The sequence below is a fragment of the Eschscholzia californica genome, unplaced genomic scaffold, assembly GCF_041429995.1.
Source record: "Eschscholzia californica isolate CP2 unplaced genomic scaffold, dmEscCali1.0.p SCAF_5, whole genome shotgun sequence".
In the NCBI taxonomy this organism is placed as follows: Eukaryota; Viridiplantae; Streptophyta; class Magnoliopsida; order Ranunculales; family Papaveraceae; genus Eschscholzia; species Eschscholzia californica.
Genome location: NW_028238472.1, coordinates 47757137 through 47828021, shown reverse-complemented (window position 1 = coordinate 47828021; position 70885 = coordinate 47757137). Strand labels below are relative to the sequence as shown.

Sequence of the window (70885 nt, the reverse complement as noted above, 5' to 3'; positions counted from 1 at the left end):
GTACACAAATACACATTTTCATACCCTATTTTGTTAAATTCATGTGCTTTTCTGCTCAAATCTGAACCGAGTTGCCATTCTAGGCTTTGGGCCTAGCCCAACCTTTGTGCTTAGAGCTTAGCCCAATGAATGTTTCTATAGGCGCCCACATGATCCTTAGTGATAATGCTTAAATAGAGTGAGCCATAGGCACTCCCATTTTTGTTATTGCACAAGCCCTTGTAAGAATTCTACGATAACTATTGACGTTCGTATTTGATCATTTACATTTCATGGCCTATGGATTTAGTAAGTACATGTAAATTTTTAAGATTGTATGGTTAAGAAAATGAAAAATCAACAAAAAAAAAAGATCGTAGTAATAATATGCACACTAGAGTCTAGAAGTTAGCTCAGCCGGTCTAGTCTTTACGTTTATAGTCTCAACATGTTGCTAGTTCAAAAAACAGTCAATCTCTAAGGTCTTTACATTTTAGAGTCATACATTTACCATTCATGAATACATGTAAAATGATCTAGATTGTTATAAGTTAAAAGAATTTGATCATTGAAAGCTGTCTTAGGCCAACTTCACATTTATATCCATACTGAGAGGTGGAAGAAATATGGATACTTATGGTGGAATATCATTTAGTGGTACTCTCTCAAGTAAGATGTGTGAATTGATTCCTTGTTTCTCTCACATTTCATTGTCATGAAACAAAATAGACCACTATTTTGTCATTTCACATAACCATTCTTACATTTTTCTTGCTAAGGTTGCACATGGTAACAATTATTTTCTCATTTTTGATGCCCATGTGAAGGAATGGGAATTATACAAAAGAATAGAAAAAGGAAAATTATGTAATAAGAATGTTTTCTCATCCTCTTGTCTTTCAACAACTAGCTTATCGAAAAACTCCTATAATGCATTAATCTTATATCAAAGTAGATTTTGAGTGATATTTCAAACTTCTTTAGCCTTCATACTTTCATGATTCAATAAAACCCCACATTTCTTAATAATGAATAGCATATAATAGTAAATAAATAAATACATGATTTGGGGTTTATGATAGGGGTTAAAACCAAATGATTTTCCCCAAATATGAGCCTATCAATAAAGTAATACTATTTGAACAAGTAGGTACTACAGATCATGGGTTGACAAATATACTTGATTTCTTAAAGATTTAAAGAAAACTACTATGTTATAGGGACAGTTGATGTCATTTCTCAATGTTATTTGTTCAAATAGTTCTATTCTATTCAATAACATTTGCATCCTAGATTAGATAAATCATTATTGATTTTTGACCACTTTTTAGAGGGAGGTGAACTTTTTGTGCCTGTTTTTTCTTTGTATGGTACTTTATTGGGTTATTTTCCTAATGGCCCCCAACTTTGTGACCAGTTTCTCGCATGGCCCCCTACTTTACAAGAAATACTCATATGGTCCATTTCCGTTATAACACTGTTATTTTCTCTCTTTCAATTCTTTTCTCTCTCCTTCAACATGTTTTCTCTCTCTGTCACCTCGTTAAAACCAGCCAACTCATCATCTTCTCCGGGAAGGTCTGCTCAAGCAGACCTTTGAGATCTGCTCGAGCAGACCTTAAAGGTCTGCCGGAACAGACCGTGAAGGTCTGTTCCGGCAGACAATTAAGGTCTCCCGACCTCCGGCGAAGGGGGTTACCCTTCGCCGGAGTTTAGAGATAAAGAGAGGTGGTGAAAAAAAATGTTTTTTTAGAGAGAGAGAGAGAGGAGAGATGAAATAAAAAAAAAATTGTTTTTTTTTTTAGGTTTGAAGGTCGCCGGCCGAAAAATTGGTCGGTCGGCGACCTTCCCGGAGAAGATGATGAGTTGGTTTTAACGAGGTGGCAGAGAGAGAAAACATGTTGGAGGAGAGAGAAATAGAAGAGAGAGAGAGAGTAACGGTGTTATAACGAAAGGGGGCCATATGGGTATTTCTTGTAAAGTAGGGGGCCAGGCGGGAAGCTGGTCACAAAGTTGGGGGCCATTAGGGAAATAACCCTACTTTATATTGGAGACCTTTATAGTGCATTCCAAAATTTTCATTTCTATTAGCAAATATTTGAAATAAGTATAAGTGATTTAAGGTTTACAATATAGATTGAGTGATCAATAATTTGAGCAAGACTTGAAAGTCTCTAATAAACACGGCAAGTAATATCACAGTTCTCCATTTATATTTGCAAATTGCAATGTGTGAAAGAAAAACTACACAAACTTTTGTCATCTTTTTTATTTTTTTTATTTTTTAATGCAATAAAACAAAATGAGGCAGAGAGGAAAAAACAGTTAACAACTAGAATACATGCAAAAATGAGGTTATCGACTAAACACACAAATCCATGTTAATAGAATATGTGGTAGAAGATAAAAAGAAACGTAGATCTACAAATCAATCTACTTTCTAACAAGAGAAAGAAAAAATAAAGACGAATCGGATCAATGAAGCATCCTTTGTTTTCGATTTGTGTGATTTAATACTTCGTTTTCGTCGATAGGTTTGGTTCTCTTCAATGGAAGAAAGTGGAAGGAGAAAGAGTTAAGTGGATTCAGACACGAAATGAAAAATTAAAATGAAACCCTCGTGTTTTACTTAGGGAGGGCACTTTCGACATTATTGGATGTACACGCCTTCGGCTGATACTTGGTCCAAAACTGTCATTTGACCCTATAAGTTTCTGCGAAATGACCACATTAATGTTGTACTGGATTTTTGGCCGTTAGACCAAATTATTTTGGTTCAGGCAATAGTTTTTATAACTTTCTTTTTCTCTTCTTGTTCTTTTTAATATAATCCAATTGCTTTAGGGTGAAACTGAATTTCACAAAAGCCACCAAGTTTTCTTGGAGCAAATAAATTCAAACTAATCATAATTTGTAGGTTCAATAACATGTGATTTTCTAATTAACCCACTTTGATGAAGTAAAAGCAAAAGGAAATAATAAGGCTATCAAATGCTTTAATTTTGATATCTAGGGTTTTGATTAATGTGGGGAACAAAATCAAATTCCAAATAGCTGGCTCATAATCATGAAGTTAGATTGAGATTGATATACTTCATCTTCTCCTTCACAACAAAACCACAAAAAAGAACTCCCATATTAAGGAGCCTGTATTTATTATTTTATCAATTTATCCGATTTTCCTTAGTTGTGGGTATGCTCTCTCCCAGTATACCATTTGTATACACAATATTATATGTATTTCCAATTTTTTTTTTTTTTGGGAGAAATCGACTACGATCTACGTTAGTCGTTGCAAGGCATTGATATACAAGAAGATACGATAAGCACGATAACCGCGTAAATTAAACCAATAAATGAAAGAGGTCTAAAATAAATAACATGAAAGTGGCCTAAAGCCCGACAGATTTATTACATTATTTGTACCTTTAATTACCCAAATTCAATGATTGTGGATTCAATAGCCTACTTTAATCAATGAAGTATACAAATTATGATCAAAATGACCATATAATTTCATTCCAAAAATGCATATGCAGTCTGACTAAAAAGAAAAAATTTACTTTGCAAGAGTGGTTAAGAAGAAAAATTGTGGACTGTATAGGCACCTGTGGCGTATCAGTTTGAGATCAAACACTTGACTGCGTTAGTAGAATTGTTCGATACAATTTTTTTTGCAGATTCATCACATTTGATTTACACTCTAAATGTGTAGTCTTTAGATATTGTAAAACTAAGAATGCCCTTGGAATTTGACAAAAGTGGGATTATAAAGTATTTTGTTAGTTGCATGAAACAAAATGATTAATTAGTTGACTTAACATAAATAGAGTAAACTCAAGAATCCATAAAACTGTAAAGTATGAGAATTGGGAGGCAAACAACATATATTCACAAGAAGCTTATGCCTACTAGTTTTTTTTTTTTTTTTTTGATGAAGATTATGCCTACTAGTTAGTCCATTATAAAAAAGAAAAGCATACAAAAGGTACTTTTGCTTTTGCAGTTATAATAATCTTTCACCAATGTCAAAAGGAAAGGGAAAAACAAAACAAATTTGAAGAAAATCGTACATTATCATATAGTATTCGGAAAACTCGCATCTAGCTGGCTAGCATACACTATTTGCGCGTTTTTGACTAATTTCTCCAGCAACATAACATTATAACCTAGAAAAATTGGCACATATAATAGTAGAGTTCTTATTTGTATCAATGATTTGAGGTAGGCACCTACTTGAGCAACGTCGATCAAGATTACCAAAGAATCCAGCTTATGTCGTTTATGCAACTTTGTCGCAAAAAAATGACCAAGTAATGTTAACAAGGGCGAGCATCTGGAAGCAACCTTTGGGAAAGAACATGATAAATGATAATTCACTAGTCTAACTCCAGGACACTAAAACGTTTCCGGTCAAGTGATTGATCTCGTCAATGAGCCTTAAATCCAAACTCTTCTCTCAAATGGCAATATGGAGAGAAGATACCCTTCGCTAGACACTTCCAATAAATCTCTCGAGGTTAACTAAAACATCCGTGGAAATTGACAGTAAAAAGTTGAGAGATATTAGGGAATCATTTTTCATTTAACCACCCGATTTTGATGTTTTGAATATGAGCCGAGGAATTGAGGGTCGAATTTTTTTTTTTTTGTTGTTGAAAGATTTGAGGGTCGAATTTGATCCTCTAAACTAAAGTCCATCACAAAATGTAAGGGTAAACCTTGTCCCGCCTAGGGTTGATATGTGTATTATGTTATCCATCCACTTGTTTAGTAGGGGTAGAATCTCACACCCATTGTGAATCTCACTTTACTTGGTAGCCCCAATTGGGAAGCTTATGTAATCCGCAATGCGGAGGTCCCAGTTTCGATTCTATAGAAGTGCAAATCCAGGAATATTAAACGTGGATTATAAATAAAGTAGTTTATGTAGACTTCATGTTATTTAATTTGTGGAGCTTTAGACTAGTAGTAATACTGCAGTTATCGTGTGTATCACATTGTATGTATCGATGTATAAATACTTATGTAATAACCACTGTAGTAAATATTCAAAAAAGTCATTTCCAAAAAGAAATTCAAACCCTCGTTTTGAATAGTCAAAAGACTAAAATATAGCACATGACCAAAGAACATCATATAAGTCATCACCTGGATTCTGGATAAATACTGCAAAGCTGCTTCAAGTTATGACCTAAATATTCAGTGCTCTTCTCTATCATTTCATCTCCTCCCCAACTATTCAAAGGAAAAAAGTTTATAAATTTCCAGTTGGAGAGAGAGAGAGAGAGAGATGAGGTTAAAATGATTAAAAGTGAAAGTATATATATAACCAGAACAACTCAGTAACTATTGAGGAACAGCAATATTTCCAACCAAAATCAACTTTCAGCTTTTTAACCCCTTAAAAGTTTTTCAACAAAAAAAAAAAAAAAAAAAAAATCCCTTAAAAGTCAAAAAATTGAATCCTTCTAATAATACCACTAATTCACTGTCCATTAACTTGTTAAACTTAAACTTTCTTAAAATAACATACAAGTCCTTAATTCACTGTACATTAGATTCAACCCCACCATTAAATCACAATTCTAAGAAAGATCCTAAAATGGATTACATTAGAAAGAGAGAGAGAGAAAGAAAGAAACAGAAATAGCTAGAGAGAGAAAGACCTAGAGAGTATGAGAGAAGTGAAAATTTTGACTACAAACCAGAGCCAGGGGAAAATTCAACATAACCAGAATCAAACAATTCTTCAATCATTTCATCAATATGATCATCTTCAAGTAATTTGAATTCTTGGGTATTCTCCATTTTGACTCCATTCATAACCCAACTACTAGTCTCCCCTTGTTGAACCAGAGGAGCCACCATCCTCTTCGACGAAGAAGACAGCCAATTACTACTACTACTACCCATTTCATCAGATTTCCCAACAATGTCATTAAGTGAGTCAGATTTTTGTGGGTATTTAAGATTACTCTGTTTAGTGTTCATAATTTGAAGTGAAGCTAAGTGGCAACGATGTAATTTCTCAGTAAGAGTTGCAGAGAGAAGATTTGATGAAGATGAATGAGAAAGATTAGGGTTATAAGGAAAATTGGTTCTTGCTCTTGTCCCACACATCAATCTTGCTGCTTCATCATAAGCTCTAGCTGCATCTTCTGCTGTTTCAAATGTTCCTAACCAAATTCTTGTTTTTCTGCAACAATAAAACGTTTTTTTAGTTTATTTTAAAACCGTTAAATTCGAGGAAATAAAACGTTTGAAATAATGATACTTAATTACTTACAGTAATGGGTGGCGAATTTCTGAAACCCAAGAACCCCAATGCCTTTGACGAACTCCTCTGTATTTATTTTGTTGCCTTGCCATGATTTTGTATGAAGAAACTTTTTCAATTTCACAAATGCAGTAATGTGTTTGTGTTGGGTCTAGAGAGAGAAAGAAAGATGGTTTTTAGAAAAAGAGAGAGAGAGAAAGAGGGTTTTTATGCTTTAATCAAAGGTTGAAGAAATGCAAGTAAGGAAGTTTGAGGAATTGTGAGGGGTATTTATAGTTGAGTTTGGGTTCTGTTTTTTCTGTTATAAATTTATATTTACATATTTGGCCTCTTTATAGACCAGATTAGGAAAATGGGACCCATAATGTTTTTCTATTTCTTTCAAGTATTTTTGGATCTTTGCTTTTATTTGGTGAATGAAGAATTGAATAGGTAGTGACCAAATTCAGTTCACATATTGTTGTTTTGAGGTGGTAACAAGTTGTTTAAACTTTGAAGTCTCTTTTCTTTACAGTTTGGTAGATCATTTTCACAAAAAATTAATATTATAATATGAACTTAAGTTATAGTGTCTAGACGAGCTTTTTAAGTGGTTGTGCATCTTCAATCTCGTATACTCTAAAAGGTCTTGGACTTTTAGAAATTGGTAGTGTATTCTTAAAAATTGTGTCGAGGGGGATTACAAATTACCAACTAAGCCCAATTGGTACAAAATGACCCCCAGTTTTGGAACAAGGAAGTGATTAGCGCCAGATAAAGAAATGCTCGACCCAATTAACCTTTCAAGTAAGAGAAGCTTTTGTAACGCGAAATGCCAGAGTGTTCTGCTCATTCCAAATGGTCCCCAAAAAAGCAAAGGGAAGTGCACGAAAAATGGAAAGGGTGGATTGAATTCGGCTTGACCACTTTCCAACTCGGTAAGAATTGTTCAATCGAAGAGTTATTAAGATGGAGATACGAGACGAACAAGTTGAAATAACTCATATATATGGCTTTAGTGGACGAGCAATGCACTAGAATATGCTCAACCGATTCTCCTGTTCTCCTGTATAAGTAACACCTATTAACTAATGTGTGGATCTTCCGTTCATGAAGTATCGATACTTGAGATCTTGTGAAAAATTGCCGACTACGTAAAGAAAGACCGTGGTAGGGATAACTTTCTTCCACAATTTCCTATATTTGAAGACTCACTCACTTCATCGGTTTTTTGCAAATATTATTCGAAGAACTTAGCAAAATGTATGTGATAAATTTATATGTAGATCGCGCAGGAGCATTTTATGTACTCAATGGTTGTACGCAATTAGTTAGGTAGTAGTATGTATACGTCTTACGAACATTTTATTTAGTCAATGGTGGTATGTGATTAGTTAGGTAGTGGTGTTTGGGGTTCTTTAGAGCTCATTACCTCTCATCCATTTCAATCAATATAATTTAATTTATAAAACTAAGTCTTTAGTTTATAAATGACTAAAACTTCTACTTTCATTGTATAGTGTTGATGTTGATTAATTTCTTGATCAACTTTTTCTTAAATAGGTTTGAAATATTGAAGTACACATAAGCTACATATAACTCCCAAGACACTTAGTTTAATTTTTTTTTAGTAATCCATGAAGGAGAAATTAGATAAAATGCTAAAGATATATTAAGAACTATTTTGAACCGATTTAGATAGAATGCTAAAGACATGAGAATATGACATGTCACGATAGTTGTCTAGTAATGTTTTTCGTGGTGTTTTTTCTTACATGTCGCCTTCTCTGCAAGTTGTTCTTGTTTATAATTGGGTATTTTAGTAAAATAAAGAACTTGTAAAAAAAATTCATGATTCCGAAATATCATGTATGAATATTTGATACCATGATTGAAATTTATTTAACACACAAGTAGGATTATCTACTATCTAGTATAAGGAATCTATAGATAGAAAAGGATAAGATGTTGAAAGATAGTATTATTATTATTATTATTCTAGGATACCTAGTGGTCTTAGATTACCTTATTTATGGTAAAGTCTTGTGATGAAGAAAAATGATAAAGTTCCCTCCCACCTTACTCCCTTGTACACCATCTTGCCTATGTGGCACATAAAAGTAGGGGTGTTCTTAAAAGTTGAAACACTTGCAGGGACTGAAAATGAAAAAACACTCCCTTGTCTAATTCTAATACGGTAGACAAGGGAGTGAGGTGGGGAGTTACCCCATCACGGTTGTGTGATGAAAGGGCTGACAACAACACACCTAACTTGTAGAGAGAGAAACCTAAACAATAGCATATGGAACAGTGTAGGATGCAGGGTATAGACAGAGAAAATGGTGGTTAATGTTTTTTGGTAATAGTCCATACCCACATCCATTGTTCACCCATGTGAATTGTGCACACTACCCATACTCCTCTCCCCTTCTTATATTAACTAACTTAACCGATAACGATATGTGTATATACCTTGTCCTCTCCTCTATATATGTTGTTTTTCTTAACTTATTTTTTTTCTTATACCATATGTATGAAAGAGTACTATATTTCCACATGTGTAGTTACTTTTGTGCTTTTATATCGTCTATTGACCTTTTGAATCTTCTTTCGTGTGTGACTTGTTTAAGAGAACTTCAATTATGGGATATCTGATAACTACAGATGTTTTTCGTACATTTGTCATTAGTTACACCAAATTAGGTTTAATCTACTTCAATATTATCAAGATAGACGAGTTTTTGACAAGTATCTTACTTAAATAGTTAAATTATATTTTAAACTATCGAAGTGGCTCTAAATACTTAAATTTTAGATCTTGGATTTCATACCATGGCCAAACACAAAAGTGAAAATTATTTTTAAAGGGTTAGAAATGCTTAAAGATGATTTTCGGTATCTTAAGAAATCAACTTATTTTGAAATGGTTAATTTTGTTTAAGATAAAAATCTTTAACCTTAAGAAAAATAATGGCACAAAAATCTCTCCCCTATAATACCATTATATCTGTTAAAAGTTACTTTCAAACCAATAGGGGAGTGTTGGGTATGCTACCTGAAAAACATTGTTTATGTACATCAAAACTATTTAACACATAAATGAGGAAAACACATAGAAATGTAAGCATATATAATTGGATGATAAGCCAAACACTTTCAACAAGAAACACAAGGGTTTCAAAGAAATGCATGAACATAATAATTTTGAAAATCTTGAAAACACGACTATCAGAAATGCTTTTCAAACACCAAATTTTACGAGACACCAAGTTTAATCAAAACACAACAAAGTATATATATGTTGTGGATTGTTTACTTGTTTAAAAGAACCAAGAGTAGGTTTACGTGTTAAAACCTCTCAAAAACTATTTAAAACATAAATGCAGAAAACACATAGAATTTTAAACATAATTGGATGATAAGCGAAACACTTCTAACAAGAAAACAAGGGTTTAAAAGGAATAAAAGAACATAATAACCTGAAAATCCTTTAGAAACGAGTATCATAGTTACTTTTCGAACACCAAATTTGATTAAACACAACAACTTTTATGTTGCACGTTGTTTAAAAGAACCAAGAGTAGATATAGGCATAAAACCTTCTCAAAAACATGTTTATGAACAAATAAATTTATAGACATAAAAGGATAATTCTAAAAGCACCTCTTGAAAGTGTTACGGATGCCCCCTTTCCCAAGGATTCTCCTCTTAGATTTGCCTAGAGGAGGGTCTCAATAACACTTCCGAAGAGCGCCTTAAACCTACTCTTTGATATATTCACATGTTCAACCTAATGGTTAAAAAATATAGTGCTTCCATAAACTTAGTGTACCAAAGAAATTATGAGGAGGGGGAAAAGACAAGGGAGAGTAGGAGATATTTTCATTTTGGTCAAAGGAAAAAAAGAGAGTCATATCTTAGTCCTTCAATCAGCTGCTATATCTGACCCTTTCTTTCACCATCAAATTAAATCTACATACAAACAATTAATACACTTGCAGCATTCATCCCCTTCATTCACTCCTTCCTCACATGGACTGTCAATTGGACGGTTGCATTTCAGGTTATGCCAAGAGCTTTTTTGGGGAGTGCTTTTCTATTTCCATTCCAAGGATATACTATTTTTATTTTCTTCTTATTTTTAATCTAATAATTTGTTCTTATGCGAAAAAAAAGACAAAAAACAACATCAAATGCAATTTTCAGTAGATAAAATAAATATAATCTTTTGACTCGTTGAAAATTTACCCTATGCAAATTCACTAACATTTTCAAATTCAATGCCCACGAGTAATAGTGCTCAAATTTTGTGTATATGTCAATGGATGTGACGATAAATGATTTTACAGCGAGTGTTACTTATGCCTACAATCTCAAACAACCACTCTTCACCATTGATGGACCTAGGATCGACATCGAGAGGAAGCTAAAATTTAAGACAAATTTAGTACAAAATTTCATTTAAAATTTGAGTTTTTCTTAAGCAATTTTAGTCGGCCATAATCAATCAGATTAATTATTTTATTTTGCTATTTACGAAAAAAAATCTCATTTTCCACACTACAACCTCAAGAAAATATAGAAAATCATATTCTTGAAGATAGCTCATTGAAGATCACTTGTGTGGTACAAAAGAACACAATACTTGGAGGATAAAAATGAAGAAAATCTACAACTATTCTCTATTTTTTTAATAAAAACAAAGAGTTTTCAAATTTCAACCTTTACTTAGAGTGGAATTGAGAGAAGGAAAATTTTGAATGGCAAACAACCCTGAAATAGAAAAAGAACGAAAAAAATGTGAAGATTAGATGTTCTAAAAAGTTCAACCTATCTCTGGGAAAGAATTAGAGAAAAAGTAACAAAATGTGAGGGGGATTTATAGTGAAATTGGGTCTTTATGCATTCAATAATGCTTCTATAGAAGGAAAAGAAAAATCGAAATGTTTTTTTTTGTTGCTCAAACTCGTGATCATCAAGACACAAACTTTACTCAAAAGCTCCAGTCTCCCTAGAATTACCACAAATGCTTCATTGGTTTATTTTGTATCCACAATCAAACATTAATACGTTGTGGAAGTACTTTAGTAGTTGAAAATTTTCGATATCTTCTATAGTAAAAGTCAATTATATGCACATGAACGTAATTGTTCTGCACCAACAACTTCATTAGTAGTTGCATAGTGGTTTTGTCTACGTATTGGTGTCCACAATTGCTCAGTGTATATTATATTCAGTGTAAAAATATTATCTAAAGGTACTTTTTTTTTTTTTGATGATAAATATCTAAAGGTACTTAATTCATCTTCTTTTTTCCTTTTGTTTTGTAGTTTTCCCCATTTTGCGAATGAAAGGAGACCTTAAGTGTATATGGACATGGTACATTCTTGCCTTTTTCACACCATAGTTCCAACTGCAATTTCTTACCCCTTCTTAGCAGCTGACTTGTCTATCAAAAACCTCTCGAGTCCAAATTTGACCAAGACCATCAACATTACCATACACCTTTAGGTTGAATCTTTGTTTTGATGAGGTTGCACCTTCTTGGACCTTTTAATTTCTTGTCGAGGGGTGCCTTCAACTTCGGCAATGCCACCCCTTCTCCATTGGTATTCCCTCCCAAATTCCAAGGATCGCCGACTGAGTCAATTTTTGAGACTCTCGTGTACACGTTACCCCTACAATTGCATGATAAGCACTCGGAGTGGGATGTCTAATTCTGTATCCATCCAAATAGGCAGAAGGGGTGTCTTGACTCTTGAACGTTGCTCTCAGCTTTTTTTTTTTTTTTTTTTGATGAAAATAGGCTTAGCCTAACTTTATTACTCAGAAATTGTCAAAGAAATGTTGGGTTTATCCGTCTCCAACTGACTTACAATGCATTCAGGAACTACGACCAATTCCATTGGCGTATCATAGTTGTTCCCAAAATTTTCATGTGCTAATAAATGTGCGACCTTATTTGCATTACGAGGACAGAAAGAAAAGCGATAACTTTTTAAAAATTACAGTGTATCTCTTATATCGACTATTGTTGGTTTAATCCTCCATGGTATATCATCTTCCAAGCCTGAACACGCCAATACCACATTCATTGCGTCACCTTCAACGATGCTTGTGTATTGATGTAGATCCTTAGCTAGCTTTACAGCTAAAGCAGCTGCCTTTGCTTCAGCATCTAAGGCCGACGAGGCATCTGCCGATTGCACCCAAGCCATTACAAAATCCCCCTTAAAATTTCTACAAACCGCGGCTAGTCTGGCTTGTCCATTGATATATCCAGCATCAAAATTAATTTTCAATTCCTCCCTACCAGGGGGCTGCCAATTTGGGTTGTGCCCTGCTTCTTGGGTATCTTCTCCATTCACTTCTTTGTTATCTTCGAACTCTTCATTTAATCTAACAGCAGCCAATATGATTTGTCGACTACAGTGTGATTGTTCACCGAAGTTAAATTTGTTTCTTGCCTTCCATAAATACCAAGCGACACATATCCTTAGCTCAATTACCTTCTCTTCTTCACTACCCGATAACCAACCACATAATATATCAATAAAAGTCCTACTCCCTTCCAATCTCAGTTCTAAAGGTGGACAAATCCATGTTTCTCGTGCAATACGGCATGTTCTGAATATATGATCGATATCTTCGTCCTCTTCTTTACAATAAGCACAGAGTTTAGATATTTCATTGTTAAATCTGAGGGCTCTTTTCTTCGTAGGGAGCGCATCATGAAGTACTCTCCAAACGAAGGTTCTGACTCTTGGTGCTAGATTAAATCGTGACCAAACTTTCTTCCAAGTCAATCCATATGGGAGTTCAAGAGTATTCGAAGTCGATGGTTTATCTTTTATAATCGTTGTATATAAGGATTTACTTGTAAACAAACCTTTATCTGTATATATCCAAATGAGTTTGTCTTCGGCATCTCTTATTGGTAAGTTGATTTTTAAGATTGCATTTGCAGGTATAATGTCAAAAGTGGTTTCGATAAGCCTTCTCTTCCACTGTCCTTGGTCATCGATCAATTCTTTCACATAAACCAACCGATTACCTTCATCATCTTCCCTTTTTCTACACGGTTTAAACCCTCTCAACGATGGGATCCAAGGATCCTCCCATATTCTTGTTGTTGTTCCGTTGCCAATTAGATAACAGATCCCCTTTTGAACTTCTTCTCTTAATTCTAACATATTCTTCCATGTAGTTGTTGAAGGTGTAGCCGGTTTTTGTTTGAAATTCCAGAAATCATTGTGTTTTAGGTATTTGGCTCGTAATAACCTAACCCAAAGAGCTTGAGGTTCGGTAAGAAATCTCCATACCAACTTACCTATTAAAGACAGATTCACCGCTTCCAATTTTCTTATCCCCAACCCACCGTCTTTTTGAGTAGCTTGTAGTTGTTCCCAATTGATGTAATGCATCTTCGACTTTTCTAAATTATGTCCCCACCAAAAGTTTCTTTGACATTTTTCAAGTTTATGAGTAACTCCCTTTGGTACCAAATTCGTCGATAAAAAATAAATTGGAATGGATGCTAGCTCATTCTTCAATAGTATTGTCCGTCCCGCATGTGATAGAGAACTTCTTTTCCATCCCGATAATTTCTTCTCCACTTTTTGCACCAAGAAATCATAAGACGAAACTTTGTATTTCGGCTTTAGAAGAAAGTTGCCCAAATATACATCATCATTCTCCATCTCCTTAACCCTTTTAATATTCTTAACCATCTCTCTTTTCTCCTCATCACAATTAGCACTCAAGTGTATTGCCGATTTTGTGTAGTTTATTTTCTGTCCTGAGCAATCTGTATAGACATTTAGTAAGCTTTTTAACGAATTTAGATTTTCGTTTGAAGCTTTACCAAAGAAGAAAAGGTCATCTGCAAACATGAGGTGACTAACACTCGGAGCATATCTATTGATTCTCAACCCATTATATAGCCCAACTTCTTCCGCCTGAACCACCAGTCTAGTAAGAGTTTCTGAACATAAAATAAATAGGTACGGGCTAAGAGGGCAACCCTGTCGTAACCCTCTTTCACTAAAGAATTTCCCCTTCGGCCTGCCATTAAGTATAATAGAAAAATATGCCGTAGTAACACAGTTCATAATCAATGAATGTGTATTCGCCGTAATACCATATCTCTTCAACACTTCTCCCAAAAAAAGCCAATCTACTCTGTCATAGGCTTTCGCCATATCTACTTTCAAAGCAAAATTTCCATCCTTTACCGTGGTATTCGAGAGAGAATGAAAAATTTCCTGAGCTATTATAATGTTATCCGAGATCTGTCGACCAGGAATAAAGGCATTTTGTACATCTGAAACAAGCTTACCGAGTAGAGGTCTAAGTCTGTTTGTCAGAATCTTGGTGATAACTCTATATAAGACATTGCATAACGCAATTGGTCTATAATCGACTGGTCTTTCCGGATTCTGCTTCTTGGGGATAAGAGCAATATTAGTATGATTTAAATTACCCGGGAGTTGGCCTGATTCAAATATCATCTTAATTTGCGACGTGACTTCATCACCAATAAGGTTCCAACACTTCTTGTAGAAAATAGCAGAAAACCCATCCGGACCTGGAGCCTTGTATGATTTCGTCTCCTTGATAGTTCGCCAAATTTCCTCCTTCGATGGGGGGATGCTTATTGCCATATTTTCACTCGCCATTAATGGACGATTTGTGAGAACAAGTGTTTCTGGAAACGCTGAGATTGGTTCCGCCCTAGAAGCCCTGTAAAAATGATCAAGAAAAATGTTAGAAATTTCAGTTGGGTTGTCCGACCATGAATGGTCTTCCAACTTGGCCATTATAATATTATTTTTCCTTCTCCGATTCAAAACTGAAAGATGAAAGAATCTCGTATTTCTATCAATGTCCTGCACCCAATGTTCCTTCGCCCTCTGCAACCAAAATAATTCCTCCATTTTCCTCAATTCCTTTAACTTTTGAGTAACCTGATTTTCCTCTTCTATCGCCGATTGAGATGGAGGCCGAGATTGAGCTATGAGTAGCTCTTGTTCAGCCTCTTTTATCTTATTAAAAATCTGCCCCACTCTTTCCCTACTCCAAACTTTTAATTTTCTAGCCAATTGTGGTAATTTTTGAATAAATCCTCCTCTTGTTGTACCCCAACTTTCCATCATCATATCGTCAAACTCCTCATGAACTGTCCAATGTGCTTCAAATCTGAACGGAATATGTCCTCTGACTTTTGGTTTTACCGTATTTAATATAATTGGTGCATGGTCACTATTAAACCTAGGTAGGTGTTTCACAAGTGAGTCCGGGAACTTGAGTCTCCATGCTGGATTCGCAAGTACCCTATCTAGTCTTTCTCTAATATGGGTATTTACTTCTCTTCCATTCACCCATGTATATGCAGGACCAGAATATCCAATATCAATAAGTTCACAGTCAGAGATCATATTTCTGAACTTTTCTGCCGCACCTCTATTCAGCCCTGAACCTCCCCATTTTTCCACATCGGTCATAACAGCATTAAAATCACCCATAGCACACCAAGGTTCCTGTATTCGGTTATGGAACTCCCTCATAAAATCCCAGAAAACCTCTCTATCATTACTATTTGGTGGACCATAAACTAATAGGAGACTCCAATATTGTGTGGTACCAACTTCCCTGATTCGAGCATGAATATGATTCGAAGAAGATGAAGCTATTTCAATACTGACTTCATCATCCCAAAGTAGCCACAATCCACCACTCAATCCAATAGACGGAACAATATAATGATTTTTGTAACTCAATTTTCTTACCCAACTTTCAGATGATATGGCTGATAACTTTGTTTCAGACAAAAAAACTATGCTTGGTTTTATTGCCCGGAGGAATGAATTGACGGACAGAATTGTCGGAGCATTCCCCACTCCCCGACAATTCCAGCTTTGTAAAATCATTGAGTTAGCGGCCTTTTAGGGCTGGCCGCCTTTACCCGTTGTTGTTCATCTCTACTTTGCTCAGTTCTAGATTTTTTGACCCCTTCGACGTAGTCCGAAAGGGTCACTTCTTCCTCTTCTCTACCTCTTTTAGTATGTTTTCCTGTTAGTTCACTTCCTTCATTCAATATTCTTGGTAGATCTCTAGCTAATTTCTTCCATGTTCTCTGCGATAAGTTATGCTTGTGTCCGATTTCCTCCTTTCCGTCATGTCGTGATGGTCCTAACAGTTTAGAAGCCAAAGCCCGTCCTCCATCAACCTTGTTCTCCGTAATGCAAGTATTAGTCTGGTTATCATTAGTTGTAAGCTCCGTTTGTAGTTGTTGGTTGTCCATACTTCCATGTTGATCGATAAGCATCTTATCTCCTACATTACTTATTGTAATCGGTCCTTTAATTTTCACTGCCTTTTTGGTTACCAACTCGTCTTTTTTTCGATCGTTTTTACCCTCTTCACCTCTCTTCACATTCTCAGTTTTCCTTTTCAGATTTTGTTTTGGCTCCTCTTCCCTTATTCTCCATGTGTTTTGCACAAATGGTCGAACTATTATCTCTGTGGTGGTGTCTTCATCTAACATACTATCTCCTGAGCTTCCTGCTGTACTCACTATAGGAAATATATGTTTCTTTAAGGTCCTAGACTCTTCCATGTGTGGTTCTTTTGCTAACTGATTTGCTTTTTGTGTTGTTATAATTGCTTGTTCCTTCTCAATGTACTTCGGCATCTCCATTGTCATTTTACTGTTATTTCTTTCAATTCGCTTCTCTCCATTGATTTTCCCATTGTCATACCGAGGGTTTCTTTTGAAAGTTGCTTTCATGTCATCTGTAAATCTTGGAAGTAAGAGGATTCTTGCTTTGTCTTGTTTCTCAGCCGACCATTTATCTGATATCGCCTCTCTCACTTTTGCTCGAACTCCACAATCGGCCATTACATGCCCAATTTTACCACAATAGAAACAACATTTGAACAGTTTTTCATATTTGATTTTCAATGTACACTGCTTGTTATCCGACAAATCAACTTCCACTTCCGTTTTTAGGGTTTTTGTGATATCAATACTAATTCTGATTCTCGCATACCTTCCCCATTTGTTGACTTCCTCGTCCTGAATATCATATGGCTTCCCAATTAATGCTCCTATCTTCTTCGCTGCCTCTTTAGTTAAGTATTCAACTGGCAAGCCATAGATTTGTATATTGAAGTCTGCAAACTGAAATTTATAATCTTCAGGAAGTTTGTTTCTTTCACATCCTTCCATTACCAACAGATCGTCTTGAATATACCATGGTGCGCCTTCTTCGACTTTTTCCTTATCAGTTGTGAGTTCAAAATTGATTAAGTACGAGTTTCCATAGAATTCATTAAGCCAAAATTTTCCTATTGGCTTCCAAGCTCCATTCAATATCTCCTTCAACACATTCATGTTCATAGTTTTTTCAGTGATAAGTTTAACTGCTAGACACTTCCTACCATCGTCTTCAGGTTTCGAATCTCCCTTCTCAAGTTTTACTCTACCATTACTATCTTTCCCCATTAGGTTTTCCATAAGATCAACAATGTTCTCTATATCATCATCCATGATAGCTGCCCACAATCAGATGCTCACCTTTCTACCGATTATCTGCTCCTAAATAACAGATTCCGGCGAGGAGCAATTCTCCCCAAGTAATTGCCCCAAACTGGACAAAGAAACTCTAGATATAACCATTTCTATTCAAACATTTTAACAAACATCTTGTGTGCGGCTTCAAAAGAAAATAAAGGAGAGACCCATGTGAGTATTGAACGCCCTTAAGTGGAGAGTATTGGATTCTTATTCATGGTTAAGCCAAAATTATGATGAATAAAAAAAGAAAGCCGCAATAAGTAAATAGGCATTCTTGATGAATGAGAGAGACGAAAGAAAAAGGAGAAACAGAGGAAACGTTGATGACATGTTTACCACCGTGTATCTGACTCGGTTTACCTACCCAAATAAAATACTAGATGCTCTCAGCTTCACCATGCCACATCTCTTGGTATACAAAGAGTGCTTATAGAACCCCCAAAGTCTGAACCGACTGAAGTTTATGCAAGCAGTAGATAGCCATACTTGAGGTGCCTATAGATATTTCCCTGACCAATTGGGCTCTAGTGATGGGTTACTTATGGAGTAAGGCCCGAGCCTTCAACCCATACAGACCGTCGCTGTGGAAATAAAATGAGTTCGCATTTTAGGGTTTCTCCTTTCTTCAGGTTTCACAACTGTTTTGTTGCTGCGCGGGAGGAGGAGCTCTGAAGAAGCGAAGATGGTAATCATCTCTCTCTCTAAACCTAATTTGCTTCCTTACTGTCTTCATCTATTAACCCTATTCAATAGTGAATACAAATTGTTCTGATTGATTCGTGTTTTTCAGCCGTCACACAAGTCGTTTATGATCAAGAAGAAACTGGCGAAGAAGATGAGGCAAAACAGGCCCATCCCTCACTGGATCCGTATGAGGACTGACAACACCATCAGGTTCACTCTCTCTCTTCTCTCTCTCTCTCTCTCTCTCTCTCTCTCTCTCTCTGGATTTCAATCTCAGCAACTGATTTTGTCCTACATTTACTGATTTGGGTAAATGTTTTCAGGTACAATGCGAAGCGAAGGCACTGGCGCAGAACCAAGTTAGGGTTTTAAGGTGGATGCAGATTTTATCTCCTATGCTCTTATTTTTTTTTACGTTTTATCAAGTTAGGGTTTTGTATTTGTCTTCATTAACTGTTTGAATGATGAGTTAATAGTATTATTAGGGTTTTGAGGTAGATCATTATGACAATATTTATAATTGCTGCTGGTTTACCTTAAATCTGTTGGAAATACTAGAACCATTATATTGCTTTAGATGAAAATGGTATTGGTACTTATTTGAAATTGAAAATTTGTTCTTATTTCTACTCTTAATTGTTGTTTGTTACTAGTATTCATTTTAATGCTATTTTTTCGATTCGATTAATGTTCATCTACTATGTCTAAGAGCGAAATGATAGTTTTTGTGGCTTATTCGGTAAATTTATATCCTTATGTGAGAAGTTTCTTTGTCTTTAAAAGCAGCTTATAGCTGATTTTGTCGGACCAAACACTGGTTTATAGTGTTCTTTTGTGTATTGAAGTGTGAGAAATATAGGTTAGATTGATAAAATAGTGCTTCTTATGCCTGACATGGACAAGGGCTTTTTTTTTTGCTTGTTACTTTGTTTTAGTTTCATTGTGATGCCTCTGTTGTTGAACTTGGGGGTAACTTTACCCGAGTTCATCCTCCCCTGTCTTTGTTTAAGGTTCTTAAATAGATAAAAGAGTGAAAAGGGTTGGAGGAACAAGTAACTAGCATGTACTAGATTTATACACAACGACAATTGAGACCAGGAAGAGACTCGGTTGGGCTCTGCCTCTCTGCCGTTCCAAAGCGAGGACCTAGATTAAGTCTTCTTTTTTGAACTTGACCTAGATTATGTCTTAACTCTTTAACATCCTGCATGCATTCTGTCCGTTATTTATTCTGCCATGTTTATTACCTCTAGATAAGTTTACTGGATTATGGAGTTTACAGGTTTCGTTTAGTCAGCTTCGGCTTTTGTTTATAAAATTGATGTAGATCTTATGTATATTATGTGACCTCGGCTTGAAATCACTATTTATTGGTTAAACAAGTCCGCAATTTTTGGATGTCGAACTGTTTTTCTGATTAGTAGTTATGTTTATTAATCTGATCAGTGTTGTTAAAAACTTGCTTAACTCTGCAAAACAAGGATGAATCAAAATCTAATTTGTTCTTGCAAGAGTTCGTTTTATTATTATCGGGGTTAAGTATTTGAGGACGTCGGTTTTCATCTTACGTAGTTGTTTCTGCAATTTCTTTTTTTGTTTTTTTTGTTGAACGTTTCTGCAATTTCTTGTTTTTACATCCGCATCATCATCCACTATTTTGTTTTGTTCTTTTTTCAAGAGGTACAAATATTATTAAGCTAATAAAATGTCATTACAATACAAAGGAACGATAAAATATGGTACTCTACTCCAAGTCTTCGATTTATTCTTCTTTCTAGCCCATTTCGTTATTTTCGCAAGCCTATCCGCAGGCGAATTGATTCATCCACTGTTTTGTTACTTGGCCAGTTGTGACTCTTTTTCGATGAAAAATTGTAAACATTGATATTTATGGTAAGACTTAATACAACTTAGTATTTGTCGCCTTGTGGTTTTGTTCCAAAAGAGGCTTCTGATACCGAAATTCAATCTTCTCCATTAGGTGGCAACTTTGGTCTTAGTTTCTTATATGAATCCCATGGTTCTGCTCCATATGAGGGGTTAGATACTAAGGTAGAGTCAGGGTTCTACTTAGATTCTTTTTGTCATTTGGATCGATTTTTGATATATACACATCATTGGAGATGGTTCTCAAGTTGGTACATGTTATCTGTCAAAGCAAAAAAGAGCTGAAAGCTTATGCATATTGACAGTTCTGAAGTTGTTTGAGCGATTGTGAGTGTCTAACGTGAGTATAGAAGTTGCACATGTTAGAAATGAAAGTTTATTATCATTGTTGAGTATCGGCTCTATGAATATAAGCATTAATCCCTTTGCCTGTCCAGTTTCTTGTTCTCTGTTTAATTGGAATTACTGTCTTCTCCACTTCAGATTCGTAGGCTCTTGTTTTATTGGAATAACTGTCTTCTCCACTTTAGATTGGCGGCCTTAATGCTCATTGCTTCTGAATGTAGAGCACCTAACTAATCCTTTACGGAGGTGAGATGGGAGCCCATTGCCAAAACCCATTGGGAGATGATGAACTTGGGCAGGTTGCAATATTCCGACTCAAAAACCCGCTGGATATTTCTATCCCCGACCCACCATCCACTATCTTTCCACTGAGCCCACTTTCGCTTTAGATCCTAAGCCAGGGTGGAATTGACGCCCGATCCCATCCCAACTGATCCTTGCGCCTGTGAGATGGACGTATTTGTTTGGACAGCTGACCTAGTTGGTTGATTATGAGCGTCTAACCTTAGTATAAAAATTGAACATGTTAAGAAAGACGTACTACTTGTGCAAACAATAAGCCCTGGTAAACCAAGACGATGTCTCGGCAACTAAGTACAAAAGTTTAAATCCCATAGATTTTGAAATAAAAAGTTCAAAGTTCTTCGCAATGAACTTGAAAAAGAAAAACTGTACTTCACCTCTAAACCTTCTTTCAAGACGAAAGCTCCTGACTTAACAAAACTCGAAAACTGGCTACCATACTCCGAAAAAAGCAATATGTCCTGAGGCCATTTTAGAGCGGATCCACCAAAAAACTCCTGGATGTCGCCTTTAAGTCCTATAATGTTATTAAGGCTCGTGAAATCATACTATTGGGAAATGTGTGAAAGCTCCTTATATGATATATATGTTTTAATTGCTACTTCACGAGCCGACAGTGTTGACAACGAGTTCAACACTTCTTTACATGCCCTCTATAATAGCGATAGTCTATCCGTTATTCCTTCAATGTTCATATGTAAAATCTAGCTTAGGTTTGTCGCTATGTTCGTTTTCCTTTAATATGGAAGTAGAAACATTTGATGTTGTAACATTCAAAGTGTTATCTTCGAATTTTTGTTGATATTTTTCATATTTTAGCTGTGTTCCAATGAAAATCTTTGCCAAAATGGTCGTAGTCTTTCCATTATTACATAACGAAACATTATATATCTTTTTAACTCTACCCTTAATCAAGACCCCTAAGACGAACCAGAACGTACACCTAAATAAGCGTCAATCTCATCTTATTGTCAAATACAAGTGGCATGAAATATAGTTGAGAGATCCTATTCTAGGGGAGATTGTATTGGTCCTAAAAGCGTTTGTGACTAAGTTTAAGAACAAAAACTTGGTGTAAAACAAATTGAGTAAAAATCGGATTTACTTGTGTGGATGATTTGGGAGGAGAAAAAGTGACCATTAAATTAAAAATGTAAGAGGGAATAGCACTATAAAAGGGAGGTTAATGGGTCATTAGCAATTCGTCTTCCACTTTTTCCAAAAAGAAAGAAGGCCTCTTACAATTGGAGAGTGCAAATGAGTCTTTAAAAAAAATAAAAAAATAAAATTCATTGTGTTTTTTACCTTCGAGTAAAAAACTCATTTTGCACTCTCCTCCCATATATTCTTGTTGTTGTTATCAACAATGGATAACAAGAGTATTAGCTTGGAGGAGATAAAGAATGAGAACGTAGATCTCGTATGTTATCTTTCTCAAACTCTTTTAGAATTTGTTCGGTGAAATTGAAAACACAACTGATTTTAACCTCTAAATATGTGGGATTGGACTGAAATTTACATATTTATTTTTATTTTGGCATGAGAAACTCTTTTCATCTCAAACATTGAGTTTAAAAGAATGAGATTAAAACTCATGTTGGGTTTCATTTTTTTTTCGTTTTCCACCGTCTTCTCCGGAAACATTTCTGCTTTTCCCAAAGCGTGGCCTATTAATATTTTGCATATTTTTTCCTTGTTAGTTTTATTTCTCTAAAATGTAGAGTTTTTTCTATTTAAACATAAGTTTTGTTTTGATGTTGTTGTGATAATAGGAGAGGATCCCTGTTGAAGAAGTGTTTCAACAATTGAAATGCACCAAGGAAGGATTGACTGCCCAAGAAGGGGAGAGTCGCCTCCAAATTTTTGGTCCCAACAAGTTAGAGGAGAAAAAAGAGAGCAAAGTTCTCAAGTTCTTGGGATTTATGTGGAATCCTCTTTCATGGGTCATGGAACTTGCTGCCATTATGGCCATTGCTTTGGCCAATGGAGGAGTAATATTTCTCTCTCTCTCTTTTGTTTTGTATGATTCTGATACTGGATTGCCGTGAAATTCTACGTGGATTGTCGTGATTCGTGCTATCGATGACTCTAAACAGCAAATCACGTCAAGCTGTGTAGAATTTCCGTCTGTCAGAGTCTGCCTAGGTTTTCTTGTTCTCTAACATTACTTTGGTAAGGGTTTTAATTCATTTTCCATTGTCTAAAAACAGGGAAAGCCACCAGATTGGCAAGACTTTGTTGGAATCACAGTGTTGTTGGTCATTAACTCAACAATCAGTTTCATTGAAGAAAACAATGCAGGAAATGCAGCAGCTGCTTTAATGGCAGGTTTAGCTCCAAAAACTAAAGTATTGAGAGATGGAAAATGGGCAGAACAAGAAGCAGCAATTCTTGTACCAGGAGATATAATTAGTATCAAATTAGGTGATATTGTACCAGCTGATGCTAGATTACTTGAAGGTGATCCTTTAAAGATTGATCAGTCAGCTTTGACTGGTGAATCTCTTCCTGTTACTAAGAACCCAGGTGATGAAGTTTTCTCTGGTTCTACCTGTAAACAAGGTGAAATTGAAGCTGTTGTTATCGCCACTGGTGTTCATACTTTCTTCGGTAAAGCCGCTCATCTTGTCGACAGTACCAATTCTGTTGGTCACTTCCAAAAGGTGATTCATTTTAATCTTCCGAAAATCACACACACACACATATATATATATATGGTACCCATTCGTGTCAGTGTATCGATATTGTCAACAACCCTTGGTCGGAGTAGTTACCAAGTTGGTTTCCACCCTCTAGGTCTTGGGTTCGAGACACAGATACTATTACATTAAAAAAAAACTCTGGGTATTGATTTTGATGGTTTAATATTATATACTTTGATGATTTCAGGTGTTGACAGCTATTGGAAATTTCTGTATTTGCTCAATAGCAATTGGAATGATAATTGAGATTATTGTGATGTACCCAATTCAACGGAGAAGATACAGAGACGGAATCGATAATCTATTAGTTCTACTCATTGGAGGAATTCCAATTGCTATGCCAACAGTTTTATCAGTAACAATGGCTATTGGATCTCACAGACTTTCAGAACAAGGTGCCATTACTAAAAGAATGACTGCCATTGAAGAAATGGCCGGTATGGATGTACTTTGCAGTGACAAAACTGGAACTTTAACACTTAACAAGCTCACTGTTGACAAAACCCTCATTGAGGTTAGCAAACAAAAATCAAAATCAGATTCATTTGTAATTCTGATGAGTTCTTTTAGATTCATGAACTGATAATGGGTTTTGGTTTTTGTAGGTTTTTGTTAATGGTCTTGACAATGATTCAGTTGTTTTGATTGCTGCAATGGCTTCTAGGGTTGAAAACCAAGATGCTATTGATGCATCCATTGTTAATATGTTAGGTGATCCTAAAGAAGCTCGTGCCGGAATCAAGGAAGTTCATTTCTTACCATTTAACCCTGTCGAAAAACGTACTGCCATTACTTACATTGACGGCAACGGAGACTGGCACAGAGCTAGCAAGGGTGCACCTGAACAGGTAACATCGATAACACCTAGTTCCCTCTCTGTTTCTCTAACAACTCGCACTCTTTATCACTCTTTCTGAACCTTTCGCCATCGGTTTTTTTCAGATTATCGAGCTCTGCAACCTGCAAGGAGAAGTATTGAAGAAGGCCCACACAGTCATCGACCAATTCGCAGAGAGAGGTCTCCGTTCTTTGGGTGTTGCAAGACAAACAGTCCCTGAGAAAAGCAAAGAAAGTGCAGGATCACCATGGGAATTTGTCGGTCTTTTACCTCTTTTCGATCCACCCAGACACGACAGTGCTGAAACCATTCGCCGAGCTCTTCACCTTGGAGTAAATGTCAAGATGATCACTGGTGACCAACTTGCCATTGGTAAAGAAACTGGTCGTCGTCTTGGTATGGGTACTAATATGTACCCATCTTCTTCTCTTCTTGGTCAATCCAAAGATGAATCCATTGCTTCAATCCCAATCGACGAACTCATTGAAAAAGCCGACGGATTTGCTGGAGTTTTCCCTGAACACAAATATGAAATTGTGAAGAAACTACAAGAGAGGAAACACATTTGTGGTATGACAGGAGATGGTGTGAATGATGCCCCAGCTTTGAAGAAAGCTGATATTGGAATAGCAGTGGCTGATGCAACTGATGCAGCTCGAGGCGCATCTGATATTGTGCTAACAGAACCTGGTCTCAGTGTGATCATTAGTGCAGTACTAACGAGCCGAGCTATTTTCCAGAGAATGAAGAACTACACAATCTATGCAGTTTCAATCACAATTAGGATTGTGTTAGGTTTCATGTTGATTGCCTTGATTTGGAAATTTGATTTCTCACCTTTCATGGTTTTGATCATTGCAATTCTCAATGATGGAACTATCATGACTATTTCAAAGGATAGAGTTGTACCTTCTCCACTACCAGACTCATGGAAACTCAAGGAGATCTTCGCCACCGGAGTTGTCCTTGGTACCTACCTTGCCGTCATGACTGTCATCTTCTTCTGGGTCTCTGCCGAGACTGATTTCTTTACCGTAAGCAAACATCGAAAACTACCCATTTACTAATTTTCTTATAGTAGTTCAATTACTTGACCAAAACTAAGAGTTGAATTTCGATTTTGCAGCATCATTTTGGTGTTCACTCAATCAGAGGAAACGATGCTGAACTAACAATGGCTCTATACTTACAAGTTAGTATTGTAAGTCAAGCTCTTATCTTCGTCACCCGATCAAGAAGCTGGTCATTCATTGAACGACCCGGCTTGTTACTTCTCGGTGCCTTCTTCCTAGCTCAGTTGATCGCTTCGTTGATCGCTGTGTACGGAAACTGGGAGTTCGCCAAGGTTAGAGGAATTGGATGGGGATGGGTAGGAGTCATTTGGGTTTATAGCATTGTCTTCTACATTCCTCTTGATGTTCTCAAGTTCATCATCCGGTACGCGTTGAGTGGCAAAGCCTGGGACAACCTACTGAACAACAGGGTAAGTCTACTTATACTCTCTTAGTATGTATAGCAATTCCCGAACGACACTAGGGGTAGTTTAGTCATTTGGTTTCGGACGACTAATTCTTGTTTAATTTTGTTTCAGATGGCTTTCACCAACAAGAATGACTATGGAAAGGGTGAGAGAGAAGCACAATGGGCATTGGCACAAAGAACACTTCATGGGTTACAACCACCAGAATCAGCAGCTCTATTCCATGACAAGAACAGTTACAGAGAGTTATCTGAGATAGCAGAGCAAGCTAAGAGACGTGCCGAGGTTGCAAGGTAAATATTTCATGTAACCCGATGGTATTATCGTCAATTTAAAATCATATAAACATTTTGAGTATTGATTAAAATCAACCATTTTTGTGAAAGAATACAGATTGAGGGAACTTCACACATTAAAGGGGCATGTTGAGTCAGTGGTGAAGCTAAAGGGACTTGATATTGAGACAATTCAACAACACTATACTGTATGAATGACACCAACAAGTATATGGGAGGAGGAGAAAAAAAGTAAATAAGGAAAATTGTACTCAAAAGGAGGATGAATAATAATAACATTATATTAATATAATTCTTCTTAATTATTGTTTTTCTCTAGTTGTTTGTATTTACTTTTACATTAAAGTGGATATTTATTGATCAAATAATAAAAGTGAAGATGAACTTTTTAGCTTAAATTTGGTCTTAAAGGGCTGGGTTTCTCTCTTTCTCTGTATATCTATCCCCCTCTCTCTCTTTCACACTAAGGCGGTGTTGGTTTCTCATCGTGACTTCTCCCGATATGAATTCTACTTCGGAAAGTTTTATAGGCAATGCCCAAACATGTTAAAGGCAATGTGTTTTTCACACAAGACTTACTCAAAACAAGTTGATCAAATTTGCTTAGAAGCAATGCCCAAACTTGAGAGTGTTTCTCACCCACTTTGCTTTCCTCTCCCTCCGGCAAAAAGGGCCGGCCGACAATCTCCAGACGGCGGCATGAACACTTTTTTTCTTCTTCTTCTCCTTCACTTCTCATCTCTCTCTCTCTAAGTTCCCTTTCGCCTGTCGGAGAGGGGAACTCCGATCGAAGGGTTTTCGACAGGAAATCCTTTACCGGAGTTTCCCTTCGTCGAGGTTCCTACCGGTGAAGGGGAACTTAGAGAGAGAGAGAAGATAAGGAGAATAAGAAAGAAGAAGGAAGAAGAAGAAACGAGAAGAAGAAAGAGGTGAAGATTGACCTAACGGTCGTCAGTTATGCCGTTAGGTCAAACTTAACTGAGGCATTCCCGGTAATAGACCACATTGCCTCTAACCTTCCGTGGAATTGCCTTAAGCGAGAATGCTTTTAACAACTTTGGCTATAAAATCTCCCTTCTTCTGGATGAAACCCAAGCCCGCCTATCAGGGTTGCCTATATACAAGTGTGACACTAGTTGAAGCCGGTCCATTTCTCTGGTTATCCGAGAGGGTGATGCTTTTTTGGATGAAGCCTAAACTCACCCATCAGCAACAGGGAGGCTGGGCGCGCACTACCTGTTACAGGCTTCGGATGGTTCGTCTACCTCTGCTCCGGGCCGGACTTAATTCCCACCCATTGACCAAAGTCCAAGGGATGGGAGAGGCGCCTATAGGACTCCTTCCCAATTCAATCAGGAAATTTCCAAAATTCTTCAGGCACTAAGTGATTGATACTTGCTTCTTTTTGTTGCATGAGGTGGTTTTCTTCACCACTCTGCTTTAAATTGTAGGTGTCATACTGTCATGGGAGCTTGGCGTGTCTAGAACTTGGTATCTTACCAGAGATCCATTAGGGCGTGTGTATTTGTGCTCCGTATCAGTACTTCAGAAACGACCTGATCTGTTGGGTCGAGTAGGGGGCTTCAGGCAAAAGCTCTGCCTCCTGCAAGGCAGGAGGGTGAATGCTTTGTCAAGAGAGGGGTCTACTCTGTAAGGAGCATTCTACTCTGTCGAGAGGCCAGGCAGGGAGCTTGTCAGCGTCTGTCGAGAGGTCAGGCAGGGAGCATTGACGACGATGAGTGTTCTTGGCGGGGGCTCACATGAGTGTTCCGCTCTACTGAATTTAAACATGAAGCTCTAACCGGAGGTTCTGCTAGGCGAGGAGCATGTGCCCTGCTCTGATCGGGGGTTCTGCTAGGCGAGTGGCATGTCCCCTGCTTTGTCGAGGGTCAGATAGGCTGAAGTGTTTCACTATGCCGAAAGCTAGGCAGGAGCCGAAGGGAACGGGATTTATCTACCCCAGGCTTGGCCAAGAGTTTCGTGGGCTTAGCAGGGCAGAATTGGCAGGGCAGAATTGGCAGGGCTAGTCGAGCAACTACATCAGACCCCAAACCAGATCGGTGTTTTAACAAAGGGGACGCTCCCCTTTGCCAGAACAGAGAGGTCGGAGAGATACATGGTGGTGTGGTTGGAGGCTGCAGTTGGAGACTCAAGTTAACTCAGACCTCGAATCAAATCTGACTTGGAATAAACACATACTATTTTGAAACCGTTGAAAGAAACCCAGTGACTTGGTAAAGCTAAAAACTCAATATAAATAAGCTGTTTCATCAAGTATAAACAGCAGAATTGAAGATTACAGATGATTAATTGTAGATTGTTTTCTAAACTTGCATCTAGAAAAATTGCTGTCACACATTTAGTATTTGAGAGAATCACCAAAGAAATATTTGAAAAATATTCAGACAGATCAAGCTTTACGAAGAATAACACGTCTTTCTCGCTTGTATTCAACTTCATCTCTTTGGTGCATAATCAATAGAGCTCTTCTTACCTGTCACCAAGAGTGTATTTAGATTAATCACAGTCTGAATAGAAGCTAATCATCGAGAAATATATGAAAATAGATGATACTTGGAAGATCCATATGCTTTTTCTATGGATCATAAATTCAATTGGTTTATGGCAGTGTTTTGAGAGAGTCCGCTGTAATAGAAATAACAACCTTTTTTTTTTGTAATGGTGGAAAATTGCTATAAGTTTTTTCGTTCTTAAATCCCGTTTTGTGACGGTTGTTTTTTCAGTTATAGTGGAGACAGCCATATACTGATACTATTATTTAAACATTTGTTTCAGGTTAGATCTCTTACAATAGATTCATTCATCCCCATTCGGCTGAGCTCATCGATTAGACGTCTTTCTGAAATGTGGCTTCCAATTCCCATTCTTCTCTTTATCTGTGTCTCAGCTTGCTGTTCACTCGTATTCAATTAAGGTCAGCGGGAATACTTCACTAGATAATCAAGACTACAGGATATGGTTGGAAGGAACTAACCTTTATCTCGTTTGCCATCTCCGGTGTTAGATTTATATGTTGATTTATTCCTGATTTTGCAGCATCCATTGTTGAAACATTGAAGAGTCTGATAGCTTCTGTAACATTGGCCTGGGTTGCTTCGTGGGAACTGAATGTGTAGTACATTAGCAAATTCAGTAAAAATTCTTGATATTGTTTTTACTTGTATCAAGCGTTAATAATAGAGTTCAAATGCATCAGTCTTCTACTCGTAAGTTAATGGGAGGAAGAAGATCACATATTCTCAGGTGATGAATCTCCACCTACTCCCCCTTGACGATAAATTGCTTAGACAATGAAATTCAATTATTACAATATTGGCCTCAGGTTATCTAGGCATTCCTTGGTCCCACAGTTCTGCTGACACTTCAAGTACCTACTTTTTATTTTATTTTTTAAAACTTCAAGTATCATCTCACTACATGAATAAATCCCACAACCTGCGTCTACCTGATAGCTCGAATGGGCTCTAACGAGCCCAAGAATGGACCACCTACCACAACCCCAAATATCCGGTATCAGAAATAGATGCATCTAACTTAAGTATTATGTAGTGAGTTCTTTATTTGCAAGGGATATGACATAGACAATGAGAAATATGTAAAACAACAATATGAACAATTTAAAATTGAATGGAGTTATGAACGTATCACTTACAGTCTCATCTTTGCAAGTGACTCGCTTAATCTTACTACAGCTTCAAGCTGCCTCACTGTAATTGGTACAGCAGCTGTCTGTCCTGATTCATTTGCTTGTTGCCTCATGTCCTGCAAGAACCGACATTGTTGAATTAGCACATCATAAGTCCTAAGATGACCTAAGAAATCCAATTTGGTGTAGAATTTGCAAGAGCGTTGCCCTTGCATTTTCTGTATTCCAAGATAATGAAATCAAAAAAATGACTTCTCAAAAACATGAATTTGAAATTGGCGATTTGAAGAGTGAACGAAAATGAGTGAATCAAACAATGAAATAGAAATGAATTCTCAAAAGCCAAAAAGAAAGTAAAATGGATGATTATAATTGATCAGGATAGTTGTGGTTGGCGACCATCAAGTAGACATACCTGTCTGGTTTTAACATAGTTATTTTGCAGCACAGTAGCTGCAGAATCACCTAACCGGGGATAGCATTCAGAGCGGCAGTACTGAATGTACCTGAAGATAATAAAATAATGAGATCATAACTACTCATCTTGGTAAGCAGATTCACATACAAGTATAGATTAATGGGCTTGCCTCTTCAACCAGTTCTGTTCTTTTGAGGGTTTAGCATCACTTGAGGTTGCTTGAGCAGAGGAATGAAGTCTTATGACGTGGCTAGCTATAAGCTGTAATGAGAGGACACTGAGTTATCTGCATTATGTTGGCTGAAAAACTGAAACAACTAAATTCGAGATCAACAATGATTAATTACCTTATCTTGATTGTACATCCGGATATCTTTTACAATGAAAATCAGATCAAATCTAGAAAGAATTGTTGTCTGCAGGTCAATGTTATCCTGTGCAGTCTGGAAGAGCATGTATTTAGCTGTTAGATGAGTTTGAAGCACTTGATCTTAAAAATATCAGAGGTAAGTATATGCACCTTGAGATCATCGTAGCGCCCTGATGGAGGGTTTGCTGCTGCCAATACAGAGGTTCTTGAATTTAAGACAGTTGTTATTCCTGCTTTAGCAATGGATATTGTTTGCTGCTCCATGGCTTCATGAATAGCCACTCTGTTGAAAATTGAATTTGCAAAATTTAAGATTCTTAAGTAATCCACTTCTTGGAACTTTTTTACCACTAATTCTAAGAATTGATGTAGGCTGAAGGTAAACAGCACAATGAATCAAGGTGCAGCTAGTTAACCTGTCTTCTGGTCTCATTTTGTCAAATTCATCAATGCAGACTACTCCACCATCTGCCAAAACCATTGCTCCTCCTTCCAGATAAAATTCACGCTAGAGAATTGTGTAAAAGATGAATCGGTTATCATAGTTAGTCTTTTTGTATAATGAGCTGGACCAATATTTTTCGGATCACAATTGAGGAAAAAATACTACAGATGCAGAATAATTCGAAAGGGTAAACTTACAGAACTGTTATCACGAATCACAGAAGCTGTAAGTCCAGCAGCAGATGATCCTTTTCCTGAAGTATAAACAGCTATAGGAGCTGTCTTCTCAACAAACTTGAGAAACTTCATAAATAAAAAGTTGTATTAGAGACTGATTATATTATATACGCACAGAAAGAAACTCAAGTACAAAAAGTACCAAATTTGGTGCTTCTCATATAGCTTAAAAGTTGAAACTGTGAAGAGATAATTTCGGCAATAACCAACTAACCTGCGATTTGGCAGTAGAAGGGTCACCCAGAAGCAAGATATTGATGTCACCTCTTAATCGTACTCCATCAGGTAAGTGCTGCATTTTTTTAAGAAAGGGGTCATGATACTGAGACATGGAACTCAAAAGTAAGATAATGTCTGAAACAGACCTTTTTAAACAACTCTAGAAAAAGAGGGAGTACTAATAACACAGAATGTGTACCTTCCTTGAACCTCCAAATAAAAGACAAGCCACAGCCTTCTTTACATCCTCATGGCCATAAATGGAGGGTGCAATCTTGGAGCATATATTTTTGTAGCAATCAGGATCTGCAGCAAACTTTTTAAATTCTTCCACCTGTAAGCAGAGAAGAATATTGAACCAGAACATGGTAATCAGGACATATGATCTAGCATTGATGCAACTCAGTTTCGTAGGAGGAAGATGGAAAAAGCGAAACTCTTATAACATCATAAAAGATGTTAGGTTGGACAACTAGTAGAATTCCTGATATTACTAAATGCCATAATAAAAAAAACGGCATTATTTGCCTACTACGATGATTACAGGGCCAACCTATTTAAAAATTGTTCATAGAGAATAACTCTTGATCATTCAAAATTTACATTGGGAGTAAGAAAAATGTTTATATGTTTGCAGTTCATAACATGACCTATATAACTTGTATATTTAAAAACTGTAACCTCATTCCAACACAAATTCCAGCTATTTGTAACACTAAAATAAATTAGTCTCAAACTTGTATATTTGTTATAATTCTTACAATAATATATAGGTAGCTCAGTTCAATTTAACGAAATGAGTCGTATACTCGTATGTTAGGTAGCCAATTACTTCTAAGTTCTACTTTTAACTCAAATGAGGTAGAAGTAACCTCACCTCTTCTGTTGTGAACGTGGATGAACCTCGGGAGTTGGTCTCATTTGCTTCTTCTATCCCTACAACCCTGATATAAGGCTGCCTAACAGCAACAGCTCCTCTCTGGCTGTCGAAGTACCCAAATTTCAGCATTTTAAGATGTGAATTAGTCGAAGTCTCGAAGATAAGCAATTCTAGCGGAACAAGTCTTACTTAGCTGACGAGTTTGCTGCTTGAAAGATACTGAAAATTCCCATAATAGTCAGTCTTGTCCCAGGTACAATCGTTTGAACAAGATGTCGATCCACAGATAGAAGCATGTTTCTTGGAAGCTCTCCAGTAGGGACATCCTTCAATTTTGGACAAAATCCGAACTGATTAGATGAACTCAAACTTAACAATGGAGCTAATCCTCAACCAAATAAATAAATGGGTTACCTCGGGATTCTCTTGCAGTTTAAGGGTTTGTTGATCAACATACTTGCTCTTATCAGGAACTACAATCCAAGGATCAATAGGACATGGATCCTCTCCCGTCTGAACCAAATATAAACAATTTTCTTTATTAGGAACACTATCTACCAAACACGAAACTTTAACAAATACCCAAAAAGAAAAAGTTACATATGTGAGAGATTAACCTGAGGGGCATGATCACATGATCGAGGAACAACGGCTCCGCCAAGTCCAGGCCGGCAAGGAACAACCTTAGTGTTCTTGCAATTTTTACACACTAATGTCACATAAGTGGCTTTAGCTTTTGTTCTTGATGCAGCAATTGTGATACCAGCAATCTTAACAAGTTTTGATATACAATTTGCCTATTCACAAATATATTGAAAAGGAAAAGAGCAAGAAGAAGTCAATTTCAAAATAACCTAATTTATAACAGTTAAAAATATACAAAAGGGGGAAAATGAAATAAACCCTAAAAAGTTGTATCTTACTAACCCCAAGTGATCGTATAGAGACTGAATCCTCCTTAGAAGTAAGCAAAATCTGAATTTCACAAAGTTTAGGCTCTTCCATTTTATCAGATTCTGATTCTACTTTTGATTTTAAACTCGCATGAACTTCGGCAGCGGCAGTCTCAAACTGAACAACAAGAAAGAACATAGAAATTGAAAGATTAGTTTCAATAAAGTACAGAGAGAGAGAGAGAGGGAGAAGAAAGGAGAGGGAATATACCAGTGGAAGATAATCGGATGGAGCCGAACGAAGAAGTGAGGGAAGTTGAGAATCAAAGGCGGTAAGATCTTCAATATCGACGAGTAAAAATTTAGGGTTTTGAACGAGGCTTTCTCTGTAAGGGAAAACATTTGGTTCTGTTTCAAAACTTCTGATGAACTCCTTGAACTTTCGGAGAGCGGAATGACGAGCGGCTGCCGCCGACTGATCTTGATCTTCTCCACCGCGTGGAAATTGTGCTTGATCACTGTAAAAAACCGCTCCTTCATCCCATCCTGACATCTCTCTCTCTCTACCTTCTCTTTCTGTTTCTTGTTTCTCTCTCTAAGTTTGATAGAGAAAAAGCACAGAGGCGCAACCACAAAAGGTATAGAAGCCAAGGAGAACGATTATGCCTCTAGAGAGGTTTTGGCGGGAAAGTTACAAGGATTTGGCGGGAAATGAGGCATAAGGGCTAAGGGTAGAAGAAGCACGTGCCTCAGCCCTGTACGTGTACGGCCCGTGTGGCCCAAGTGGGCTTGGGCTGAGATTTCAGCTCGAACAAGACCCAAAACCTCAAGAGAAAATTGGTGATGTTATTCAAGAAAAGGACCATTATCCATTATTGTTTGTAACTAAATCTGAATTCTGAAACTTGGTTTAGGGTGAAGAGGCCACTGAAAATGATTGCTAGACCAATGTACTCAAATCCCCCGTTCATGGAGTTAGAATCGTTGTGAAGTTTCTAATGGTGGAGATTAGATTTAGCATTGAATGTGTGGTCTAACATGAGTTGTATTTGGTTCGGCTATGGCCAATGGTTGCTGGAAAATGTAACACAACATCTTGGAGTTCTCTGACCGAGTTCATCGATGTGTTTTGGTCGGTAATGAAGCTCGATATGACCGACTGGATAAGCAATCTTATCAAGCAAGTTCCTGTTGGCAGAGTCAGCTTGAGAAACCCATCTGTGCCTATGCCAGTTAATTCTACTTCTTTACCTTCATCTGTTTCTACCCATGCTTTTTCCACTTCTATGCTGGGCTTTTTAAACCTAAAAGCCCTTTTTCTACAAAATACCCTGTTTCCTTGCTCATCTTCTCCACTCTCTTCCTTCAACTTCTTCCTGTTACAGTCAAGCCTCAAAGGACCCTATATGGGTTTCGACAATGGAGTTAGAGTCCAAAGCTCTTCAAAGAGTTGGAATCATAAAATGGGCTCTCATCTCATTCTGCAGGTTATTGGCAACGGGTCTATAAAATTGAAGCAAAACTCTAATCGCAATATAGAACGTTACAAGGCACGTTTTGTTGCCGCGGGATTTCTGCAAGGAGGTGTTGATTATTCTGAGATGCTTAGTCCTTTAGGTAAATGAACCACGGTGCAGGTTTATACTTGCATCAATCAATGGAAAGTCGACCAACTCGCCAAGTAATTCAACAAGCTAATTTCATCTTTTTAGTTTCAAGACTCCAACTACCTATATAAAGGTCATGTATGTTTTTCTCGTTGTCTGAGTCTGAACCCTCTCACTCAGATGGATACAACACAATCATCCCGCATCACTTATTCAGATAAGTTCGACATTACGAGTCTCAAAAAGCCTACGAAATTTGACTCGTCTTAATTCGAACCCCGACCACCTACAAAAAGGTCATGTATGTTTTTCTCATTGTCTTGAGTCTAAACCGTCTCACTCAAATGGATACAAAATCAACCCACAAACCGAATTACCTATTCAGATAAGTTCAACATTACGAGTCTCAAAAAGCTTACGAAATTTGACTCGTCTTAATAATTCAAACTTCAAATCATATTTCAGACTTGGAGATAAAAAATACAAGCACTTCCTAAGTTACAAAAACAAAACTTGCACATAGGCTTGGACAAACAATACTAAAAACCTGCATGTTTATGTTGTCTTTTAGGTACTACAATGGTGAATTGGCAACCAGTCTATAAGAACAAGCTCAAAATTCTCTACTATTTACTCAAAAACATCTAACTTCAAATGAACAAGCAGTTCCGAGTTTAAAGACCCAAAAAGGAAAAAGAAAAAGAAAAAAAGAAAGACGATCATCTATTTTGCTTTTATTTACAACTAAAGTGACTAAAACAAGATTTCTCCATGATAACATTATTAACTTTCCCTCATTCGAAATACCCAAAGGCAAATAAGACAATAACAAACAAGGTTTTGTGGGATGGATGAAATCACTGACCGCTTCTTCAACGGAGATCTTCGTCGTTCTATGTCTGAGTAAGATTACGATATTCACTTTCATTGTGAAGCCAAAGACTTCATATTTGTAAGAGATTTAGGGTCTGAAACTCTCAAAGTTCCTCCAAGCTCTACAGGGACGAGTGGAGTAAGCGAGTGAAGAACGTCTGTGATCAATGGTCGATAACTTGGTTCTGGTTGTATACACAATACAGCAACTGCAGCTACCTAGAAAATATCATTTTCGAGCTCAAGTTAGAAAACTTAACCATGAAATTACAAAAACGATAAATTTGAACGGGTCGAGTTAATGACTGACTTGGTACAAGTGTTTTAGATCCATTGTGTTTCTGATCATGGGATCTACAATGCTTGGAAGCTTCGTTCGATCTGTTAGTTGAGGCATAGCCTGCATATGAACATGTTGAAAATTTTACAATCTTCAATCTTTTTGACAATTTGTGATGAAAATGTAAAAAGATATGTAAAAAGATATCAGAGATCGAAAGAACATATACCCATGTGACGATAGATTGGCAGTGAGCTGGTGTCATTTTTTCTACGGGTTTTCTTCCCATTAGAAGTTCCAATAAGACAACTCCAAAAGCGTAAACGTCACTTTTCTCAGTCAGTTTACCTGATAATACAAATACACGAAACGTTATTCCCATTTTGGCATTTTTCTCACCATATCTAACACCTTCTAGGTTATAATAGTGATACATATACCGGGATCAATGTTACATAGTGATTTACTGATATAGCTTAAGACATATTGGCACTCAAGGAAGCTACTCTAGAACATACCACACGTATGTATATATTCATTGATGCAAGATGGAATGATGGAGAGCCCCTCGGCGTATTGAGTTCCTTGAACCTATGATTTTCTCCTTGTAAATTTTCACAGGGTTAGATGGGACGGAACGTCGATTCAATAGATTTTCTATAGAACTAAAGCGTGAATTCTCTAACAAACTACTTTATCTTAAGTGGGTTGAAGATACTGCCATTCAATTTATCGTATACCAAAGTGAAATTCTAGACTTGAAAAACTCCATATATTGCTCTATCATTAATACATAACCCAAGTTTACCACATAAAAGTACAAGAAAAATCTGATAGTCAAAGCTTTTCAAGCCTCCGATGAATACATTTAACGGCATTGCTAATCCCAATATTGAACAAAAAAAATTCAAGAGGTTATTGACCAGCAAAAAGAACCTATCCGTTCATGATTCAATTTCATACCAGAACACAAACAGTAAAAGGTGCAGATGAAGGAATAAATAAGTCCAATGGAGTTCAAGAAAAGGAGAAGGAGAAGTAGCGAAAATTGTGCGATTTAGTTAGACTAGAGTAAAGGTACAAAAGTTTAGAGCATGGGGTAATAGAGATGACATACCATCTAAAATGTATTCTGGGGCAACATAACCCAGAGTGCCTGAAAGCTTGATATTGTTCTTATTTTGGAGCCCAGATACGACAGCAAGACCAAAATCCGAAAGCTATAACCAACCAAGTCCCAATTTTTCAGGAGAAAGAAGAATGTTAGTGTGAAGTTACAAAGGAACTTTATCGAAACTCTACAGAATTACCATTCATATGGAATTATGGATAAACAAATCTAACTGAATTTCAATGAATAAATACTTTTTCCGTATTTTTGTTTACCTTGGCATTGAAGTTAGAATCTAGTAGAATATTTGATGATTTTAAATCTCTATGGATCACAGGAGGATTGCAGTTCTCGTGAAGATATTCCAATCCTCTGAAATAAAAAACCAATATAAACCAAGAATGTGTTGGTAATTTTTAAGTCAAATCCAACAACCCGAAACATATAATAAGTACCATGTTTAGGTAAAAGTAGACTACCTTGCCGTGTCAAGTGCAATTTTCATACGAATATGCCACGTTAAGTCTGATCCATGAGAAGGTCCTACAATGCGAACAATTACATTTTAAAATGCTTTTTCTTGTGCTATGATAAGAAGAAAAAGGAATAGAGAAATTTATACCATGTAAATGTGTTTCAAGAGACCCATTTTGCATCAATTCGTAAACGATGAACCTTGTCTCACCATAAATAGAATAACCTAAAAGAGAAATTATGTTCGAATGTCGAATTTTACTCAACAAATCCACTTCATTCTGCAATTGAAATTCAAATACAAATCCAAATCAGAATTATTGAAACGAATAAGAAATTGATAAAACTCACCTACCCAGATGCAGAAAATACCTAAAAGAAGTAAGGGTATATGCCACAAACAAGAACAAGAAATCAATCTCAAAAGGATTAGTACCTGAAATTCAGATTCTGCATCATTCCCTTCACAATTCAATCTCTTAACAGCGGCAAAGAAGTTATCATCGAATCGAGCCTTATAAACACATCCAAATCCACCTTGACCCAGGATATTATCATCTCTAAATTTATCTGTAGCAGCTTCTAATAACTGATACTCAATCATGGCAACAGATCCTTTCTTACTAGTAGTCCTCTTCAAGGAATTAAATTTACCCAAAATTGGACTTAATGACATCCCTTTAATACCATCTTCACATCAAAATTCAAACACAAAGAAACAAAATTACTTAAAAATTGATCAAAGGGTTGTGAGATTTGTGAATTTGGTTTTAATGGAAGATGTACCTGATCTTCCTACACTCTTTTTCAGATCAGTGTTTTGGGAGTTCTTCTGTCGGTGAATCCATAAACAGAATATTGATGAAACAATTGCACAGAGTAATGTTGATACAATTATCAAAGCTATTAGCATTTTCTTGTTTAATGGATGGTCTCTTGGCACTCTTTTCTCTTCTAACCCTGATTCAGAAACAAAATTTCAAAGAAAATTTCAGTGCTAGTTTTGGGAATCAGAAATCTCAACAATACCCATGAATTAAACCATGAAAAATGGTTGAAGATGACCAAACACACACAAAGGGAAGGGTTAGAGAGAGAAGTAACTGAATTTTCAGTAACTACCCATGAAAGATTTGGGATCAATGGAGTTAAATAAAAGGGTTAAATCTAAAAGAAACATAACCCAAATGCTCTTTAGAAGAATACCCATTTCTCATTTAAGGGTAAAAATAAAGAAAACAAGATGAGTACCTGGAGAAACTGCCGCCATTGTTGAAGCAAAAATTGGGGATACAACTGGTTGAGGGGACAAACTAGGTTGAGGAACAGAAGAAAACAAAGGGTCTGGTCTGGCATCATTTGGTGAAGAAAACAATGAAAAACAAAATACCCAGACAAGAAGAAGAAGAAGAGAAAGATACTTCTTCATCTCCACTCTCTTATCTCTCTCTGAAAGACAAAGAAAATGGTGGGTTTTAGAGAGAGAGAGAGAGAGAGAGAGATGGAGGGAGGAATTCCTATAGAAGTTTGGATCTTCTTCTTCTACTTCTACTTCTATTCCTTATTCTCTATTTTTTTTCAAATTTCTTTTGGTTTACTTAACTCTTTTTGCTTCTCTAAATCAGCAAAAAGAGACAAAAGACTCTTTAAGGATAGAAAAAGGGAGTGGGGGCAATTCACAATAATCATGTGGTATCTATCAAAAGTTTGAAAAGTTTAAATCAATACATTCACTGTTTTTTAGGAATTAGAGGGACCCATTTATGCCATGAAAGATGGAGGCTGGTTCATGGAGGTGAAATAACTGCCATTTTTATCATTTATTTGAAATTTCAAATTTTATTTGGATTTCTGTTTGTCATGGAAACAAGGAAGTTTATTTATACAAAAGAGCAAAATTGTCTTTTTTTTCGACTTTTTTTATCATTAAGACATCTTGAGTCTTAAAGACTACATAACAACCCTTAAGTCGAGCTTGAATGCATATCTAATCTTACATTTACTACTAGGGACGGAATCAGGATAACTTCAGTTAAAATGTTAGAGAAAATATATTGAATATCCTTTCCAAACACACCTAGAGAAGTCTTGAAACACACACAAACAAAATATGCTATCACGTGGGGTTGAACACAGGTCACTCGAGTTATAACAACTAAAGTTTACTTGTACCTTTTGTTTGTTATCCTAAAAGTTAGCAATTTTTGCTTTAGGGTCCGTTTGATACGTGTGAAAACGTGAGTAAGAAAATCCATCTTTTTCTCATGAGTAAGAAAGTCAATTCTCTCACATATGAAATCATGCTTTCAGTGTTTGGTAGGGGTGTAAGAAAATCTGCAGGTGCCTTTAAAATATAATGGACTGTTCTTCTATTTACCAAATAAACGAGGTGCCTTTAAAATTCATCATCTTCTTCTTCCAAAAACCTAATGTCTCCCTTCAGATTCAGCTCTCTCTCTCTAACAGTACCAATATCTCTCTCTCTCCAATTCCCTTTATATGCTTTCACCAGTTTCTACCACCATTACTAATGGAAGCAGAGAACACTCATTCCTCTTTTTTTCAATAAACCACAAGTACTCTTCATATCTACAATATTAGAAAATTTTCAATTCTTTCAATACATCATCAATCAATAACGAATTAGGGTTTCAATACATCATCAATTAAAACAAAAATAACGAATTAGGGTTTCGCATGAGTTTCCATTAATCTTTCAATTTCAGATTTGGGGCTTTAGGGTTTGAAGTGATTTGGGAATTTTATCGATTATTTTGGCGCTTCCTCCGCGTTGTTATACTTGCTCGCCGGCAACACATTCTGCATCACCATACTCACCGACTCCTTCCTACCACTACTCTAATCTTCATCACTTGTTTCTGATTTATGTGTTATCACAGGAGCAATCATGGGGATCCTATCAAGTTTATTGTTCTCTGGTTTACCAAGAACACCAATATAATTGACAAGAGTTTTAAATTCACCATCTATGCTTCCTCCAAATTAGTAATTTCTGCAACTATACAAGGATTAATTCCAGCAACTACACAAGGATTGATTCCAGCAACTACACAAGGAAGAGTTAATTGTTTCAATTTTAGGGGTTTCTACATTAATCTTCACCAAAAACGAATTCATCTTTCCAATTGTCATACTGAACCGAAATAGAGAAAACTTGGTTTCAATGACTGGAGAAGAGAGCCATCAAAAATTTGAGCATCTTCCTCCAATCTATTTAGGTCTCATACTTATTAACAGAGAAAAAGAAATGAGGAGAGAAAGCGTGTTTTTGGAAGAGGGTGGGAAATGAGATTTCCAACCTTTTTTGTGGGCAAATAAATCAGCTCTTTTGCCAACTTTTTTTGCCTACGAGAAATCCATCTTCCTCCAATCTATTTAGGTCTCATACTTATTAACAGAGAAAAAGAAATGAGGAGAGAAAGCGTGTTTTTGGAAGAGGGTGGGAAATGAGATTTCCAACCTTTTTTGTGGGCAAATAAATCAGCTCTTTTGCCAACTTTTTTTGCCTACGAGAAATCCATTTTCTCACTCTTTAGGCTCAATCAAACAACAGAAAAGTGATTTCTTAAGAAAATTAGTTTTCTTACTCACTTTTCTTATGAATCAAACAGACCCTTAGTTAAGAGATGAAATCTTCCTTTCTAATGGTTTGGTATTGTGATCTCCTGTGATTATTCTAAACAATTTACCTAAAAAGCTTTTTTTTCTTTTCTCTAAAAAAAAAACATTTTCCTTTGAAGCTTGAATGTATGAGTTCACTCTATGTCTCAATCTTATTATTCCGAACTTTTTTTTTGAATTGTTATTATTCTAAACTTCTTTATCTCTACTTTTTCTTCACGTTCATTTTATTTCCGTTTCTTTTCGTTTCCGTGGTCTTTGTATCCATTGACAGACATGATGATGTTCAAGTACAAAATCAATAATTTAGTTCCACATAAACAAAATGATCAGAACTACTTAGCAAAGCGAAATGATAACTAAAATTGAAACGATCATCAGGGAAGTGCCTACAGAAGCTCCCTAGGCTAAGTGATTATTCATTACGGATGATTACCAAAAGAAAAAGTGTAAAACTCAAAAGCATGGACTCTCTAAGTGATTGTTTTATCTTCATTCAAGAGGGACACAGGTATCACGTACACATAGAACTATGGAAAACAACAATCTAATCTCCAACTAACAAAAAATTGTATCAAAATGTATTCGTTAGCTCTACTAGTGAACAATTTATCTTAAAGCCAAGTGCATTTTTATGAAGTAAAATAATAGAAAAATGATATGTATGGAGTGTCACATGAATATTTTTAGTTTATTTTTTGCTTTCTTGGGTAAAGTCTAGCATAGTCTAGATTTAAATCAAACCTTTCATATTTATTTCATAAATAGGACAGTACATGTGAATCTATTAATTGTATATATCATCTCATCACCAAGTAGGTTTGCTTTTAAGAGATCTGTCTTTCACTCTATTCATGCTCTTAAAAAAGTGTCAATATAATACTATACCTGCTAATGTCTTTGTACTTTCATGGTCCATGTTACCCTATCATTTTCAATAATATTATAAATCAATTATACCAATCAAGACTTTAATCATTCACTAAAGATTACTTCAAAATATTTTCAATAATCTGTATCTATGTTTGCCTTATGAAAAGAGTGAGATCCATATCTTATTGTATCAAGTTGAGAGGTACATATACTTTTTAATTGAATTTTACCACAATTGATACTTCAGGTTTACATCAAATTCTTTTTTTGAGACTGGATTCTGCGATTAAACTTGCTTAATACATACGCTTGTGATCTTCACATAAAAAAAAAATCAATATATTTTGAATTACCACCTTATCTGTTTTTGGAGAAGTCTTAAAATTAAATAATACTAAATAAACGAAGATCTAAGTTAAATCAGTTTTCAAACACTCAAACGACCACCTAACCCAACCAGCTTGGATTTGTTTGGTTTGCACAAAAGAATATAAGTTTAATTCTCTTGATTCCACTCGTTTGATTTATTATTCTTTTTGAAAATAACAATAGTTACAAATAATAAATTTTATAAATAAGCTAAAAGTAAAAATAAATTAGATATTTTATATGGCTAGTAGAGTCTAATATGTTTTTTGATAGGATAGTTATTTAGCTTATTTATTTCAAGATTTAATATATTAATGATATATCCAAGTAATGAGAGTACGCGACTCCATATAGAAAACCAATAGTTCAATTTTTGCCCATTTCAAAAACCTCTTTCATTATAACGCGATTGCAATCTAGTAAATTTTTCCGTGTTTCCTTCACATTAGTAGTTTAAAGATTGAACTTAACTTCTTTTGATGTTTTGCATGTGATATGTGGATATAATGAGTCAAAATTAAGACACATATACTGTCACAAGTGTTTTGTTGTAAGATATACAATCACAAGTTAGGTTAGGTAGATTATTGGTTTGAAAATTGAAACACATTATTGATAAAAATAATAGTACTCACATTATACACTAATAAATAATAATATTACAAAAACTTCTTATTTAATTAGGTATATGAGGTTAGTAAATGACCCACCCTTCCACCTACAAAAATTTGATTCATTTGAATTATGTAATCTTGATTATTGAGATCAATAGAGTGGTCCACTACTTAAAGTCAAAGATCTCATTTGACAAAGAAAATGACACTCATTCAGTCTCCTCTTACCTCCATATATACATGTATACATTAAAAGAGGGAGATTTATGTCACTCTTATGTTACATATGAGCACTGTGAAATGATAGGCAGAATTGAATTGGTTTGGCTTATCAAACTCACAAGTTATACGCGCTTTTGTGTTCGTCTCGGTACCTTTTAAATTTTCTAGTCTAACTATCGATGAATAAGAAAGTGGCGATCAAATATTTGAGGTTTAAATTAGCCTGTGATCCATTCAAAACAAAAAATCCGTCTCAAGCCCAAAAATACATGTCCAATTAGTTTCAAGTCAAATTAAATTTAAATTAGCATTAAGGTCTAGAATGTTGTTCTTTGTCATTGTACATTTTCTCCTACGTCCCCATTATAGCCCTCCGTATATACCAACACACCTTTAAGAACCTTGAGGTTTATATCTAGGATGGCCTAAAAAGGAATTTCTATTTCTATTGGTAAACCTCCCTGAAAGGGAAGAGATTATTACACAACAACTTCCAGAACAAAGAGAAGTCAGAGAAAGAGAGATTTCTGAAGTGGTTCTTTCAAGAGAGATTGAAAGAGCAGAATATTGGCTTGAAGAAAAGAAGATTATTAATCTTGTGAAGCAATTTAGTTTGTGGTTATCTTCTTCAACCTTTAGGAATCTAGAATTTGTTCAAATCCTAAGGAGTAAGAGATTTTATTTCTTTGTTTCTTTGTTCAGTTTATCCACCATAGTTTTGGTAAAGAGTTGTGTAACCCATTATTTAATTATAGTGGAAGATTTCTGGACTAGGTCCCGTGGTTTTTTACCTTCTAGTTTGGAGGGGTTTTTGCCACGTTAAATAATCTTGGTGTCTCTACTTTTACTTTCACATCGTTTATCTTCATATTCCTGAACAAGTTAATTAGGTTATTTTTCCTAACAGATTGCTTATTCCACTTAAACATTTTCTCTCTTCTCTCTCCAAGTCAGCCCGACATATATTTCCAAAATATTAATAGATCATCAAAATAAAGTCAGTTTTATTGACATGAAATTTATAATAATAAATTAATAGTATCATATTAATTATTAATCTATTTTGTTACGAATAAATACATTATATTGACGTGATGAGTGTTGGGAAAAATGGGCACTTAGGCGCAGCGGAAATATAAGAGTTTTTCCCCTTTGTGTTAGTTACGAGGATAATATAGAAGAATAGTGGGAGCAATAAGCAAAGAACTTAAAGTAAATAAGACAACGATTTTTAACGTGGAAAACCTCCTCAATGTGAGAAGTAAAAACCACGGGACTCGTAGTCCAACCAAATCAACTATAATAAGCAAAGTAGTTACAGACTAAGTCCACCCGAGACTCAGACCCTTCCCAAAAGAATCAATCTCAAACACGAAGAAACACGGAGAAACCCTCACAAGAAAGAACAAAACAGCCCAGAAATCTGCAGTCCAAAACGACCCTAAATTCACTAAGATTCAGGCGACCAATCAACGATCCCTCCGTACAAATACTAGATGAAAATGCTAAGAACAGTTCTGCCAAATTTCAGCTTAATAGGAGAAGAACTCGCCGTCGGGTTTTCTGAACAACGAAGACTGCGCTTGTTGAAAAAGTTCTGCCCCGCTCTTCTCGACAACCTCCTTCTCTCCCTTCTTCTCTTGTGCGTTTCTAATTGTGTTGCATCATTTGGTGCTCATCACACACATCTAAATTAGGTTAAGGTAGTATTTATAGACTCTCCCTTAATCCTAATTCCATCGTCACAAGTAACCGACCCAAAGAAATTCGACTCGGGCCCGGGTTTAGTTTCCTAATCCAAACCCAACTACGTTTCCCCACTAAGAGGAAAACCCAACAATGAGTGCTCATGAAATACAATGTCAATGAGAACGGTCAACAAGATTGTCAATATAAATGTTAATGAGAGTCTATGAAATTCTATGGACTCTCCATTATCAATAAGAATGTACACGGACAAAAAGTCTATGAATGCCCGTGAAAGTCCCTCTTAAATTAATCTCCTTTCTCCAATTTTTACAAGAAAATTTGATCTGATAGGCCCACAAATTTTATCTTACATCATTAATGTCATAATCTAAATTTGATCTGATAACCCCGACAAGCTCTCCCTTACATGGTTAAGGTCATCGTAATCTTGATAAAAATAAGAAAAAGTGGCAGACACAAACTGCAAAAATGGTGTCACTTCACTTGTTCTTTTCAGGATTTTCGTCTCGTTTCAATATTATACTACTATACAAGAGACTGTCTTTGATTATTTTAGTTGACTTTGTAGTAAATCAGGTAAGATTCTTGTTAATTAAATGACTATTTAAAAAAAAAAGTAAATTCGTCCCTGTCCTCATGTCTTTTTTCGATTAGGTTGTTTGATTAATTAAATAAGTAAAGATCTCACTTTATTATGTTTTTATTAGCCACTCGAACTTAATAAGTTCACAAATATTAAACACAATTAATCATTTGACACCACATTTCAGGCTCATGGACAATATTTCTCTAAAACTTATTACATAAACAAAGTAACTATTTTTTTTTCAAGTTCTCACTTTGGATCTAGGCCATTCATGTATCCAACTTATTCATTCTCAAACTTCATAAATTGAAATGTTGAATATGGGACAGCCACAAGCCCACAACCCATGTACCCACGAAAAATTTAATCCTAGTAGGGCACTCAAAGATTTAATGGCATGACCTATACAATTATTTTATTAAATGGGATAGAATATGTGAAAGGGCCATTCCATGCACGACTCTCCTTCTCTATATACCTCTCTCTAACTATCTCTTTCTCAACTGTAACTATAATTGCATGGTAACCGCATTTATTAGGGTTTGCAAGAAAAGGTATAGAGAGATCTTGGGGTTTCATCAGCTCATGAGTTAGCACATGGTGGCAGGGACGGATCTAGAATTTTCATTTAGGGGGTGCAGATTTATATACCTAAATAATTTTTTTTTTGCAAACAGAATAATTTATAAAATACTTATATTCATTAATTATATTGATACATCAACGCTTACAAACGCAATTGACCTCTACGACATTTCATATTTTGAAATGTTCGCATAATCGACTCATTGTCAATTTCACTAAAAACTTCTTTTTCAATAAAGACTACTAAACTATCATTTAGCCACGCATCACTCATCTTGTTTCTTAAGCGTGTTTTAACTAGCTTCATAGCTGAAAAAACTCTTTCAACAAAGGCAGTTGCAACCGACAAAGTTAGTGCTAAAGTGATACACAGATAAACTAAATAATATGCTTTATCCCTCTTAGTTTCCACCAATGTTCTAGCATGATCTCTAATTCCATCTAAATTTGAGAAATCATCGTTTTGCCTCATATCGTAAATGTAATTATCAAGCTGAGAACTAAGTAGCATAGTGTCAAGACTACTGAAATCTGACCGATAAAATTCACCAAGACGCATCAGCTTACTTTTGTCGAAAAGGGCAAAATATCTAGATGGGCTCAAACATGCCATACAACGGAGTAACTCGGTATTCTTCTAAGTGAAACGACATTTAATTCTTGAAGTTTCATATCAATGTCGTTGTAATGTTTTGTTGTTGATTCGTCAAATTTATACAACTAATCCGAGCATCATAATGTTGACTTTTCATTTTGCCAACATGTTTCATTAACCTGTCAGGTTTTCTCCAACTATTCCAACCTCCATTAACAAAGGTATCACGACCAACTTTACCTTTTTCAGAAACATAACAAAACAAACAAAATGCAACATCTTTTTCAACATTATATTCTAACCACTCTTGATGATCATTAAACTCGAAGAAAAATTTCTTTTAAAATACGTTTCTATAGTAGCTAGTTGAACTTGAATACTTGATCAGATGAATAAGAAGAAGAAGTAGTAGTAGTAGAGAGTACTTGATTAGATGAATAAGAAGAAGTAGTAGTAGAGAGAGAAGTGATTTTGATGTGGTCTGAGATGAAGAAATGAGAGATATATATAGAGGTAGAAAATTGTGTAGTTGAATGGTTGGGTAGATGAATTGGAGTGTATAGGAGTTTAAGGTAGATGAATTGACGTTTGTATGGATTTAGGATATTTGAATTGATTTTATATAGGTTTTTTTTTTGTTTAAGGATAATTGATTTTATATAGGTTGGTAGTTGAATTTATCATATTTCAAAAATAAAACTAAAGAGGTGGGAGGTTGGTTTCGAACCATTGATATCGAGGTACTCTTCCGTCCAAAAGATCATCAGTGTCTCCAGTAGGCCATACTCTAATTTAGTTATAAACCTACACTCTCAGTTTGATATAAACTAAAGAAGCATGCATTTCAAAAAAGAATTATCACCACTACTACATATTTTTTTCGGGAGGATCTCGCACCCCCATGAATCCGCCCCTACATGGTGGTGTTGGTGACTTCATGAAAGATATAGAAGAGTGATTATTAGAAACTACAACTGGATCAACAAGCTAAATTTTATTTTGCTAAGAAAAAGTGCAATCAATTTTTCTGAGGTTTCAGTTGTCTAGGTAAGATTTTCACCCGTTCCGGTAGTATGTGTAGTTTGAATGAATTCGTACAATTCTGTATAGAGAGCTAATCAAGATAAAACAAAATGAATATTCTTAGACCTCTTTGGTTTTCTTCTCTGTAAAAAATCATAATCCAAACATTTTTTTCTGTACTAGAGAGACATATATCACCAGTCATCACTCAACTAAAACGAGCTTCACAAACCTCTTTAATATTTGAAGAGGAAAGACTACATGTTGATGATTATAAGATATGTATACATATGATTTACCTAACAAAATCAATTATTGTGCTATTATTTATGATCTTTTGATTTTGATATCGATATTTATAGCCACAAATTCTTAGTAGTGAATCTAAGTGTGGGCCTATAGATTTAGAAAGCAATCATCCAAAAAAGAAAAATATATCGGATATGTACCTCTATAACTACCATGAAATATACGATCTCGTGCACCAACTAATAAATTTCCTTCAAACAAACAAAAAGAAGTAAACATGTAGTAGTTAAGAGTAGCTAACATTTGGAATTGATTAGACTTGGGCTCAATAGAGTTGTATAGATGTTGCTTAAAAGTATAATGGTCAAGTATATTTTATTGAAGTCTTTTTGTTCTTCTTTATATAGATTGGAATTTGAATATGGAATATTTGTTTGTTTACTTATTATAAGTTCTTACATGAATCCCCTCAAAAAAAAAAATTCTTATATGAATTAGTCTTGTAACTACATCACAAATAGGGATATTTCTCTATTGATTGGAACTATTTTATATATTGTGAATTTGACACGACATCAAAACCGTCACTCTGATCTCGAACTTATTAAATAGTTATTTTTTCGCACAGTACCTAAAAAAAATTACAGGTACCACAAAATCACAAACTCCTTATACGTCTTCCTTTTTAAAACCGTTATCCAACAGTTTTTTGATTTCTTAAAAACTACTTTGTTTTAACCAATACGTTGGTAAGAATTCTCTTATGAACTCGATTTTTATTTCAATCAATCTTTTCTCACTTATTTACATTCTCTATTTATAAAACTAATGAGATATTAAGTGAGAAGAAGAGAAAACAGAAAAACAGTCTGAATTGAAAATTAGTTATAACTAACTTTTATTGTTACAGGTAGTTGGAGTCCTGTGGTTGCCTCTATCAGTTTTGGTTTTATTTGTAGTTGGGCTTTGATTTGTCTTTTGTTACCTTGACTGGGCTGGAGTATATGTGGGCTTGATTGGACACTCAATTGACTAGTCAATGACTTGTCAATGTTGACCGGAGTATATAAAATGAATTGTTGCCCTAATCCCTCGTTTCCTATCTCCTCGAACCCTAGGTTCATTTATTGTTAAAACAGTAACAAATACTAACTCATTTACTAATCACTCACGTGAGTGGATAACTAAAATCAAGTGCCTTTTTAGATAGTGGTACAACTTAGTTAGAAATTAAAGTTTAAATTGGTAAAACAGTAAGGCTATTTCAAAGTTTTCTTCTTATTTATAAGTTGAATACGACAGAGGCACCCAAAATAAATATTTTTATCTTACTTATCTCACAACGTCTACCTACATGTCTCTATTAAATAAAACTAAACTTATGACATGACTACTTGCAAAAGTTGAATTGCACCTTGAAGCATAAACATATCATCAAACCAAAGAAAAAAAAAATCTCATAAAATCAAGCCCCCAACCAAAATGGGCCACATCATATTTATGTAAGAGAAAACACTCTGATTTTATTATTAGCCGACGATAAAACTATTGAGTTCGGTTGCGAGGTTAGACTTATAGATAAATTTATTCTCAACTCCATTTCCTAAATCTTTCTTCTACTCCATTTTCGAAGGAAAAAGAGAAGACCGAAAAACAAATATCTAAGATGAAGAGGCATGATCTAGAAGTTTCCAAAGAAAATTGTGGTTAGTGCTGATGGGAGCGGCCATGGTGGTGAAGATGGGAGAGAGAGGACAGTGGTCTAAGTTCATCCCACTCTTTATTATTTTACAAACATATGTTGTACTAGCAATGTGTGTGGGTTAAGAAAAAGTTTGAATGTGTTGTACAGGCTTTGTAAAACCTTGTGGGCCAATAGCACTTCCCTTTTTGGGAACCTTGTGTTAAAAGCACCTTGTTATAGTCTCCTCCTAAAGTGCGCTTGAGGGAGGTGCCTTTAACACTTCTAGAGTGTGCCTTCAACACTTCCCCAACCTTTATCTTCAAACTTTTTTATAAGCAAATTATTTTTTAATTATCTGTCACCTTTTGGTACAGTGGTTGGATAACCACTCTGCAGCACGAAAGTTTCAGGTTCGACCTTTAAAGGCAGATGTATATTTGCTTCTAGGGCTCCATTCAAATAGTTATAGTGCTTATTCAGTTCACGAGTCTTGTTGTATTTTTGTATTATCTCTTCATGATATATTGTCTGGTAACGATGAATGTAGTCTATTTCTAAAAAAAAATATATAAATTCTTTTTCAATATTTATTTTATTTTGATGGTGATGATAAAAGAAAATGTAGGTAGACTTAATGCTTAAACACCCAAAAAAAATTCAGTTATGGAGATTAATTTTCTATTGTTGTGAAATATCATTAAAGTAGCAAACATTGGCTTGCTCACTTGGTCGTGCATTCATTTCGAAAACTCCGAGGTCACATGATCGAAACTCAGGTGGAAATCCATCTATATTGATTGCCAATTGTACTCATGTAATCCTGTTGATTAGACAAAATCATCAAAGTAAAAGCAGTACCAAACTGTTTCAAACTACTACATGAGAAAAAAAACACATCTTCAATTTACCCATTTGACTTGCTAATCAATCTTCCATTCTACCTACAAATGTCAATCTCACTCTCTAAATCATCAAACAAGTTTTTCTTTTTCGATCACAATGGGAATGGTTAAATGGGTCTAGCCTCTCAAATCTGCATAAACCCAATACTGGATTCTGTTTTATCATCATTTTTGTCGTTCTGCAGAAGTTTCAACATCTAGTTGAATAGTCGGCATTATTCGCTTCCAAAACCAATGTGTTCTCCACAAAAGAATCATCTCTTCAATAGGAACTCCTTTCGTTTCGGGTAGGAAGACATAAACGAAGACAGTCATTATAGCAATCCAACCGGCAAAGAAGAGGAAAATCCCATACTGTAATGAACATAGAAGTGAAAGAAAAGACTGAGCAATTACGAAAGTGAAGAGGAGATTAACTGCAACTGTTATACTTTGTCCGGCTGACCGGGTTTCTAATGGAAATATCTCACTTGGTACTGTCCATCCTAACGGACCCCATGACCAACCAAATGCTGCAACAAATAGACATATAAAGACTACAACCAAAACAGAGAAGCCCTTTGAGAGTTCTTTATCTTCACCAAACTTGAGTCCTAAAATTATGGCGACAATTACCTGTTTCCAAATTAATCAAAAAAACAAGTTAGTATAAACTGCAGAACCAACTGGCATACAGTGAAGAGGTCCTAAATATTACGGTCTTGTTCTTGAGACTTCTCTTAGTCCACGTAAGATTATTTTCACAAAATCATCACACGAAGAACCGAACACGAAAAAACGTGGAGACGTTGCTTCTCGATGGTCTCAACTATCGGGTCCTAACGTCGAGTAAGGTGCATTAGACTTGGGACCAAGTCTACTAATGAATACAGAGTAGAAAAGGGATAATATGTAGTCCCATATAGACAATGAGCAGTTTCCCTTGCTACTAGACCTAAACCTTTTTTTTTGAGATTGAAAACTTGAGCCGAGACGGGTGGTTACGTTGGAAAAATTGTGCAAAATGAAGTATCGGGTATCTCAAACTTTGATATACATTCCTTATTATAATTTAAGGGTATTAGGATCTAACTAAAAACATGATTTGATGGATAGTGAAAACTTTACCTGACATACAATCATTTGTATTCCACCACTGATAAGTAAAGGTCGTCGTCCCCATCTATCCACCAAACCAATTGAAATAAGTGTCGATAGGCAGAGAACAACGCCAGTTAAAACCGAAGAATAAAGAGAAGCAGTTCCTTTGAATCCCATTGTCTGAAACAAAACTGGTGCATAGAAAAGAATCGAATTTATACCAGTCAAGATCTGAAATGTTGGCATAAAAATTGCCATCACTAACTGAGGTCTATTCCTTTTCTCAAGAATATTCCTAAATGGATTCTTAATCGAGTTTGCTAGTTCACTTGCATCCGCCAAATCTTCGAACTCTGCACTCACATTTTTTGTTCCTCTAATCTTCTCTAAAACTTCTCTTCCTTTCTCTTTCTTCCCTTGTTCGATTAAACTATTTGGCGTTTCTGGTAGAAAGTATCCTCCAATTGTCATTAGTAAAGCGGGTACAGCCGCTATACCCAACGAAAGTCTCCATCCCCATGGATTAATCTTTTCTGTCCCATAGTTGACCATATTCGCCGTAAGAATTCCAAGCGTTGTTGCTAATTGAAACATCATATTCAGACCTCCTCGAAGATGAGCCGGTGCCATCTCTGATAAATAAAGTGGGACTGCCTACATAAATACGTGAAAAAAAAAAAATCAAAATTTGCAACACTTAGCTGCATATTTAGGCTAAAATGGGTGATGTATTCGAAAATTTCACACTCAATTCTATACTATTTCGCCGAAATCAAGGCAACCCAGAATCTGATTTTGTTTATACAACTTACTAACTCAAAGTAGGATACAATTATACCAATTATGAACAATCATTTTAACCGACTTTCGATATAATTTAGCCCCAAAATCATTTTATCAACAAAAATGCACACAAGGGCATTAAATTAGATTCATATCTTGAATGAAAAACAAGTAATGAGATTGAAATAAAAGTTACCTGATTTCCGAAACCGATACCAATTCCAAGCATGATTCGACCTAATATGAGCATTATCAAGTTCACTGCAAAAGCATTGAGAATAGCTCCAACAAGAAAACTAATTCCACCACAAATAATACTAGCTCTGCGCCCATAATTTCTAGTTATAGGTGAAGCAATCAAAGATGCAACTAATCCAGCAAGATAAAGTGAAGATGTAAATGCTGATAAACCTTGATCATCATATTTACAATAATTATTCTCACTTGAATGTCTCTTTTTTTCAAACACTTTTGGGAAGAATTTCTTCAAAAATGGATCCATTGATGTTACCCCTCCTGTTTAAAAATTTTAAAAAAATTTCATTAGACCTAATCAGATTGAATGAATCCCTTAATTATTTGAAACTATGGGTAATCTTTTGATATGGGTAGTTAATCAAATTTTGATTCTTTTGATTTAGATGAAACCCAAATTGAAAAAGACTCAACTTTTTTGTGAATAAATTGAAAAGGGTATTACCTGAGATTCCAATATCATAGCCAAAAATTGAACCACCAATGGCAGCAACCAGACAAGCAATCACTACAAAAGAAGTAACCTTTCCTTGGTACTGTTGTGCTCTTTCCTTGGCTACACCAGCAGGTCCAAACCCACCTCCAGCCATCTTCTCTCTCTTCTCTTTCTCTCTCTCAAACTCAGAAGAACATGCAAAATTCCACCTTCTTTCTCTCTCTCTCTCTCTCTCTCTCTCTCTCTCTCTCTCTCTCTCTCTCTCTCTCTCTCTCTCTCTCTCTGTTTCTTTCTGTCAGAGTTTCTCACTAATTGTACAAACTGAAGAAGAAGAAGAAGAAATCTTAGAGATAGTATTATGTAATTAAAGTCAATTAAGCCATTAAAGTTCTACCCAAAATAAAATATTGAAAATTCATATCTATATATAATAATGGTTATCTTATTTATAACATCTTGGAATTGCCTACTACCAACTTTGTCTAAGTTTATCATACTGGTTGGGCCTCACAGAATAAGTTAATTTGGAATTGAATTAAGTGGGGTGTCAACAAGGTGATTCATTTGAGAGTAACACAATTATGGTTTGCTGTCATGAATCTTAATAAACATGGTAAAGGTGTAAATTTTTTATTTTCTAATAGATTATATAGTGGAATCATAATAATTAGAAAACAGAGACAGATCTTTTAACTTATTAAAAATAAATGTGTTCTTAGGACAAGATGTAGGAGAGAAGAGAAAGGATAATGGAGAATTTATTGTTAGGAAAAGGATATCACATTGAAAGGATAATTATGGAAACAAAATAATTAGTCGTTAAAGTTAACTGACGGTTGATAAAAAAAAAAGTTAACTTGAATTTATAAAAAATATGAGGCAGAAAAATGAAGCTGGTCACAAATTAAGGGGTAAAAATAGAAATAACGGCTACGTGGAGTACTTACTCAAAGGGAGGTGGCGATATCTCACTGTTTCAGGGAGGCGAATACAACCCCTCATGAGCTGGCTAGTTTAGCTTTAAACCCCTAGGTTTAGATTTTATTTGTTTTTGGTCCATGTTATTTGTATTTGTGCACATGTAAACTTTCATCCCTTGGATGTTATCTATGTTAACGCTTTTCCGTCAAAAAAAAAAAAATTAAGATGTAAAGTGAGAGTTAATGCACCATAGTGGTTTTGCTTATAAACATTTCTAACCTATTATTTGACGTTCGAATGTGTCGTGTGTGTCAACGACTCAACGTGCCTGTTAAAAATGCCGAGTGCTAATAGAATTCTCGAAAAATACTTGGATACTAACAAACCGCTTGCTTATGGAAGAGTAGCCGAATGCCTTTAGCTGTACCCTTTAAGATATTTTGTATCTTTTTCATTTCGAAAATACTTTCATTTGCCAATAATTATCTTTTTCTCATAAGAAATTAGTTTTTGTGGTTCTTTCTCTTCCAATTTGGCATGTGAATGTGTGATGATCTTCCAATTCCATCTTCTTTTTTGAAATTTCATCTATTAGCTAAAACCAAAATATTGGTAGGGCTGGATGGTTTCTCTCTTTTCCATTTGAAAGAGAAACTTGGATTCTTTGTTGTTACCATGATTCTATAGATATTCAATCTCTACTGGGATATCAAATCTCTACTGTCTATCTCTTATCGACGATATGATGAAATTTTGTCAAATTTAGATTAACTTTGTTCTTAATCATTGCTTCATCTGGTTTGTCTGTATCCCTTTCAAATATTCCTCTAATATTTGTCCTCACCTTCCAATCCTATATTCATCTTGGAATCTTATGATTTTCATCTTCATAGTTTGTTCATTTTCCTTCCTTTTCTTTTCAACTTCTTCAATTTCTCATCCTTTGTTTTCCTAATCTGATCCAATGAGGGGGTCTTTATTTTTCCGAATATTTCAAAGAAGGCATCCTAATTCAATATTTGCAACATCTACAAATGGTTGCAAAGAAAAAAGAAGACGTGAAATTATTGCAAACATCTTTTCATAAGATCTCCAAATGGAGTTTGTGAAGAAACAAAAAATCACTTTAAAAATTCTTGCAAATGTAGTTCGCATAATTTGCAAACTCAAAAAAATGAAGGTATATTTGCAAGTTCTAGCCGATATTGGCTTATAAAATTTGCAAATGGCGTTTGACAAAATATATTCAAAAACTCATGCAAACATATGTTTGTAAGATTTGCAAATAGTGTGCGTAGAAAAACAAACAAAAACTATTGCAAACATATTTTTGTAAGATTTGCAAATGGTGTCTGCAAAAAAAAAGTAACTTTTTTTTTCTTAAGTTCTTGATTACAGTTTTACGTTTGCAAAAAAACCGTTTTTGTAAGATTTGCAAGTGTTTACAAAAAAACAAAAAGTATGTAGAAAATCTTACAAACATCTCTTTGTTAGATTTGCAAAAAGTGCTTGCGAAACAAAGAAAAATAATTATGAAAGTTCTTACTTGTTTGCAAGATTTGAGAACATAAGTTAAAAAAAAAAAAGGAGAAGATTTAAATCTCCAAAAGTGAAATATTGTAGCTTAACTTTATACTGATTATTAACTAATTTAAAACAATATATTAAGAATTGAATTAAAGCCCTCAGGGCGTTAGCTTTTCCATACAATTTCAAGTTGTAAGCAACCTCAATAAAGAAGTAATATTGATAAGGGTTTAAGTAACTAAAAATCATTTGAAAACTCTCATACCCTAGCTTTATGGTACAATTGGGAATAATTTATCTAAAGATGTACAAATATTCTCAAAAAAATATTGCGGAAGATTTAGGACTCCATATTTAGATCCAGACGAAAAGTCCAACAAAGGGGTTCCTTTTCCCTTCGGCATACAGATAAACAAGTGAGAGGGAGAGCGGAAAGTAAGAGAAGACAGAGATAGAGAGGGAACGAGGAAAGGGAGAAAGAGAAGGAAGATAGAGGATAAAGGAGAGGGAGGAAAAATTTTTGGGGTCTGGTGGTGGTTGTAGTAGATGGGAGAGAGGAAAAAAAATAAAGAGGTGAGAGAAAGAAAGGTTGTGTATGATATCTCCTATAATAGGTATTTCCACCATCTGATAGTAAGTTTATTTTCATGGCTTCAATTTCTCTGAGAATCTATTTCCGTGAAATACACTACTTTTAATTCCTTGATCCAGCCAAGGAATTAGATTCCGCATAAACCAAAGAAACCGTGTTTCAATTATTTGGATACTTGAAACCTATATTTATCACTATATTTTCGTAAAAAAACTCTAATAAGTATTTATCTTCATACTTTTCGTCACTTTGATACATATAAATTACGAAACTAATTTTGAAATTGTTTTTATGCGCATTTTTTGTCGAAGGATGTTAATTTTGTATTTTACTTTGTTAGAGTAGTGTAACTGTGTAAGTCTGTCAATGGTTAAAAACTTTAAAATTTTCACAAAGAAATTTTTTTCCCGGATATCGGTTATTATCTGATACCCGTTAATATTATTAGATCGGATTTGGATATTGACATAATATTAGTCGGATAATTATTAGATATCAGATAGTTTATCAGATTCGGATACAGATATATCTATATCTGATCCGATAAGCTACCTTACAGCCCTAGAGTAGTGTTTATTTACTTCAGATAAGTTCTGAGTTCAAAGTTTGTATTCTTAGTGATTAGGTTAGACTTCGTGAACTTATATACATAAAAAAATTTCTGAAAAAATTAATTTAGTATTTTTGTTCATTTCTTTGAAGAATATGGAGTATATTATAATCAATTCTGCGGAAATTAGTTCTAAATCAAACAACAAATTTTTTTCAATTCTACGAAATAACAAAAGACAACCACACAAAAGAATTTGTATTCTCGTGGAAGACATTCCATGGAAACTCTTTTATTTCCACCGAGTTGTTTTCCATGTATCAAACACAACCTAAAAGACAAAAGAAAACAAAAAAAAATTAAAAAAGATATTTAGAAAAGTGGAAAGTTGACTTTCTAGTCAATGAATTGAAATGACAAAAATAATGTCATTTGAGTATTTAACATAAGCTAGGCGTCAGGCGGGAAACTGGCCATAAGTTAGATTTGTTACATGGGTTAGTTGAGATCTCAAAAGAGTTGTATTCCCTCAGTTAACCCAACGTATAGTCAACATTTGGTAGCCCAAGTGATCGATAATGTTGACATAAACTTCAAAACCTATTTCTAATATCTCGATCTCCTCTTTTACAAAGTGATGTGGTCGATCTCTGCAACTCATAGTAACACGAGAGCATCCACGACCTTCGTAAACACCAAATCAACGACATCTCGACGAAATTCGAGAATTATCGCGGCTAAATGATGGATGAGTTGAGACAACTCCATGTGTTGTCTACAACCATAAACTGAGCCGAAACCGATCTTTAGACAACAATCTGAGATCAGAGCTGTGAGAATCTTCATGAATCATCATCTTTACAGTTCTCAACCACTGAAGAGTACTGCTCAAGTATAGTTTCTTCATCTTCCTTACATTCTTCAGCTGCATCTCTAAGAGCGGAAGAGTTTTAAGAGAGAGAAAGAAGGAAAGTTGATGTGAATGAATTAAGAGGAGGGCCTTGTTGAAGCGTATTAAAAAAATTAACAGTTAATGGATAGAAAAATAGTAAAAAGGATCATTTAGATATTTTCGATAAATTAGAAAGCTGGACAGGGACACAAAGAGTTGATCATACACTAGAAGGCCATTTGAATAATAACTTCTTTTTTAATTTATCTAATACTCAAATTGTAATACAAATTGGGAATTAAATAAGAGGGAATGGATGAAAGGCCCAAAACCGGGCCCAAAATAAGAGCCCGGTCCAAACTCGGCCAAAAATGTAAACCCAGTCCAAAGTGTCAGCCACCCACGAGAAATTACCGTGACCCCCTCGATTTTCCATCAAATTTACGGAAGCTGCCATCAAGAAATTTACGGAATTGCCACTCTGAAAAATCACGGATTCTCCACTCCGCATTTTACTTTCTCTCTCTACTGTTTTACTTTCTCTCTCTAATTCTCTTTCCAGATTTATTTCTCTTTATTTCTTTAACCAAATCCTAATTTCTCTCATAATTTAACCAATTTCTAACTAATTTAGATTTTCTCTCTCTCTAATTCCTATTCTCTCTCCAATCTCAACAAATTCCTCTCTTTTCAAAATTTTCTCTTCAATCTAAACAAATATTTCCAGATTGGTTCAAAATTTTTTTTATTTTTTTTTTCTAGATTTGTTTCTTATCTCAAATTCCGATTTTTTCAAGATTGGTTCAAATTTCGAATTTTTCTCTCTAACTTTTCAGACTTATTAATTTAACCAATTCTTAATTTCTCTCAAATTTTAACCAATTTCTAACTAATTTCGAATTTCTTTCTAACTAATTTCTCTCAATTTTTTTCCAGATTGGTTCTTGTTTACGGAAATTGTTTAATTTACTGGGGATTTCTTGTGTACTAGACACTTTTGTGTTGGGAAATTTTCTGGTTTACCAGCAACTGTTTAATTTACTAGGGATTTCTTGTGTACTAGACACTTTAGTGTTGGGAAATTTTCTGGTTTACCGAAAACTGTTTAATTTACTGGGGATTTTCTTGTGTACTAGACACTTTTGTGTTGGGAAATTTTTTGGTTTACCGGAAACTGTTTTGTTTCCCGGAAATTGTTCTGTTTACTAGTCATTTTTGTACTGGAAATTTTCTTGTTTACCGGAAATTTTTCTGTGTACTACCCATTTGGTTATATACTACACACTTTTCGAATTTATCTCTAGATTTTTCCTATTTTCCTCTAAATTTTATTCCTTTTTCATATTTTCTCTCCAGATTTTTCTCTCTCCATATTTCCTATTTTTATTCTTTTTATTTCTGTTTAAACATATTTTCTCTCTCCAATCTTACTACTTTCCTTTTCTCAAAAAGATAGAGATGGCAAGAATATAATCGATTTCGAAATATTTATATAGAGAGAGAAAATTTCCATAAAATTTACATATCTTCTTCCTCTGTTTCTCTCCAAAATTTACAGAATTTTTTTTAGAGAGAGATATTAGAAGTTTAGAGAGAGAGGGGAAGAATTTTCAGAAAATTTTTATAGAGAGGAAGATTACTTCAGAGAGATAGAGAGGAAAAAGATAATCAACGTCCATGGTATTCTGAAAGTTTTAGAGAGAGAGAAAAAAAATTCCAGATTTCGAAATATTTATATGGAGAGAGAGGAAGAAGATAATCAACATCCATGGTCTTTTGAAAGTTTTAGAGAGAGAAAGAAAACGAGAAGAGAGAGTTTGCTCGCGGGATTCCAGAATTTCGTTCGAAAATTTTGAATTTTCAAACTAGGGGCAAGAGGGGGAGAAAAATAAATGAAAACCAGCCAAAAATGAGTTGTCCTGACATTTTGGACTGGAAGCTCATTTCTGGCCGAAAATGGTGTTCCCGCTCATTTTCCCCCCAAATTTTGGATCCCTCACTCATTTTTTGATTAAATAATGAAGTTCAATTATTTTAATTTGGGTGATTCTATACCAAAAATTCCTCATTCAACGGCACCTTAAAAAAATAGATTCTCCTAAATACAACAAGTTCCAGCTCCAGCCAGGTAAAAAAATATATTCCCAACTCATCACAACAAGTTCCAGCTGGATAAAAAAATATTTTTCCAAGTCATCACATAATTGCAACAAAAAAAAAGTCATCACATAATTCTTTTTAGTTTTCGAATTTAGGTGAACCAAGAATATTATTATATACGCATGAATATACTTGCAGTTTGAAATTCATTTCATTTATATGTAATTAAATAAGAGAAAGAAATAAACAAGCATTTAGTTCACAAATTTATGAACGTTTGAGTTCAAAGTGATCAAATAAATTCTTGTTATTTTTTTTTTATAGAGTCATGTATAAATAGAATATCTATATAAAAAACAGGGTTATTTCTCTAATGGTCCCCAACTTTGTGACCAGCTTCCCGCCTGACCCCCTACTTTACGAGAAATACCCATATGGCCCCCTTCCGTTATAACACCGTCACTCCCTCTCCTCCATCATGTGTTTCTCTCTCTGCCAACTCACGCCACATCATCTGTTACGCCACCTCATCACCATCTCCGGCAGAGGTCGTCGCCCGGCCAAATTTCCGGTCGGCGACCTTCAAACTAAATTTTTTTTTCTCTCTTCCTCTCTCTAAAATTACTCCGGCGAAGGGAGACCTTCGCCGGAGTGGTCTGTTCTTCAATGAACAGACCTTGAGGAAGAGAGAAAAATAAATAAATTATTTTTTTTTTAGTTTGAAGGTCGCCGGCCGGAAATTTGGCCGGCCGGCGACCTCTGCCGGAGATGGTGATGAGGTGGCGTAACAGATGATGTGGCGTGAATTAGCAGAGAGAGAAAACATGATGGAGGAGAGAGAGTGACGGTGTTATAACGGAAGGGGACCATATGGGTATTTCTCGTAAAGTAGGGGGCTAGGCGGGAAGCTGGTCACAAAGTTGGGGGCCATTAGGGAAATAACCCTAAAAAAAATCTCAACAAATTATAGTTTCAGTTAATAATATTTCAAGAGGGAAATATAATTGGTGTGAAGTGCAAATCTACTTTTTCCCATTCAGTTGTCCCTTTCTCTCTATCTCTCTCCTCCACCATCTTCCATGTTTGATCGTCAAGTTTTATCGATCCCATCTTCTCCGGCCAATCTAGTATGGATATAAAAGCAATTCATTAATTCATGTTATTAATTTTGATTTGACGAACACATTTTTATAATAACGAATGATTTAAGCACATTTGTTTTAGACTTTACATTTTTCATTGGAAATTTTGTACATATCACAACACGTTAATTATGAACTATAATAAATTATTGCGAACTGTAAGAACCCGTTATGAACTTCATATTTCAAATCTCTTTGTGAATACTAATAATGTATAAATGACAGTCATAATGTATTATGACAAAAATCTATTTTGTTATTTCGCTTGAAATACAAAATCTTTTTTTCTTTCCAAATAAGAATTTTCTCTCAAAAATAAATATCGGTCATGACAATACATCATGATCAGAAAATAAATTCGTATTTATATACCAAATTGAGAAATTAGTGAGAGGAAGACTTGAAAACAAATTACATTTGTCAGAGAAGAAAAAAAAAAGGACATTTGTAAATGGGTTTGCCTAGAAATATAGGTGGAATCAGTGGCGGAGCCAGGATTTGGCTCTAGCTAGGGCTAGCTTAAAATTTACATATTGAATTTGTATTCAAATGCATTAGTGCTTCCAAAAGATAACGACGTTTCTTATTCAATTACAATTGCTTTGTACGCTTATTCATTTTATGATAATATTTTCTTATTTTTCTACTAATAGACATACATAGGATTTGAGAAGCAGAGAAAATTTTTTGAAGTTAAATTCGAGATAAACAAAAAATAAAAAATAAAATATTATGTTTTGCCAAGTAAATGAAACAAAATATGATAAACATATTACGCTACTCGTATACAACGAGGAAAAAGGAAAGTGAAGGAAGACGAAAAGATAAATACGAAGTATACAAGAGAAAAGATAAGAAAAAATAAAAATGAAAGAAATAAAAATTAAATACAAAAGATATATTAGGGGCTAAAAAGAAAGTTTTTGACAAAACCGAGTGCCAAAATGACAGTTACATACGAGTTAAGGGCTAAATCAGAACTCTGTTATGAATTGGGGACCAAAACTGAATTATTCCTTTCCAAGAGATGGAAAAAACATTTGAAAAATCACACTGTTAGTGGATTCGAACCCATGATCATGTGTGCGTAAGGAACTAGCTTCAACCAGCTAGGCTACAACCCACAAGTGTTAGCTTTATGGGCCGAAACTATTAGTAGCTAACCTAGGCTGTAGCCTGGGTTAGTCTACATATAGCTCCGCCCCTGGGTGGAATGTTAGAACTTTAGGGTACATTTGCTTCAATAGAAAACTAGAGGACTTGGGCGGCAACTAAAATGGTAGGAGAGAGGGAGACGACACATTTCTGAGTGTGGACCTCAGACCAATATGTTCAGCGTGTGCATATATCTTAGGCCTATTTTTAGATGAAGAAAGTCCCTTGACTAATAAAACGACCTTGCATCTCTAATGATTGAAACGTAGTGTGGGAGCGCCAAAAGGCAGGTGCCATAGCCTAGTGCAAAATTTGTTTTTGATGAAATAGCCTAGTGTATTATAAGTCCACCACCCGGTGTTGTGGTAGCGCATCCCTATTAAGCCCATGAGGTCTTGAGATCGAATTTCGGTGGAAGCAGTTTATCACTAAGATTTATCCCATGTAATTTAGGCACTAAATAAAGTACATATTGTCGGGCTTTATGCTCCTTGTTATCGGACTTTAGGCCTCTTTAATTATTGGTTTAACTTAGGCGGTTATCGTGTTCATCACATTTTAATGATGTATCAATGTCTTGTAACGACTAACGTAGATCGTAGTCGATTTCTCAAAAAAAAACAAGATAGATTGTACTATTTGTTCTATTAGAATTTTTATTTATTATATTTTTGGGTTAAATTTTCTTATAGAAACTCGAAAAATATGCCAATAATGTTTTTAGCTATTTTTTTTTGTTAAAAATATGCCAATAATGTTTTTAGCTAAATAGTAAAGCTCATTCATGCTTTCTAACTTGCCCACCCAATTTTTTTTTGATGAAGGATGCCCACCCAATTGTATGGGAGAAAAAGTTTATAGACACATATAATTACCTCTGTGAAGTAAGTGTTGGGAGAAAAAGTTTATAGACACATACAATTACCTCAGTGAAGTAAGTGTTTGGTAGATTTATTTTTTTGGTTGCAGAAGTGTGTGTTAAATTGACTTCTTCTAATTGTGAAACACATCAAAGAATAGTACTAGCTAGTTACCTCAGTGAAGTAAGTGTTTGGTAGATTTATGTTTTTTGGTTGCAAAAGTGTGTGTTAAATTGACTTCTTCTAATTGTGAACAAAAAATATACTCAACCCGCCTCTAAGGACTCCCAATTGAATCGCATGTGAAAGAAACTCTTGTTTCTCTCTCCACGTGACTAAACATGTGAGATGAGAGGTTCAAGTGGGAGTCTCTAGAGGCGGGTTGTGTAGCCTTGTTGAATTGTGAAACACATCAAAGAATAGTACTAACTAGGTAGTGACATCAATTTTTTTTTGTCCCACGTGATAAATGAGAGTCATTAAATTTGGGAGGTTGGGATGGATGTAATTCAGGTTTAACTACGTCTACTACGTAAACTTTTATTCTTTTTTGTTGTTGAAAGTCTGCTACATAAACCTGCTCTTAGTAGAGGCTAATTTGTGTATCTTAATCCGCTTCTCTAAATTTCTGACTTACTTGTCCTTTTAGTTCCCATTAGTGTCTGAAAGTCATCTTTCTCGCGATCTCATCATCTTCTCAGGCGAAGGTCGACTAAATTTTGCAGTGTCCTTCAAATTAATTTGGCCAGTCGGCGACCTTATCGGAAAAGATGATTAGGTGACAAGATATGAAGTGGAGGAGAGACGTGATGAAATAGAGGAGAGAGGGAGAGATGAGGTGGCTTCAATGTTTTTAATTTTTTTGAGAATTAATTTCATTTTGACCCCCCCAAACATATCGAAAAAGTTGAAACATTTTTGGCCCTTGGGGGTCCCTTCTTTTTTTATCCAGTCCATTCTCTTCGATTGATTGTACGCCACAATTGAGGGCAAAAATAGAATTAACTCTAGTTTTAACTAGAGAAAGAAATTAACAAGATTCCACAATTTCAACAGAAAAGTCATGTTCAACTACACATAATTTATCACTAAATGTAGATAAGAGCTATTTTCACCACCAAATTTCTGTTTTTAGGTGAAGTGTGTGATTTGTGCTTCCTGACTTGGGCATTATTACTATTTAAGCAAACAAGAAGAAGAAACAAACAAACACCTGTCCATCAACTTTGTGATTGCAAGTGAAATTTGTAGTACTTTAACATCAACCTTTAATGAGACATGGATTAGATTGACTAACATCTAAGAGATAATAAGTAGTTTGAGTTTTCTTTAGAACAAAGAAAGAAAATATTGGCTAATGGCTATGTTAAACAACACCATTAGCCATCATTTGATTTCTGTGAAAACAAAGAAACTCAAGAATCTTCCATAAAATAAAAATGACATTCAAGAACTCTATTGTCTGATTTTATGAGTGAGGAAGGCGTCTTTAGCACTTATATGTGGCGCCTTTAATACTTGTAGATGCCACTTTTAACACTTATAGATGACGCCTTTAACACTTATACGTGGCGCATTTAAAACTCAATTTTTCTTTTACCAAGTAGGAAAACGCATACAAATTTTGTTGATATTTGCTATTTAGTTACAATTTCATCTTATTCCTCAAAAGGAATTCGCATTATTTCAGAAAAAATGTAGCAAGGAAACATTCTTTAAATGCAACAATTCTATATAGTTGGTATTCCTAGTGAGACGATGATGTTTGGAGCTCTCTTTACCGTTTCTTTTCAGAGTGATTTTTTAATAATAGAACAACTGAGTTATAGTAAAGTATGTAGATACCAACCTTATGTTTGCAATCTTCAACAAGAAAAAAAAAAAATTGTTTTCTTTTTATATGTTTGTCGATCACGTGGTATACACTACAACATACTTGTAAGAAAAGAAGAGGACTACTAGTACTAGCTAGAGCCAGGCACAAATATTTGAATTAAAAATTGTATATCACGTCATAGTTTGACTGGGTGTCCACGAAAAAAAATATATAATTTTCATACAATGTTTAACAAATTTCAATTTATTATATACAATATAAAAACACATGCAACACAAAATTAACTTTCTAGTTGATGAAACTTATTACCATTGTATGTTATGTTTCAAGTTCAGATTTAAAATATGCCTATCTTCTTATTTTGCAATCAACAAAACTCTGTCTATTCTTTGGTGGCTCAAATTATATTCAAAAAAGTGTTTATCAGTAGTTGCTAAGAATGCTTTGAGAAAAGATAAATTAGACATTCAAGATAAAAGTAATATCCAGATCAGATTCTCAAAAGTGTGTCATCTTAGTTATATATATTCAGTTGGTATGAGAGCTTATAAAATTCATACAAAATTGTGTTTGTAAAACTGTGCAAGATAAAATTTTCAGTTGGTATCAGAGTCTTGGACGGCTCTTCGCTGAGGGTGGAGGGATTGTGATAGTCCCACATCGCTCACGAGAGTGTCCAGAGCCTAAGTTATAGGTGTACGCTAAAACTTGATAAGTACCGAGACTTTTTGGGGAGCCTTCGCTTCCTGTTTGAGGTGTTTAAAGTGGGGACAATATCCACAACTACCAGGACTTGGGGCGTCACACCGCCCCAAACTATCATCGGGAAATCCAACAAATAGTTGGGAGGGGCTCCAAGCCTCAAGGCTTAATGGGCTCAGCTTTAGAATTTGGGAAGCTAGTTCCGTTTTTATTGAGTTTGCTCTAAGCAAACTTGTAGAGTAATTTAGTCTTTGCGAATATTTTGACCTTATTAACAAATATGAAATATTTTCTTATTTGTTCATTTATTTATTACCTATTTTGAATGTTATTTTGGCTCAACTTATTTTTAATGAGATGGGTAAATAATGTGTCTTTCCAAAATACTTTTCCAAAATACTAATTTGGTTAGTCTTTACTCTTTAATCATGTATTCATGTGTACCAATTGTAAAAAATGGTGTGCCCCTAACTCTCTCTTTCTCAATGTCACATCTTAACTGAAACCCTAGATTATCTGTAGACACCCCATGAAAGAATAAAGGTTCTAAAGGCACCATAAACACTGTGGAACCTACAAATTTTCCTCCATAAGTGCATACTCAAACAAGTATCATGTGCCAAAGAGAGATTATGGGTGGTTAGTGGTTACCACTTTCTTTTGCACATCAAACATGATTTTTCCTTCTTGATCCATTTCATCATCTTGAACCTTGAAGCAGGTCTTGTCTAGCCCCATGCAAATAGCCATGAAAGTGAATCCTCTCTCATTTCTGAAAAGGGAATACGATGGTGCGTGATGGGGCATAGGGGTGAGCAAGTATAAGTTGAATCAAATGTGACTTGTACCAAATCGACCGATTCTCGTAAAGGTAATCAGAAGTGGGAATAATTTTTATTCAATAAGAAGTGAACCAATTTTGATGGCTGAAATTTTAATTAATTGTGTTTGTGATAATGCTTATGAAGTAGAGAGAATAAAGAGTTGGACAAAAAGACTGTGTGTGTGAGTGAGTGAGAGAGAGAGAGAGAGAGAGAGAGAGGGGGGGGGGGGGGGGGTGGGGGGGGTTTGGAGAGAGAGGTGTTGAGAGAGATGGTTGGCTGGTTGCTAAAGACTCAGTATGAGAAATGGAACCAACAACCAAAGGGTTATTGCAAGGTCATGTGATGGAATGTATTATCTATTTATTTATTTTTTGAAAAAATGTATTATATATTGGTAGTCGTTCTTGGGAAACAAAAAAAAAAAGTGATCGGGAGTACAAAAATCTTTTGAGTGGGAAAAGTTGAGTTTTTTTTCCAACCCCTCTACCCTTCTTAGTCCGACACCGCCAATTGTTGACCAATTTCACCAAAATCTAACATTTTTTTCTCTTCTAAACAATTTTGGGCCGTTCACCCCTAGGAGGAGAGAAGAGAAATAATGGGCGGAAGTGGTGCTCGTGGGAGGAAAGGTCGGAAAAAAAAATTAAAGGTCGTCGATGATGAACGCCCTCTGATTTTCGTACTCTAAATTTATTTTTGTTTTCTCAAAACAACGACTTATCTAATAATTGTTGTTGTGATGATCTGGATTGCACCTTGGGTCAGTCTAGTAATAACTCCGACTCAAATTGAACATTTTTTGTCCTTTCTCACAAAACATCCATGATGATGAAGAATAATAAAGCAAGTAATCGTAAAACAGATACACAGTCTAAGACGAAAAAGAATCACATTAAATGAGCTCCAACATTTTTATTTGCTACTAAACACTTCTTTTTTTTTTTTGAACCAAGCGAAACACATTTTTTCATTCATAAGTGATTAAATCACAATGTTACATGGATGATCATAATTATTTCTCTCATCAGAAAACTTCATGAGAGTTACATACCTAAATGCAAAGTGTCTCATGAAGAGAAAGAAATTGGACTAGACACCGACTCGATAAAATGACCCTAAAGGTCGAAAGATGAAAAGATCCTAAAGATCGCGAATGAAAAGACCCTAAAGGTCGACAAAATAACAAGAAAAAAACTAAAACAACCACCACTGATGTCACCGGAAAACCGCTGTCGTCGGAAAACCGTTACCGGAAAACTGTCACCGAAAAACCGCCGCCGAAAAACTGTCAACACTGAATCCCAGAGCCCACCATCACCACGCTACCATCACCATAGTCACAACCATAGAAAGCCCTAATAAATGCATAAAATCTTGATTCAATCCATCATAAGCCTTTCGAATTAACGTAGAAGTTTCACACTTGCACCATAGAAAGCACTAATAAAAGCATAATATCTTGATTCAATCCATCAGAAGTGCCAATTTTGAAATCCCTATCTAAAATAATCTAACCCTCAAATCGGTGAAACAGTAGATAGAGAGATAGAGAGAAATGAGTAAGAATTTGCTCCCCTTTCTCAACAAAGAATAATCGCTGCAATTAAACGAACTTCATTATGGAGGATCCTAGAAACAATTAATGGGGTGAAAACAAAACAACAATCGAAGAAATAGGGTTCCGGCGAAGGGAGGACCTTTCGCTGGAGGAAAAAACGCAAATATGAGAACGACTTAAGAACGGTTCTTCTCACACACTCACTGATTGAGAAAATATTTATTATTCCCTAGATACTATTAATGGAGGGAAATCAAACTACAAAGGAAAGATAAACGGATTCCGGCAAAGGGACGACTCTTTGCGAGAGGAAAAAAAAAACTACTAAACACTTGTTGATTTACAGAATATATGAATAATTCAACCATCAAAACTTGATTGTAAACCCATTAAATAGTTTTGTAATTAGGGTATGAAATCTGTTGGGAGTCTTTGGGTGGAGCCTTCCTTGCAACTCTACCAAAAGAGTCTTAATCATACCAAGTACAAAGCACATAGATCGTATATCCGTACGTGTGAAATTCATCCTACGTGGAAAAGACACGTGCGAGAAAGAAAAAAAGAATGGTGGCAGGAGGCTCACACTCTTTCCACAACTCACCATTCGTTACATATAAAATGCCCTAATTCAGTCAGAGCAAAAAAGAACTTTATATTCTAACCTTCACTAACGAAGGTATAATTCACCCACACTTAATATTCCAAATCGAAGTCTTCGGTAGAGTTCAAATCTTCCCGTACTTTAAAGAGGGTGAGCAATACCCACGTTATGAAATCGAAAAACGTAGAAAAGGGAATGATTTTAAACAGTGAAACGTGTCAACTAAGACTGGCCCATAAGAAGAAGAAGAGGAAGATAGAGAGAGAAAGAGAGAGAAGGGTTGGCATCTAATCCGAAGCCACATAAACTCACAAACCGGGTACACAAAAATATATAATATAATTTTACACCCAACAAACTACAACAACTGGTTTTATTCGCCACTATTTTCCTCTCTCTCTCTCTCTCTCTCTCTCTCTCTCTCTCTCTCTCTCTCTCTCCCCCTTCAAACTCACTTTCTCTCTCTACCCCTTTTTTTCCTTCTCTATCTATCTCTATCTATTTCACTTTCTTCTCTCTCTTTCTATTTCATCTGGGTCGCTGACAGAAAAGAGAGAGAGAGAGATATGGGTGAAGAAGAAGAAACCGATTCTTGGGTAAGACAAGCGAAGAAAGATGATTCAATGGTAGTTGAATTATTGTTAAGATTAAAACATTCTAGATTGACACCACCAACAATAGAAAAGAAGATATTTGTGCCACCGGTTTCATCTCCATTCGAGTGGGGTATACGTTTACCTAGGTCAAGACCATTAATACAAATCGGAGATGATAATAATAATAATAACCCGGCTTTTCTTATTAAGAAGAACAACAACAACAACGCTGAGTCATCGAATCGGTCAAGTCCTACTACACCTCTTTCTTGGAATGGTGGTGGTAGTGGTGGTGGTGGTGGTACTTCTCTTAGCGGATGCGCTGGCGCCGCTGTTGCCGCCGCCGCCGCTGATTGTGATGGTGTTGTTGTTGTTGGTGGTGGTGGCGGCGCAACCACTTCTGGTGGTGGAGATTCAAGTTTACCGATTGTTACACTTGAAACCGCCGCTGTCTCATCCGGCGGAAGATCTAAGGTAAGACTTCTTTATACCTTAAAATTCAATTTTAGGTTTTTTGTGTTTTCTCGTCGGTGTCATATTTCCGGCAACCGAGATTTTTTGCTGACTAAATGGGGTTGACGAAAGTACCCTCGTAACATTAGTTTATTACTTTCTTGAATTTTTGGGGTTTGCTTTTATCTAGCGGCAGGGGATGAAACTTGGATTGCTCTTTTTCTTCAGTAATAGTCAGTCGTATTTTTCCTCGATTTTACTAAAACAGCCCTATGAACAAATTTGTTTTCTAAACGAATCCTTTTGAGAAATGAACGAGTCAAACTGATTTCTCTGAAGAATCCTTTCTAGGGCAATTAGGTCATTATTTTACAGTCATTCTTCCACCTTTTTCTTTCTATTGGAAATCTCCTTAGGTCAGCATTGTAATTGACAATAGTACCCCTTTTATTTGTTTGGGGAGTACGAATCTGAATTCTGCTTTATATTATCCCCTCTTTTCTCGGTCAATAGTCATTAGTGGTTTGATATTCCAGGGGCAAATCTGTCAAATGCGAAAATGGGTTTTCGGGTTTATTAATGAGAGAGAACCCGCAAGTTGTCCAGTTGAGTGGTCGGATTCATCTTCTTCGCCTAGGGTTGAGGGAAGTATGAAAAATGACCACCATACCCTTTGACTTTAGGATTATTAGAATGAAACCACTTTCTCTTTAGAGAGAGAGAGAGAGTGGGAGGGGTATTATGGTCAGAGGAGTGAAGTTTAGGTTTCTTCTGTTTTTTCGGTGGGAGTGGCATCGTGTGGCGGGTTGAGAGTTATAAGTGGGTCCTACAATGAGTATAGTTGGTGTTAGGTCTGGCAGTAGTGGTGTTGGAGTGGCACCTTTTGTTTTGAGGAAGTTCTAAAGGCGCCATACACAATTGCTGTAGGCGCCTCAATTACACGAAAAAAACACCAAAAATTGTTTCAATGGCTAGGATCTTCTTTCATCTCAAACCGAGACAGTGACTCAGATCTGACTGTCCTTTGAATTTGACTTTTGGGTCTAATTCTTTCTATATTGTAAACTGGGTGGAAAGATCCAACTAGTTGACTAGTAACTCAAGTACTATGAATCTTACACCGTCCAGTTTTGGGTAATCACA

The 70885-nt window shown here is 35.5% G+C and overlaps 7 protein-coding genes across 8 annotated transcripts in view; 3 read left to right on the top strand and 4 right to left on the bottom strand.

Moving 5' to 3' along the window:
* Positions 1–5425: 5425 nt before the first annotated feature.
* Positions 5426–6500, bottom strand: LOC147539945 (protein PPLZ02-like). The gene is made up of 2 exons (XM_086641836.1): positions 6269–6500; positions 5426–6178 (listed from the first exon to the last, which is right to left on the bottom strand). Exons 1-2 carry the CDS (start codon positions 6349–6351, stop codon positions 5680–5682), a joined length of 582 nt encoding a protein of 193 aa, XP_086497962.1. The 5' UTR covers positions 6352–6500; the 3' UTR covers positions 5426–5679.
* An 11920-nt stretch (positions 6501–18420) lies between these two features.
* LOC147539944 (large ribosomal subunit protein eL39z/eL39x-like) lies at positions 18421–19113 on the top strand. The gene is made up of 3 exons (XM_086643344.1): positions 18421–18501; positions 18607–18710; positions 18824–19113. The coding sequence occupies exons 1-3, from the start codon at positions 18499–18501 to the stop codon at positions 18870–18872; spliced, it is 156 nt and encodes a 51-aa protein (XP_086499470.1). The 5' UTR covers positions 18421–18498; the 3' UTR covers positions 18873–19113.
* Positions 19114–22239: 3126 nt separating this feature from the next.
* On the top strand, positions 22240–26749 carry LOC147539943 (plasma membrane ATPase 4-like). 2 transcript variants are annotated; one of them, XM_086639393.1, is made up of 9 exons: positions 22240–22455; positions 22808–23026; positions 23246–23698; positions 23925–24251; positions 24343–24585; positions 24680–25609; positions 25702–26058; positions 26167–26348; positions 26449–26749. In XM_086639393.1, the coding sequence occupies exons 1-9, from the start codon at positions 22402–22404 to the stop codon at positions 26543–26545; spliced, it is 2862 nt and encodes a 953-aa protein (XP_086495519.1). In that variant the 5' UTR covers positions 22240–22401; the 3' UTR covers positions 26546–26749. The 2 variants fall into 2 exon arrangements, with proteins under 2 accessions (XP_086495519.1, XP_086495520.1); XM_086639394.1 differs by having other exon boundaries at positions 26442–26749.
* Positions 26750–28582: 1833 nt separating this feature from the next.
* Positions 28583–35463, bottom strand: MCM5 (Minichromosome maintenance (MCM2/3/5) family protein). The gene is made up of 18 exons (XM_086639392.1): positions 33751–35463; positions 33514–33657; positions 33204–33383; positions 33001–33099; positions 32776–32912; positions 32584–32689; positions 31906–32040; positions 31702–31779; positions 31449–31553; positions 31223–31314; positions 30957–31089; positions 30784–30879; positions 30606–30697; positions 30434–30524; positions 30025–30134; positions 29347–29476; positions 29162–29263; positions 28583–28845 (listed from the first exon to the last, which is right to left on the bottom strand). The coding sequence occupies exons 1-18, from the start codon at positions 34030–34032 to the stop codon at positions 28762–28764; spliced, it is 2196 nt and encodes a 731-aa protein (XP_086495518.1). The 5' UTR covers positions 34033–35463; the 3' UTR covers positions 28583–28761.
* Positions 35464–35686: 223 nt separating this feature from the next.
* On the bottom strand, positions 35687–39556 carry LOC147539941 (putative receptor-like protein kinase At1g80640). The gene is made up of 10 exons (XM_086639391.1): positions 39076–39556; positions 38611–38784; positions 38261–38514; positions 37973–38105; positions 37830–37893; positions 37626–37722; positions 37357–37459; positions 36469–36587; positions 36270–36359; positions 35687–36178 (listed from the first exon to the last, which is right to left on the bottom strand). Exons 1-10 carry the CDS (start codon positions 39251–39253, stop codon positions 36011–36013), a joined length of 1380 nt encoding a protein of 459 aa, XP_086495517.1. The 5' UTR covers positions 39254–39556; the 3' UTR covers positions 35687–36010.
* Positions 39557–50738: 11182 nt separating this feature from the next.
* STP7 (sugar transporter protein 7) lies at positions 50739–53833 on the bottom strand. The gene is made up of 4 exons (XM_086643374.1): positions 53442–53833; positions 52938–53257; positions 51986–52612; positions 50739–51493 (listed from the first exon to the last, which is right to left on the bottom strand). The coding sequence occupies exons 1-4, from the start codon at positions 53584–53586 to the stop codon at positions 51044–51046; spliced, it is 1542 nt and encodes a 513-aa protein (XP_086499500.1). The 5' UTR covers positions 53587–53833; the 3' UTR covers positions 50739–51043.
* A 15128-nt stretch (positions 53834–68961) lies between these two features.
* LOC147539939 (uncharacterized) overlaps positions 68962–70885 on the top strand; it is a 6590-nt gene continuing 4666 nt past the window's right edge. Inside the window, exon 1 of the mRNA XM_086639760.1 lies at positions 68962–69763. Within this exon, the coding sequence (XP_086495886.1) occupies positions 69260–69763 (504 nt within the window). The 5' untranslated portion in view covers positions 68962–69259. The remainder of the gene's footprint in view (positions 69764–70885) is intronic.

Coding starts and splice junctions, on each gene's coding strand:
- LOC147539945 (XM_086641836.1), bottom strand. CDS start 6,351: ATGGCAAGGCAACAAAATAAATACAGAGGAGTTCGTCAAAGGCATTGG. Junction 6,179..6,268: donor GAAATTCGCCACCCATTACT/GTAAGTAATTAA, acceptor TTATTGTTGCAG/AAAAACAAGAATTTGGTTAG.
- LOC147539944 (XM_086643344.1), top strand. Junction 18,711..18,823: donor AGGACTGACAACACCATCAG/GTTCACTCTCTC, acceptor AAATGTTTTCAG/GTACAATGCGAAGCGAAGGC.
- LOC147539941 (XM_086639391.1), bottom strand. CDS start 39,253: ATGAAGAAGTATCTTTCTCTTCTTCTTCTTCTTGTCTGGGTATTTTGT. Junction 38,515..38,610: donor AAAGAGTGTAGGAAGATCAG/GTACATCTTCCA, acceptor TTTGATGTGAAG/ATGGTATTAAAGGGATGTCA. Junction 37,460..37,625: donor ATTCTAACTTCAATGCCAAG/GTAAACAAAAAT, acceptor GGTTGGTTATAG/CTTTCGGATTTTGGTCTTGC.
- LOC147539943 (XM_086639393.1), top strand. CDS start 22,402: ATGGATAACAAGAGTATTAGCTTGGAGGAGATAAAGAATGAGAACGTA. Junction 22,456..22,807: donor AGAATGAGAACGTAGATCTC/GTATGTTATCTT, acceptor TTGTGATAATAG/GAGAGGATCCCTGTTGAAGA. Junction 24,586..24,679: donor GCAAGGGTGCACCTGAACAG/GTAACATCGATA, acceptor GGTTTTTTTCAG/ATTATCGAGCTCTGCAACCT.
- MCM5 (XM_086639392.1), bottom strand. CDS start 34,032: ATGTCAGGATGGGATGAAGGAGCGGTTTTTTACAGTGATCAAGCACAA. Junction 31,554..31,701: donor CTTCTACTGCCAAATCGCAG/GTTAGTTGGTTA, acceptor TTATTTATGAAG/TTTCTCAAGTTTGTTGAGAA. Junction 28,846..29,161: donor TGGGGATGAATGAATCTATT/GTAAGAGATCTA, acceptor TCTTGGTGACAG/GTAAGAAGAGCTCTATTGAT.
- STP7 (XM_086643374.1), bottom strand. CDS start 53,586: ATGGCTGGAGGTGGGTTTGGACCTGCTGGTGTAGCCAAGGAAAGAGCA. Junction 53,258..53,441: donor CTATGATATTGGAATCTCAG/GTAATACCCTTT, acceptor ATTTTTAAACAG/GAGGGGTAACATCAATGGAT. Junction 52,613..52,937: donor GTATCGGTTTCGGAAATCAG/GTAACTTTTATT, acceptor GTATTTATGTAG/GCAGTCCCACTTTATTTATC.